Source organism: Cebidichthys violaceus, unplaced genomic scaffold (genome assembly GCF_023349555.1).
Source record: "Cebidichthys violaceus isolate CVI_PGR_0920_01 unplaced genomic scaffold, fCebVio1.0.p SCAF_16, whole genome shotgun sequence".
Taxonomy (NCBI): domain Eukaryota; kingdom Metazoa; phylum Chordata; class Actinopteri; order Perciformes; family Stichaeidae; genus Cebidichthys; species Cebidichthys violaceus.
The window spans coordinates 13,942,265-14,014,353 of NW_027176329.1; the positions used below are offsets into that span (position 1 = coordinate 13,942,265).

Genomic DNA, 72,089 nt, shown 5'->3' on the forward strand with positions numbered 1-72,089 from the left:
GCATCTGTAGATTTCTCCTAAATTCACCAAAATCTACCATTGGATAATGCCTCATTTGCCTATTTAAACACAACATTTCAGTAAACTTGTATGATAAAAATATATTGTGTTAATGTAAGTAATCAATTGGGGAAGGTGATATTTTAACTTATTTTTACCCTATTCACCTGTAGTGTCTTCAAAATGTCTGTAATTTAACTAAACGTCTCTTTAAAAAGGACGTTTTCTCTAAATTAGTTTTTTCTCAGACTCTGATCCAGAAATCTCCACTTCAGTAGCTCTTACACACACCAAACTTTACACTTTCATTCCTCTCTATATTCTGAAGATTTGTACAGAGGGCTTTGTTCACATAGCATTCAGAGACTCATTTATACTACATTGTATTCCTAAACCATGGTGAAATTTTTTTTTTTTTAATTTTATTTGTACCCTATTCACCTAGAGTGAATATGGTAATTTCCAGAATTTCTCCCTTTAACATTCTGGAAATTGAAGTAAATGTGCTCTAAGTGAAAAGGAAACATTCTCTAGTATCCCAGTGATGACTGAATTCCTGAACAACTCTTTCAATGTGTCATTGTTTAAATGCTTTAACTGATTTAGACAGAAATCTGTCATCACATTTGTAATGAGTCACTGGGAATATTATTTGTTCATTATTTTACTCAGTAAAGGAGGGACCAGTGTGTCAATTCACGCTTTCAGTCTTATAGCAGGGACGATAGTGTGACTGTAAAGATAAGGTTCATTGAAACTAATATATCATTTATTTATTTGGCTGTACAAAAGATTCCCGCAGAAGCGTCAGGTGTCACTAAAATAATCAGAAATAGTCCTGTGTTAAAACTCTGATTAAATGAACTCAAGCAAAAATGTGAATTTGGCAACATTTTTTTAACAATCAGGGGCCACTACGAATACAGAAAGAAAGAAAGAATTGCTCCACTGGTTGCAAAAAGAATTCGGATCGTATAGAAGTCTAAGAAAATGACTTTATGGTCTCAGTCTCTGGTTTCAAGTCTTCTTCAATACAGCATGATGTTCATTTAGTAAATTATGGTCCATTTAGAGTCAAACAGACCATAAAGCAGAGTATACTTTAGGGCGGGGCCACACAGTGATTGACAGGTCACCACTACGACGTAGTCCGTGTTTTCGTTTTACAAATTTAACCCTTTCACAGTGTGTTTTCAGTTCATGAAGGTAATTGTAACATTTTTGTTGCAGGTGTTCTGTTGCATCTTATTCAGTACTGCACTTCTCTCTCACCCTCTCGTGTCACCTCTGGTTGCAAAAAAAACAAGATGGCGATGGCCAGAGTGCTTAAACTCAAGGCTTCAATAAGTCCACAAACCAATGTGTGATGTCACGGTGACTAGGTCCACTGCTTATGTACAGTTTATTACTCCACTTTATTGCAGTCTGTGCCATAAGTTTATGAAGTGAGACTATTTGTCATAGGTCAAACTCAAGGTTTCTGATGAATAAATCGTACCATCCAATCCTCTTTAATACAGTCAACATTTCATATCATCTCAGCATCTTAATAGTCCATTATCAGCTACAGTTGTGGCAGTTAATCTTTATACCTGTGTAATAAACCAGTCAATGTTTCCAAGATATCAGCTCTTGTTGATATTCACAACATTTAGACTGTCTCACATTGGCAGTTTGAATGTCTATATGCTGGCTGTTTGTTAAGTGTATTCCAGGTCAACAAATGCTACCTTTTCATCTCACCTGCACCAGGTGAGTTTCTGGAGTTAAAAAGTCAAGAAAGCATCGTCATCTGATGTTTGAAAACCTCGGCGTTCCCATCAATCAGTTACTTATCTGTTGTTCACACCTATAGTCCAGAGGTCACTGCTGGGAAAGTAAGTAGAGGCATGTGTTCTCCCCTGTCTGTCTGTCTGCTGTCTGTCTTTCTGTCTGTGAACTTGGGTGACTGCCACCTTCTTGGGAGCGATGGGTTTTGCGAAGGAGTCGCAGAAAAAGAAAATTATTGTGAGTAACAGCTTTGGTTCTGAAATGATGGTTTAATGGGGAAAGACACGATGCACCGTCAGAGGTCTTCTTCATACGTTTGGTTTATTTTTTCACAGTGAACACTAAATGGAATCCAAGATGTGCTTTGGTCTTTACATATATATGGAAGTTTGACTGAGAGCACTGCTTTTTTTATTCAATATCACAATATAATGCATAAAGATGTATCATGGGAAGAAGCCCAAACCCTGGCAGAGTGATTGTATTAGACCACTCTTTGGATTCACATTGGTTTCACACTATCTTAATGACATTAATATATTAATATAAATGGGTTCCACCAATGTAGAGAATGCTTTTAAATATAAGAACATAGCATAAGGAAAATATAGCATTTTGTACCTCTTACAGTAATATACAGTTATTGTAGGACGCAGTGACTAGAATATATAACTTTGTTATATAAAATAAATTATACGCTATTTACAGTAAAATCATGTTAAATGTAATTTGATATTGCAGTACGGATAAACAATATATTGGGCTATTGTCAATTTTGTCAATGGTGAAACTGTCGATGGATAAAATAACCAAACACGAATGTCTGTTTTGGGCCTAATGCAGCAAATGAAATATCTTATAAATCAAGGAACTTCAGCACATTAATGTAAAATTGTATGGAAATGTTATACTTGCATAAAGAAGCAGTCTGTCTTTAATGCAAGATTGTCCACGAATACAGAGTACATCCAGAGATATTGATGAAATCGTTCCCTTGGACAGTTGATACAGTTATATTGTCTCATATATTTCACAGTACTGCAGGACTATTCCCATCATGCATCCATCTGCAGTCTTTGGGACAGTTCATGCATGTTTGTCTTCAGAACAGGACCGTCTTTGTTTATATTGTTTGAAATTATGAATAATGTTTTAATAATTTATTATATAAATATAAATACTTATAATTGCTGCAAAACAATAACACATGGTGTTGTAGTCGCAGTACAAGACGGCACATTTTTAATTTTCTTTATTTCTGGAGTGAGTTCTTTAGAAAACCTTTTTTTTCTTTAAGTTCTTCAAAGAATCAGAAATTGTGCCTCAAAGAACCAATTTTTAAAGGCTCTTTGAGGCACCTTTTCCGGTTCTTTGAAGTTCTCTTTGAAGTTCCCTAAACGTTTTCTTTAAAGAACCATTTAAGAAAAAGCTTATTTGTGGAACCAGAAGCGGTTCATCTATGGCATCACTATAAAGAACCATTTTTGGTTCCAGAGGGCACCTTTATCTCTCTCTGTGTATGCTGATTACAAAACAGCCTCACCAAAATGTGCTGCCGTTGCAAATAACAGTAATAAGGAAATAGATAGGAAGTAGTGTTTTCTGTGAAGACGGCCGTCAGTTTTGTCGAGAGCTGGAAGGCGGGACGAAATTTGACGGAGGCGACTGTCTCATAATTCTCTATGCAGGAAAAATATCCTGCTAATTGTTTGTGCATCAAACAGAAAACTTTTTTTTTTCTTTGGTTAAAGATTTGATTGTGTCAGAACATTTTTTGTTCAAACATTTTTATTTTTGTGTGTGTGTCACAGGTAGGTGTCTTGGCTGTATCGATTGTGACCCTAGTCCTCGGACTTGGACTTGGTCTTGGACTGGACTTGCAGAAATGTCGAAACAAAGGTGCTGTCAGACACACACACACACACACACACACACACACACACACGTCTCTGCACTCACAAAATAATTCACATTTGGTTCTTGCTACACTATGCATACCTTGTAAAATGATATATTGCATGTTTTTATAAGGCGCTATTTTTTGCATGGAATCACCACACGTCGTTGGGGGGGGGTATCTGTTGATTGAGGCCAGTTGCTTGCTGTTACATTAGACGTTGAGTTTTCTCTGTGTAGTCTTTTGGAGAGCTCCACACTTCCAGGATCTCTGAGCTTAATAAAAGTAGTGGATATACAGTTCACTGTAGAACGTTATGATGAAGCTTCACACCTGCATAACCTTAACTTCATTGAATGACCATCAACCTCAAACTATGTTGCTCAAAGTTTCCCTCCAGTGTCAGTTTTAGATGAGTCAGGGACGCCGCATCATGGATCCCACGATGGACAATGAACCGCCTTACTCTGCCTCTGATTGGCTTAATCCAATTCAATCCAAGGGCAACAAGTACTAGCCAATCAGAGGCAAAGTAAAACTGGTCGTACTTTTTCCATCGCTTGTTACATGGTGCCTTTTCAAAATAAACTTCCGTATTCACAGGAAACTTGCAGTGTCTGCTAGTTACGATACTTGCATTTTTAAAGTAAACTTTCAACATAGGTTTACTTAGTTTTTAGGTTTACTTACGCAATCAAAGTACTTGGTTGGAAGCCAGGAAAAGATGTGGTTTGGGTTCAAATAAGTCACTGACGAGCCATATTTTCCTTCTATTATGAAACTTGCTCGATCGTATCGCGGAAAAAACACCTTGCTTCTAACTTTGTCACGTTTGGCCTACTTTTTTTTTAACTGAGTCACTTGAGCAGCTTTTCTTAAAATACATTTCCTGATGAACAACATTCTTTAGCGATGCTGCTTACTGGGGACACGCTTGCTATTTATTGTCATGCATTCTAATAATAGAGAGGGGAGTGACCCGCTCAATAAATCAGCCATCTATGTTCTTTTGTCAGCTGTTTACAAAGCGCATCATCACGGAGTGGAAGAATACACAGCAGACCATTTATAATCAGGGTTCTCTCCATTGGTTTTGATGACTCATACGATGAGTTTCACTTGGCTCAGAATATTTAGAAATATTTAGCCCTTTGTGAATACATTTAGACAATGCGTTTGCAGATATGATGAAGGCTTTTTTAGAAAATGTTAACACACACCTTTTAACTAAATGCATGGCATATTAAAACAGAATACATAAAAAAAGCATTTAATAGACAACAATATTTAAAACTGTTCATATAATAATTCATTGGCCAGATGTGTTTTAAATTACTATGAAACTGACGCCCCTTTATCCTCACTCCCAATTACTATGGAGTTCATGAGAATCTTGTCCATTGATTTTATTGACTTGGTCTATAATGATCGGCTTCTTCCACCGACCTGTATGGGTTTTATTTTACAACCTGCTTCATCTCGGTTGTCCTTCAAGTTTTGCGAAACGCATTGTTCTACTTCTTTAAATGTATTGTCTTGTAGTAGTAGGTCAAATGTTACAGAATCTGCTTTGTCATCCTGAGTCAATTTTTCCACGAGGCTTCCTCAGCTGTGTGGCCCGTCCAGAATATTCCAGTTTAAACTCAGCAGGTGATTCACACCTGGATGTTGCATGAAAAATCTCATGTGATATCACATGATGAGTTGTGTGACTCGAAATGTGACCGATGAGCGAGTCTCTTGTGATAACTCCTCATGTGATATCAAACTGTTAATCCATTACGAGAAAAACACAAAGACTGTGCAAAACCCAGAGAGAATGAAGGATCCACTACGAACACCCACAGACAGGGGACTAAGAGATTTTCATACAAGTCATCAGTTAAAAACAACTTCAACTTCAAAAGAAGTCATAAAATTACAAAATTCAAGTTGCATTTTTAAGAAGAAAAGTCAATATTTTCAGATGAAGTCTAAAACGTTTTTATTATTTATAACCTTATATTTACGATGCAACATCATTATTTTTGGAAAACATTTGATACATCTAATAACATTACCACGGTGTCATTTCAACAAAGTAATATTATTATAGAGTAAAATATCTCAAAAAATAGATAATTTGAGATTTTTTACATATACATACATATCATCAATTAATGAATATTTTGCAAAAATGTCAATCAGTCATAGTAACAACTACAAGGGTACATTTTTAACATAAAAAGTAATAATATCATGAGAACAAAGTTATTTAAAACGTTTTAATATGTGTAACTCATTAAATCAATACAATAAATCTGTAACATGAGAACAAAGTTCTAATATTTCAAGGAAAAGTTGTTTTTATTCATTCTAATGCCTCAAGACTCGCCTGATATCTATTTTGAACTAGTGTGAGATCATTTGTTTTCCCCATCAGTCATAATGAATTAAACACAAACACAAGAGCAGGCATGTCTCGTCCAGACAGGTGGGCCAAACACAACACAAGTTACCTGTGAAGGAAAATCCCACAACCAAGAAGAAGCTCATAAAATAGAAAGGGACAGTCCTCCGTCTCCACCCCATGATTCTCTCATTTATTTCTGTTTCTTACATCATTATATGACTTTCATGCACATTTTCATATGATATCAGAACTTTATTCTCAAAATATATCAACTTATATATCAACAGTATGTTCCATATTACACTTACACAGATTACTGTACGTATGTAGTAAAACATTTTTGTATAATGTTTTTATACTTAAATATAGAAGCACAAAATAAATACTGTAATCAAAACAAATTATTTTATTTCCCCAAAATACTTTATCCATCCCAACAAACACAAAGTTGGATGTGTGTGTTTCACATACAGAACAAACAATAGAAGAATGTAGATCACAGACAATGTTCTCCCTATTTAATACTGTAGATACTGTGTAGGAATATACAGTAATACCCCCAACCTTATGTACACAAACATACCTAACATTTACAGTACTACGGTCCACTTGCAATACTGTATTACTGTGTTGATATGCAGTACTAAACCACTGTAGAGTACATTCTTACCTAAGTTACTGTGAACCTGCTCAAGGTTGATTGTAATTCTCCTGAATCTCATCACATATTATGACCTTGGTCTTGCTCTTCCTCCTCCTCCTCTTCCTCCTACTCCTCCTCCTCCTCCTCCTGCCTCTCTCAACTATGTTGGCATGCATTGGTTCCAAAACAGAGGAGCTCTGATTGCAAATTGCACAGTTGTGCAACATGTGTTTGCGTCAGAGTGGATAGAGGGGAATTTAAGTTTGGCATTTTGAATGGCAGGACTTTCCATATGAACATAATAGATTTTATTTGCCAAATTTTAGAGAACTGTGTGTTGTGTTTTAAGTGACTGCAATCTGAGCTTAAAGCAGGACATTTTTAGCAGAATGTGTTCAGAGTTACAGGTTGTTGTCATTGTGTCTAAAGTGTTAGTGTTGAGAAAAACTGTAAGACTTGACAAGTGAGGTCTGATTGTAGAGAATAATCATGTCTGTGAATTGAGATCGTAGTTACTCTGCATGCTCTGTGAATGTTAACCATTAAAGCTTTTCCCTCCAGAATAGTTGAACATTTGAGTTTACAAACCAGGTGTGACAGCAGATTGTAAAAGACACTTTAAGTACACGTGTTATTCCTCAATCAGCTGCTGGATTAAACCCTATATTTAAAGATGCGAGTATTGCAAGGCTATATTGTCAAGTCATGACTATGTCAACAAATGAAAACAACATTCTACACTCTGGAAACTCCTCTGAGCAAATTACACCTAAAGTTTTGACTACTTTCGTTATGTTTGCGTCTGCAGCCCTTACTCACAAGTGGATGAGCTGCTAGAAACAGATCAAATCTAAAAAAAGTGTCCTGTCTTCCTGTCCCAGTTGTTCCGCACACGTCCTGCAGGGATCGATGCTACGAGCCCTATGACGGCGAGATCCCCGGCTGCAGATGTGACAAGAACTGCAACACCAGCAGCAGCAGCTGCTGCTACGACTACCACGACATCTGCACTGTCCCCAGTGAGACATCGTCTTTGACCTTAAAACTTTCAATTCTGTCACAATGAACACCCAAAAAAAATTATTCCACATGCGTCTTTTCACTTTGCGTCTGATGGAGAGCAGCGTAGTACACTGACTCCATGATTGTTTCCCTTCAGCCCAGCAGTGGGAGTGCACGAAGCTGCGCTGCGGAGAGAAGCGGCTGACGCAGAGCAGATGCCACTGCTCCGATGACTGCCTGTCTGCTGGAAACTGCTGCACAAACTACAAACATGTCTGCCACGGTGAGAGGAGAAACAAAGAGAAAGAGTATGCCAGATAAAGATATGCAACCCTGTCTCAAAATTAAGTTCCCACACAACAAAACTGGACTTTCAATTACATATTTTCTCTCAGATTGCGATTGCAAGGTACTTGTTAATTTTTTGACAACAAAAGTACTTGGTTATGTTTAAGCAATACAAATACCTGGTTATGTTAAACCTTTTGAACCCTAACCCTATTTTTTAGGCCTCTGCTCGAAAATTGCATACCCATACTAAAAAGAGTATATCTCTGCAACCACAAGGTGTATTTCAATAATTAATTATTTTGGTGTTATAATAAAGGGGACACTTGTGAGATTTGTTCAGATGTGTAAATATCAGTGTATATGTTAAGAGTAAATGAAGATGGCACACAGCACAAATTGAAAAGTTTCAGGTTTGCCTAAAAGAAAAAGCACTTTCAGGATGATTATTTCTTTGTAATGATGTAGCTGAAGGTTTTAACCTCTCCCAAATCATAGCACAACATGTGAACAGTCTCTCTGCAAAGTCTGACTTTGATAAAGTGAAGCACAACAAAATTAGAGAGGTTTTAGTACAGAAAGTTCAGACGAGTTCTCCAAAATGGTCATTTTGGCACAATGTGTGCCATTTTAATTTTCTCATGTACCAAACTATATATTTCACTTGAATATCACTAATGGTGTTCAATACATCCACATGCAGCAGTTTTGGCTTTGTTTTGAAGGCCAGAATCCTCTCTGCAACCTCTCTGTTTACTTGATTTCTTTAGATTTCAGCCCTCCCCCACAACGCAGAGCCCTATCTCAGCAACCCATTGGTCGATTTCAGTGATAAACACCTGTTTCAACGCGTTAGAGCCGATAGAATTGAGCTATACACACGTGGAAAGGAATGACAGCACTGTTAGCCATTCAGAATCAGCAGTGTGGGCGTATTGCATAAAATACCACAGCGGTAGAGCCAGAAATGTGGCGAGTGGGTTGCCTAGGTGGCGCTATATGGATTTTAATATTTGATAATAACTTTAGTAAGCTACTGTGTGTAGTTGTGTTAGGAGCATGTAAAAACGGCTTACATATTCTTGTAGACCAGGCTCTGCTGTTTAATCTGAAGTACAACATAATTATATTCGTTCTTGATAAGTGCATTCTTATTCACTCTGTACGCTAAACTTTCTCCACAGCCCCCAAAAATGGGGACGCTCGTGTTAAAGAGGAAGGCACCTAAAGTACTTGGTTATGTTTAGGCAATAAAACAGCAGAACAAATAGAAAGAGAAGGTGATAGATAAAGTTAAGCAACCCGGTCTCGTACAAAATTAAGTTTCCTCACAACCAAACTGCGTTCTCAATTATGTTTCAAAGGAAATGTATTTTGTCTTTGGCTATATTTAGGGCAATGAAAGTACTTGGTTGTCTTTAGACAAAAAAAGTACTTGGTTCACACGGGACACTGTAAATAACTGAAGTTTTGTATGTAGGTTGTAACATGTAGTCTTATCAAGGGGAACTGTTAAATGCTTGTGACGGTTTATTTAGTTGGAAATAGATTAAAAAATGGCCGTTAAAAGAGACTTTTATGGGCATTTTGTTCTATTTAAACACTGATTCAGGCCTTAAAAACTTTGTTTGTTCATAGTTCCTTTCATCATCTAAGAGCCTCTTGCGATGATCAACCACAGTTTATACGAGACAAGTATCTCTCAAGCATGATGGGGCTCAGCAAGAGTGTTTCATTGTTGCATTTACAGCCAGATTTACAGTATATCTCTGATTCAACGCTCTTACAAAAGTTTCACACAGGAAATGTGATGCTGGCAGAGCCGCACATCCTTTGATGTTTAGTATTTTGTTTATGCTGGAGATAAAGATATGGTCCACATCCTGTTTGAGCCCTCCTGGATGATTTCAATAAGAATTATGAAATGGAAGAGACATCAGGTGTTTAGAAAGGTTTGACTGTCAGTGAGCCAACAGGTGTTACTTTAACTTAATGTACTGTCACTACTATTGATGCAGTCTGTATTTTTGCCAACTGTAGGAGAGAGAGAGTGGGTGGAGGACGAGTGTGAGGATCTGTCGACCCCCACATGTCCAGCAGGGTAAGAAAATACTTAAACCAAGACCCTAAAGGCAACGACATAGTTTTTCATGGACTTGTCAATGTTGATATTTTGGTCAATTTTACTTCCATAACATGTCTCCTTTCAGACCAGTGGAAAGAAAACATCTGAAATACACATTTACTTCTTTTTCTATTTGTGTCTGTAGATTTCTCCTAAATTCACCAAAAGTTATCATTAGATAATGCCTCATTTGCATATTTAACATAGATTTTAAGAAAACTTCTAATAAAAATAATATTTGTCTTAATGTAAGTAATCAAGTCGGGGAAGTTTCATGTTGATATCTATTGGTTCAATTTTGTGACCCTTTCACAACTTATTGTGAGAGATTCACAATCAGAAATGCAAGGTCATTGATCTGTTGGGAGCAGATTCAAGTTATCATCAGTTCTATGTTAATTCTATAAAATGTCATTCTGTTCATTGATTGCAGAGACCTACATTTGCTCATGTAGCTGTTTTCTTGAAATAAGTTATCAGCTATTCATTAATCACAGAATAAAGTTAAAATATCTGTCTATAATAGCAATTACTTTCTGACAGAAATGTCTTCAGACTTCCATAAGCTTGACATTTACAGTAGTTACCTAAACTCTTGTGCTACTGATTAACCCTGTAAGATGATAAATGAGGCAACTTTTAATTGTGCTCATCAGTGTATATGTAAGTGTGTATCTAATCTTCTCTTCTCTGGTTGATCTTCCTCTTCCCCCTCACAGCTTTCAGCAGCAGCCTCTGCTCCTCGTCTCTCTGGATGGACTGAGGGCTGAGTACCTGCAGACGTGGAGCGCTCTCATCCCTGTTCTGGACAAACTCAGTTAATGTCTCACTACTCTCTTAACCCCTTTTAACCTCCTCCATACCCCCCTATACCCTAAACCATGGACCAATTTTCATATAAGTTGTATACATCATCTGAAAGCTGGGAACCTTAAGATTAGCACTGTGCAGTGTTTTAATGGAGTTTTACAGCTTTATGTCCCGATGGCAAAGAGAGACGTCTTCTAGAAAATTAACGCTTGGATTATGGTTGCTGTAGAGAAGCCGGCACGAGGCTCCGTAAGTGGTCGCTTCGCTTGGTCGTGCATCTCTGAATTTATGTAGCTTGGCACGTGCAATGAGACAGTCACAAATAGTTCACTGATAAAAGCACTGTTTACATGTGTATGGATTTAACAAAGAAGTGCAATTCATTTTTAGATGCTTTAGAAGCAGGAGGTCTTAAAAATCTACATCTGAGTAAATATTTTGCAGCCAAATCAAATTGTTAACAGGATTTTCAACCTTCTATCTTTATATTGTATTTAATATTTGACTTATTTCCTTACAGGGCTTGTATAAAGGCAATAAAGTAGTCCATTAATATAAGATATGAGTTCATGGATAATTACAACTCCTCCTTGCCATCTCTGAGGTTGGTTAATGGCTTTTTGCCGGTTACACTCGTCGTATTTTTGATTCCTCACATTTTATTTTATTTGTACGGTCTCTGGTCTTTTGGAAAATAATGCAGAGTATGAGTATATGAGTATAAACGCCTACAAATCCCTTGTATTTGGGCCAGTTCTGAGCATTTCCAAATGGTATATTATTTCATTAGCGTTGCTTCCTTTCAAGCAGCCTTTGGTTTCAGTTCATTTCAGCACAGAATGAAAATGAACTTGGCCATGATTTGGGGCTTTCCAATGACTGTTGACATTTATATTATTTTCTTCAGTCACAAATCAGGTATTTGGACTTGAAGATGTCTCACTTCTAGTGAAGTCTCTGAATCATTAACTAATGAAGCCTCTTGAAAAAGAAAACAAAACTTCCTTGAGGCAAAACAAGTCCAGCTGCCTTTGAATCACAACTACTCAAACTAATGTGAGAGTCAGCTGCTAAACAAGATAACGACTGGACTTTTTCACAGAATTATGTTAGGAATTGATTTTATTTCAAAATCATCGCCCATGAATTATCCATCTCTCATAACCATGTCCAGCAAAATTAATGAGTCCAGCCCACATGCAGGGCAATGGCGCCCTCATTATGAAAGAGGTCTTCAGTGGATTACATTTTCTCCGGCCCAGATCAACATGTCACTCACGTAGCAGCTAATGTGTGTTTTGTCTTCTGTTCTTCACGTTACAGAGAAGTGTGGAACGTCAACACCGTACATGCAGGCAGCATTCCCCAGCAAGACTTTCCCCAATCACTACACCATAGTTACGGTAAAGACACAAGGCACAGAAACAGATTTAGATAAGCTTGAATGCTGATTTCACACATATGTGGTATCTCTTGTAAAAATAAACCCCATCACGTTCTTATACAACTAAACTGCATTCTCAAATATGTTTCGAGGGAATTTTCTTGTTTTTTCCCCGGATTACGGTTGCAGTTTAAAGAAAAAAAAATCCGACAAAATGACTTGCCTCATGTTTTGGTGTAAAATAAGTATGTTTGTTACATCATTTAAGTAACGGATGTAAATGTAAAGTTTTGATTCGCACGGGACACGAACAGCAGTCTCCAGGGTTAAAGTCCTTCATTAATTAGGAAGCAACCTCCAGTTCTGAAAAATGAAGCCAACAAAAGGTTACTTAAGTTTCCAAAAGCAAGTCAATCCCCATAGACCTCAATGTTAAAATGGCCAACTTTACAGTAAAAATAAATGTTTACAGCTTGGAACAGATAATGGTTTTGGTCTCAATAGCTATTTCTCCTTTAATGACAACTACATTTTCATGTAACTCACCTACTTAAATTATATTGAAACTTAAAGTCATGGATATTTAAGGGCATGGCCGTTTTGAGTGACAGGTGGTTGAAACCTGACGTTGGTGATTGCCTGAATCTTCCGCCAGCACCACCATGAGTTCTCAAATCTCACAATATGAATTAGATGGATTACTAGGAAATTTGGTAGAGATACACGTGAATGTTTAATTAGTCCAATACTTCTGTTGACGACCAAATCCCTACAAAACCAATGACATTCCCATCAGCCTCAGCTGTGGTTGTGTGTTTCAGTATTGAAGGGTAATTTATCGTCAATATGCAACACAAGCGAAACATGACAAGCAAAACAAAAACAAAAACCAGCACAGCTGCATCTGGAGGAATCCGAACAGCAGCAACAAAAAAATCCCCCGTATGTATGGCTGACAACATTAGCATGTTAGCATTGTCATTGTGGGCATGTTAACTCACTGAGCTGTAAGTCCTGCTACTTCTGCATTGTCGTGGTGAAACAAACCAGTCACGACCTGCTGTTTGAAATTCCCGTGAATTTCAGTTGAACAGTCAGTGTTAACATGCAGTCAGAGGTCTGATGGCTGCAGGCTAATAAAACCCCACGAAAGGAAATGTTTCCCATAAAGCAGGAATGCACAATAATCAAGATAAGCTCTTGTGGGTCTTTGCAAGGAACTCATCTTCCTAAACTGTTGAAACATATGAGGGGATAATAGCTTTAAATAACGTCGACCAACAGCTTGTTCTAATGTTCAGAAGTTTTATCGCAGGTAGTTTTTCATGTTAGTACACTTTCAGTCATAACTCGGGATAATTGGGACTTCACAAATCACTGATGACTCGTATCACAGCTGCACATTTACAGATGAATTTCATAGAGAAACTGGTTCATATCCATATAGCTGTCACACATACTTCTCTATTCTTCTCTTTTCTCACCTCATATTCTCTCCACTCTCATTTCCTCTTCTCTTGTCCACTCTCCTTTTTTTTTGTTGATCTTCTCTCCTCTCAGGGTCTCTATCCAGAGTCCAACGGTTTGATTGACAACATTATGTACGACCCGGTGTTTAACGCCTCCTTCAGTCTGTCCAGTCCAGAGAAGGACAACCCCGACTGGTACCTGGGACAGCCTGTGAGTCTTCTTAGGTTTGGTTTATTGAGGTAACATGAACGTTGGATGCAAACTGGATGAAGGATTCAGAGCGTTTCATTTCAACTCTAGCGTCTTTTTAAAGGAATCTTTGTTTTTTAGGATAAAAACATGATGTTTTGGTTTTGAATATATCACTTGTAAGGATATGTGTTTTTCAGTCATTCACTGGAAGGAGTAGATACAGTACAGAACAACACAGGCATATGGAGTGAGTTACTGTTAATGTGAGGAAAAAGGACGTTGTTAAAATTGTAATTTTATTTAACAGAAAAGCCAAGAAAAATGGCCTCTTCTAGTTGAAGCTTTGACCCAGAATAAGTGTGCTTTAAATGTAGAACTTCAGTTGAACTGTTAGAATTCCATGTCAGATTTCGTAGAGAGCAGATCGTGTTGGGCCTGTGTTGATCCGTCCTTTTGGTCTTTGTAGATCTGGCACACAGCGAAGTACCAGGGGCTGAAGTCTGGTACATTCTTCTGGCCAGGATCCGACGTCAAAATCAACGGAAGCTTTCCCAACATCTACAAACCATACAATGGGTATGACTGACATTTCTGTTTTTCAAAATGCTATAGGGAGCCAGAATGTAAGCTGTGAAGCATCAGATCCTGAACCCAACAGTTATTAATAATAATGACTGATAGGGACAACAGTTTTTGAAACTGGTCCAGTATTGAAGGAGAGCGCTGCAGCCGCAAACAGGCTGTAATGTAATCCCTTGGGGCAACTCCTCACCGTCAATGTACGTCAGTTAAAAGGGTTTGTTTTTGCCACTGACAGGCTCAGATTGTTAGCCTCAGAGTGGTTTGACACAATAACAAACAGACAAGATCAAGTGAAAGGTAAGACATTTTTATTTCTCTGCAGGGTCCTTTTTATTACGTTGTCAGACACTTATAGTAACAATCTGAGCCTGTCGGTGGCAGAAACAAGCACTTATAGTGGACGAACCGTGGAACTAACAATTTAAATGTAACAGTATCAGTAGCACACACGTCCTGCAGTAGTGTTACAGTAAGCAGCAGCTTACTGTAAAGATGACTGTTGATTCAGTCATGTTTCCTCTTGTCCCACCACTGCAGCTCCAAAGAAGTGATTCTACTTTACGGAATTCAAAGTGTTAAAACAGCACAGAGTGACCTTTTGAAAGGTATTTAGCTTTTTTTGGCCGACTTGTTGGTTGGGAAATGCCAGCGCAGATCTCATCCGCTTCTGTCTGTCTGTGTGTGTGTGTGTGTGTGTGTGTGTGTGTGTGATACAAGGCATGGGAAAAAGAGGAGAACTGGAAAAAATTGACAGACGTACAGCCATAAACGTATTCCTTAGAAATATTACATAATATTACTATTTCATTCTTAAATCATCACAATCATTGTGGTTCTTTCCTCAATGAATAAGGGAGGCAAATGTTATAATTTGTCAGTCCGTTTTTGAAGTACTCACATCAGCAACAGTTATTTAATCTATTAGTTAAAGCTTTAGAATTGTCTATGGAAAACACCCCAGGCCAAACATTGGTTTTCAGGCATTGGTCAATGTTGAGATTTTGAGCTATTTTGCTTCCATGTCTTCTTTCAGACTAGTGGAAAGAAAACATCCAAAATACACATATATGAGTTTGTTTTACCACTTTGTCTATCTACGTCTGTAGAGTACTCCTAATTTTACCCTTAGATAATGTCTCATTTGCACATTTAAACATAACATTTCAGAAATCTTGTAATGCAAAAAAAGAATTGTCTTTATGGAAGTAATCAACTGGGGACGTTTCATGGTGATATCTTATTTATCTTATTAACCTGTAGTGTCTCTGTTTAACATTCTCATGATTCTATAAATACTTTTCAAGCTGTTTCTCTTCATGGTTACATTTTATACTTTGGTTTAATCTTTGATTCGAGTGACATGTTGAGCTCTCTGAAGCAATATCAATAAAAGTTCAATGCGTTGATAGAGGCCTGGGAATGGCTGTTAATGGTTTCAAATGAAGGCCTATCGAAGCGATTATGAGCAATAAAACAGCCGCAACAGGATCTCAGCTAATAAAGTACTGCACTGTGCTGATTTTGCATCACAGTCAGGCAGAGTGTTTTTATTGCTGAGTGGGATGGAAGATGTTGGTTTCGTTGGAAGAACATATGTTCTTAACCTTTACCAACCCAGGCCCTAAATTATCACAATGTTGACACTTCTTCCTTCCATAGAATCGCTCGATTAATGTTTACTGCCAGCTTTGACTGCGGTTAATGGCCATTTATATTGCATTCACTTCCTGGAGTTTATTTACTCCTTTACTTAAGTTAATTTCATCCACACAAAAGCAATGTTATTCACTTAATGACCACATAGAGGAACCTACATATAATTTGTTTGGAATAAAACCACTTTAGCTCTTCTATACTGGTATCAGACCCAGAGAAGAAGAGTCTATCATTACCACAAAAAGGTCACAGAAACTTTTTCCTTTTTTTCAAACATCCGTACATTCATGGCTCCCTAAACAAAACAAATGATCAGTTACGAATATCCTGTGTTTGGTTTTGGAGCGGATGCCATTTATGATCTTCACGACAGGAGCCATCACATGATCAAAGCCAGTTACTTTTGCACGTAGTGCCTGCTGGTGAATGATGCAGTGGTAATGTAGAAATTTTGGGAAGTCTGGGTCACCTTTGCATTGCGCAATGAAGCCTGCATGCCGGCCCGTCATGGCGGGAGCCCCGTCTGTTGTCACCGACACCAGTCTTTCTAATGGTACCTTTTTCTCCACGAAGAAACTAGTAAAAAGTCTTGTCTCTACCGTGTTGGCTACCTCTGGTTTAGTCTGTTCTGTGTAAAGTTTAATAAACCAAATCCAAAACAAAGTGATCTTCTGATGGTCACTGTTTCTGCTACAATGCCTTTTAAAGAATGCCCTCTCTCTCTCTCTCTCTTTCTCTCTTTTTCTCTCTCTCTCTCTCTCTCTGGTTATTTTTAGTAAAGTGCCATTTGAAGAAAGAGTGTTGACTGTGCTGAAGTGGCTACAGCTGCCAGATGATGAAAGGTTAGTTGTTTGTTGGAATCTGGTCAAATGCCATGAATGTTTTTCTGGTGACGTTGGTGCTAGAATGTAACAAATAAAAAGTGACCTTTTCCTCCAGACCAGATTTCTACACGTTGTACATAGAGGAACCTGATAAATCTGGACACAGCTACGGTCCTGTGAGTGGAGGGGTAAGTCCACCTGATCCACATGTGTGATTTAAACTTTTCTCCTGTGCTTTTTAATTTTTAACTCTCTGCTGTCTTTTGAAGCATCGATGAAGAGAAAACCGAGCTCAGATGTTTTCTTTTTATTTCTTTGTCTATTCTGTAAATTATCACATCTTAATGTTGACCTTATCTGACACCCACACTTAATATCAATCAAACTGTGCTGGAACGAATGCCACCATCATATCAGACTCATTAGCCTCATTCATTTGTGGTAATGGACAACGTTATCTCAGATGACTGTTGTTATAGCTCAATTAAAAAAGTCTGAAGTCCTTTAATGAACCACTGATAAAAGATCTCCATAAAATTGTATGATATTGCTAATGAAACAATTCAAATCCCATCAGTAGTGTCAGACTCTTTACGAACCTTAATGAATGACCTGGCAGTCATATAGTGAACTTGGTAACTTTACACGTTGTTGTCTGTATAATGACACCTGGTCGGGGGAACTTGCATTTACTCTTGGTATTAAGGGTTCCTGTTGTCTTAATTCTGCCCGCACTGTGATTGGATTGTGATATGCAAGTTACTTAGACGGAGCTGGCGGAGTTGTCGCTATCCTTGACCTGGCGTGTCCCAGGCTGCTGGCATTCATATTGGTCTCATATTACGATTGCTGGATCGCACAATGCCAATTGCTTAACGTTGTGAAACAATTGATTCGGTTTAAGCAACAAATCTTCTTGGTTAAGATAAGAAAAAAAGATCATGGTTTGTGTAATAATGAAACAACGTAACTTAACAACCATAACGTAATAACGTAATGTGACAATATAAACACATAATTGTTATGTAACCATGTAAAGTAACAATCATAACGTAACAATCATAACGTAACAATCATAACGTAACAATCATAACGTAACAATCATAACGTAACAATCATAACGATAACGTAACAATCATAACTTAACAATCATAACGTAACAATTGTAACAATCGTAACGTAACAATCATAACATAACAATCATAACGCAACAACGTAACGCAACAACGTAACGCAACAACGTAACGCAACAACGTAACGCAACAACATAACACAACAACGTAATGCAACAACGTAACGCAACAACGTAATGCAACAACGTAACGTAAAAATTTAATGTAACAACGAAATGTAGCGTGACAGCTTAACAACCGTGACTTAACAACAGTAACGTAACATAACAACCTTAACAATGGCACGTAACGTAGCAACCATTAAAACTTAACCTAACAACGTAACATTATAAACACAACAAAATAAATAGCATAATAAATAACAACCACCCTGAACTTTCTAACCTTCAATTCATACAAATGTAACTTATCATAACAATTGTAAACTTAACGTTGACTTTTGGCTACACAAAGGATTGTCGCCCTTTGTCCTGGGTGAAGGTCCTGTGTTTGTTTGACCTATTCACCAGAATCTCAGCCACCCTTAGTGGTCTTTCTCACTTGTTATACTCGTTATTATACCACGCCACTTCTATAACAGCAGCTCTTTGTACCTTGTCATTTGCTCCGACCAAAAGCAAAACATTGACATTCAACATATCGATTGTTTGCAGAAATGTACAATGCCAACATTTTTTCCTAGCGGATGGCTGGAGTTTTTTTTTTTTTAATTTTAAGAAACTGTTCAGATTGCATTTTTACTTGCACTCTGTTCCCTGATCCAGATACATACACATACATACACACATACAACCCCAGTGAGCCAATAAAGCTTTTGGACTGAAGCTTTTGGACTAACCCAAAAGTGTGGGTTATTGGCTGATTCAGAGAGTAGGAAGAAATCTCGTCAAACAACATTTATAGTTGGGACTAAACAATTAGTGTCTCTGTCCATCTTCAAGATTTGATCACTTTTTCTGTTAACCCATAATAAAGTCATGAAAGAACCAAACTTCATGAATGTTTTTTGTGACAAAGAAGTATCTGTTCCAATCACTCTATCAGAGAAAAATCAGAGTTGTAGAAATAACAGGGAAACTCAAGAGAGCCATGACATTATGTTCTTTACAAGTGTATGTAAACTTTTGACCACAACTGTAGATGCCCACTATAATGGTTTTGTCAGGAATGTGTATTCTCAGATTCTACCTTGACTTCCAGTTTCAGGTCGTCATATGGTCTCAAAATCCTCAATCGTTTGTGCTCCTCAATGGGATACTGACAAAGCTTTTCAATGAGTGTTCCATGAGAAAATATCTCCTTTGTATAACAGCTGTTTTTATAAGTGGCAGGAGGTAAATCCCCCTTCCATTGTGCTCCTCTCAGGTTGCCTTAATTTCAGACAGAAACTTCCTGAAGCCAAACAAATTTCCACCTCTCAATCCACTAGACATCTGTTTTGGCACAAGCAAAAGCCCAAAATCGAGAAGCCTGAAGGACTTCCGTTAAAGTCAGCAGGATCTTGTCCACCAAATTTATCTCTTTGCAGACACATCCAGCTGTTGAAACATCTGCATACTGTTTTCCTGTAGCGTGCTCCTTAAAATGCTAGTTTACTGTTGTTTCATATGGAGAATGAAACACCAAAAAGACGAAGCTTTTAGCAAGGTCAACTCTGCACAATGTTTGACATGTTCCATAACAATGACCCAGCAGTTTACTGAGGAACCAAACAGACTGTTATGTTTGTGTAAAAGAGACACTGTGAAAAGGTTAACTGTATTTGGAAGTTCTGCAGTGAACTATACATTTGCTCTCTTTCTTGTCCACTGCGAGAACTGTTTCCTTTTAGATCATGATTCAAGCTTGTATCATGCTCCAACCTACCCATACCTACGCATAAGGCATCTTTAAGGCCTTATGTTATGTTATAAACATAGTTCTTTTAAGCCAAACCATGATGATTTTTCTAACCATAACCATGAACTTTGGTTGCTTTAATGTAATAGCAAACGTTTCCCATTTGTAACCGCATGTTACATTGTAACAACCACGTCTCACAACTTTAACCACGTGCTACAATGTTAACTGATTGTTACAACTTCCACCGATTCACAAAGTTAACTACGTGTTACAATGTTAACTGCCACTGTTTCACAGCTTTGACCACGTGTGACAACGTTAACCACTAACATTTTAACCACCCGCCAACCTTCTGTTTTAAGACACTATGCATAGGGTGCCCCTGGCTTCATTAAGTGGGTAACTGTGGCTCAGTGGAGAGCAGGGCCGTCCTTCAATCAAAACCCGGCTCTGCTAATAGTCCTTGGGCAAGAATAGATGAGATATTTAGTCAGCTGCTGAATTTGTGTGTTTGTTTCAGCTGATTGAAGCAATCCAGGGTGTGGATAAAATCATTGGTCAACTCATGAACGGCCTCAAGCAGATTGGCCTCCACCGCTGTCTCAACATCATCGTTGTGGCAGATCATGGTAACACTCAAGCAATATAGAGTAAATGTGTTCTCTCTTTCAACTGCATTGTTTAAAACACATTATTCACAATAACGTCATGGATCATATCAGTGTTTTATGTGGGTTTCTTTTTCAATATCAATATAATTCTCTGTTTTGTATGAGCTACATTTAAGTCGTTGTCAGTCATTGAGTTTGATCTTAATGCCACAGCAATACCAGGACTCCAGTTCCCAAAAAAAATATTAAAATGGTAGTATATTACAAAGAACATTTAAATAAGTATTAAAAAACTTTCTAAATATTCCTTGTAATGTGTTATATGATGACCCTGATGGAAACCACAATACAAAATGCGTTGGTCTCACTTACAAGTACATACAAGTCATACAATTGTTGCTGGAGTTTTGGCGTCCTCAGAATAATATTGTCTATAGTTACAGTATATACTGTATTGTGCAACAAGTGTTCCTTACTTTCAGGAAGCCGTTCATCTCAGTTCTGAGCTGCTCTGAAAATAAACTTGCAGAGACTTGAAACATGCCTTACATTGTGAGCAATAGACAGCCATTAGTGTATTCTGTCGCCAACAGTGTTATGGAGCATAATTTAAGAGGGATTGACATGACACCTGATTGCTGTTGCAGGTATGGAGGACACGAACTGCGACAGGAAGGAGGTTCTGCAGGAACTGGTGGGCGACATCAGAAACTACTGGGTCACTGAGGGGCCGTTCGGACGCATCAGAGCCAAAAACAATGCAGCGTGTGAGTAAAAATTACTGAGGCTGTGTAATCTTGTGCTGCTTCATGAGTCACACTGACCGAGTGGGAATCCAAGTGATGCCTCAGACCCAAGAAACACTCATATACTAAAAAGGGCATTACATTAATTGAGAATCATGTGTTTTCTCACGAAAAGCAAAAGCACAAGAACAATCGTCGAGGCCTCCAAAAAACCTGGTGAAAAATAATAACTTGCACCGACTGCGGTTTCCATTTTCCATTCATTCAATAGCACAAAGGTCTGCAGGTCTGTTTGGCCTCCGGTGAAACAAAAGGTGTCACAACCGAATCTGCATGTTCTTGAATACGTGTTCAGCTGTCACATAAGTAAAGCATCTGGGCGCCACAGAGCCGTACCCACCACAAATGAAACAATGAAACCAGTCGAGAATGAAGATCTGAGATAACAATACAATATTTGCAATCAAGGAATCCTGGCCTTGCGTGACACAAAAAAGATGACTGATTGATACCAGAGGAAAAAACTGAATTGACGCAGTGACAGAGAGGCGGATATCAAGGGTTATCCCAGTGTTGTTGATGGTCAGATTTGCAGCTTTCTTTTAGTGCCGAAAGTATTTCAGTGACTCAGATACTTCCATTAGTACACTTGCATAAGTACACTGTGTACACTATGTACTTAGTTGCACAGTGCATGAATGTCTAAAATCCAACACGGCTGTTGTGCACTTACCGGAGATTTTTTCTCCTTCTTCTTTTAACATATTGCAACGTGACTGGAGCCAAATTATCCGCTGGCTTGTTTGCTCACTTGACATTTGTATTAAAATTTAATTAATTTTACTTTCACTTGCTTGTGCATGCCTCCTGTTTCACGTGACGTGGAAAATACACGTAAGTTATATGACCCTGATCGCATCGCTTTTACTTCTGATCCAAATTAAATACCATGTAAATATTTTGCATGTTAACCGTGTGGAGATCCTTCTCAAACAACAACCTAAGACATCTGCAAAAGATTTATTTTTAAACAAATAATCAGCTGTTCTGAAACATCAGCATTTTTGATTATATTTGCAGATATTTTGCTAATTAATGAAACACATTACGAGTGTATAAATATGTCTCGTTGGATATGCACAATAGCATCAGCATTTGATGTTATCACAACCACCTGCAAGCTTTAGTTTTTTTGCTATCTGGCCTGAGAATATCCTAAACTAATACAGAAAATTTTGCGGCTGGTGTGTATGGTTTTTAGTTTTTAGTTCAAATAGCACCTGAAGTAACACTGAGCTGTCTTGCCCAGGAAAGCCCCACACTCAGTTTGCCTTTCGGCTTTGTGAACCAGACATGTATCTGCTTGTGTTAAACCCTTTATCTTTTGATTACCACAAACTACATGTTTAAAGTCCCTTGCTCTACATGTGCAGGGCAGAAAAAAGTGCTGATGTGTGTGTGTGTGTGTGTGTGTGTGTGTGTGTGTTGGTTTGTCATGATGCTCCACCACAATCATTCTGTTGTCTTCTGAAATATTTTTTTCTTTAATTTGGACCTGAGGGAAGTTCTCTTCAATAAAAATATTTCCTCCAAATTTACATTAGTAACAACAGCAACTGAAGAGCTGATTCTAAATCATGTGTGTCAACATGGTTGAGGTATCAGTTCACTGCTTTGGCTTGGTGTAACATGTTATTCGTTGGGTTTTGTGTGTTCTGTAATGACAGAAACATTGACTTAATTTTTGTCATCCTTCCCACAGTGGACTCAGCTGAACTTGTTACCAACATGACTGTAAGTGCTCAATGTTCTCACATTCTATTGAAACAATGACCCGTGTGCCAGTAAAAATGTGTGTCTATTTTAAATGAAATGTTGTGTTTCTGGTGTTTCAGTGTAAGAAGCCAGACCAAAAGATCAAACCGTACCTGAAGGCCAACCTGCCAAAGCGCCTCCACTTTGCCAACAGCCGTCGCATTGAAGATGTCAACGTCCTGGTTGAGCCGAAATGGCTATTTGAGAGGTATCCATGTCGGCCCCGTCAGTTGTTTCTTAATTGCAGTTGTAGCCTGGAGAAACGTATCCTCATACAACAGTTTGTATGACATCTTACGAAAAGACACCTTTTCCTGTGAATGTCTAGCAACAAAAGTAATCACGTCACCTTTGTATGCTCCTGCAGTGTTTAGGCAACAACACTTCCTGGTTAAGCTCAGGAAAAAAATGTGGTTTGGGTTTAAATAACTAGAGAAGTGGCGTTACTTAACAAGACAAATAAGGCAACGCTTGGGTTTAAATAACTACTGACTTGACGTTACTTAAGTACAGAAGTTATAAGACTAATAAATGACTTCTGTTTTCACTCGGGACATGAACAACGGTCCCCGGGTGAAAGTCTTGAATTTGCAAACTCACTCCTCCACCTCGACTTCCTCTCTGTGTAGACTTTGTTGTTCTTTAATATTACGTCGCCTGTCCTGGCTTACATTTTCATGAAAACCATACTAACTGATTATGTGGGATATATAGGAATTGTAATGAATTACTTTTGTAGGTATAGCTACAGACAGTGTATGAGAACAGCCTGCCTGGATGTTCACACTTTTACAATCAGAATACACCTACAGATTAAAATCAGTGACTCATGATAACCAACAGTAACAAAAGGCATTGTTCTGACATCAACATAAAAAAGACTGCGAGCAAAACACAAGCCGGTTTTATGGTGCAATAAAAAGCCTGGGAGGGAAAAAAAGAAATACATTAAGACATTTCAAGTTCTACAGAAGACACTTAGGTGAGACATGGAAAACACGGTTTTAGACATGAAGGGGATACTTGTGTTGTTAAAGGTCAGTATTCTTTTTTCCCCCTAAAGGTTAATGATGCAGTTTCTGCAGTGGGTTTACAGAGCACTGATTAAACCAGTGACTCTGCATTTCAGTATTCATCAGACTGATCTCTAACTGAAACTGTTTCTGTCTCCACAGGTATCCAGGATCTGTCACATTCTGCTCTGGCGGAGCTCACGGCTATGACAACGATGCTGAGAGCATGCATGTGAGGATTCCTATACTATTCTGTTCTATCAGTCAGTAGTAATGTCTCCAAAATTCATTCTGCTCCCTCTGTAATGTTGAGAAATTGTATCGCTCTCATTGCAGTTAACTGCACGATTCTGTTATCCTTAATTGTGTTGTGTTATCCAAACATGGTCTACCATTGGAATACATTTTTTTCCAAATGTCTTCCTCCCTCTTTTCTTGCAGGCCATGTTTGTCAGTTATGGACCTAAGTTCCAGTACAAAACAGAGATCGAGCCCTTTTCAAACATCGAGCTGTACAATCTCATGTGTGGTGAGTTTATGGGTTTTCCTTGACAAATTGCCACTATGCATAACACTAAACGGTCATCGTTCCATGCAGACGTGATGCAGATATCTCCCACCGTCAACAACGGGACCCATGGCAGTATGAACCACCTCCTGAGGCGGCCCTTCTACACACCAGCACCCCCCGCGGAGCGCAGTGTTCCGGTTCATTGTCCGCTGATCAGCCTCGACCCTGCAGATAACCTAGGATGCTCCTGTCCAGCCCTGGTGGGTATTGTTATGCTTACACACTGCAGAGCAGAGTGAACGTCAAACTATATAAACAGTTGAGGGGTTTTACCTTTTCATCACTTAATACTGTGTTTCACATTTTCCTTTCTTTAACTTGGGTTTCAGCCAAACACAGTGTTTGCAAAACAGGTGTCAACGTTTTTAAAAAACTAAAATGTGTGCGCTGGTAGTTCTGTTAGCGTTTAACTGCAGAGTAGCAGCAGGAGGCCAATGCACTCAGCTGTGTTATCACTAGCGGCCCCCACTGACTTGGGGCACGTTAAGAGTAGTGAGTCAGGATTCAGTCTGTGGCAGTAATAAACAGGGGAAAAAAAGAGTGTTTTGAGAACATGTAAATCACCGCAACCACAAAATGTCCTTGAGCATTCAGCCATAACTAGCCAGCTAAAATATTATGCAGTTTGCTGCAGCAGAATGTGCGATCACCCGTGGACAGACACGGAGGTGCACGCTCACTCACTCACGGACGCACACACACACACACACACACACACACACACACACACACACAGCTGATTGCATGATTCTCTGGCGGAGACAATAATAATAAAACAAGCTTCTAACCCTAGTACGTCAATCATCTAATGTAGACTTCTATTAAAATTAATATGTAAAGTATATTAGCATCAGCAAAAACACAACTATTACTAATATGCAATGTTATGTTACAGTTAATATATAATACTAATGTCTTACTTTTTTATTAGGATAGATGTGGGCCAATGAAGCAGTGAGTTGATTAAAAACAAAGAGTTGCATAAGGATTAATCAACTTTAATTAAATTAACTTAAAAAAGAAAACGTTTTATCAACACACTTAAACAGGAGTCAAGGTTAGGTCCACTGAACAAAATACTGGACATATTGAAAACACACAAGCTTTCTCTGGTGTCCACAAGTGAAACACGTTCAGAGGTTCTCATTGTTCACATGTTGGAGATTTGTTATCATATTATTAAAGTACTTACGTAATTACAGCAATCACACGATCTGCTGACGGATGTGGTGAAGTAAAATGTATCAAGTAAAGTACCAGAACCTTGGAACATGACAGTAAAAGTACTTAACATACCTAGTAGTTGGTTACCTCCATAATACACCTCACCATAGCAGCATAATCACGTAAACAGAGGGGCAGAAAAGTGAACATCTGCTCAACTTGTAGACTATATTTTATCATATTTGGCTCATCCTCAGAAAGATAAGAAATGAACAGCATTGTGAGGCTTTCTTTGGCCTTCACCGCTGTTTACTCTACTGTTAACATCCTGAATATGTAATGCCGTAGTCATATTATTAATTCAGGAATGCTTTCTAAACTCAGTAAGGATAAATGTCATTGTTTTTAGTAGGATTAGGTTTGTGCTATTCCAGACAATGTCGTCAGATGTTATAACAAGAGTCTGGTTAGAGGCACAGACTGTGACTCCTTTCAAGTTAGCTTTCTCTTATCTTAAAAAAACTGCAAGAATAACAGACCTGGAGCCAGTTTCACGATGATACAAGTGGTTGTAACAATCTGTGATGCCTATATTTCTCTCAACATCATGCTCAATATTACTTTTCTATTGTAGTTTCCATTAGGCACTAGTGATAGTATCACTTCTTATACACTTTGTGTTTTATTTGTTGTCTGTATTTTTACTCTTGCATTTAATCTTTGTTGTCTTTTACTTTTTCTATTTTAGTTTATTTTGTTTTAACTTTATTTATTTACTGTACTCGTATTGCAATTGTGTTCTATTTTGCAATGGTGTGAGTATTATTTATTTTACACCTAATACTTGTTATTCTATTGTTCATATATGTTTATATTTTTTGTCTATTTTTTGTTATTTTTTGTGCTAATCTTTAATGAAACTCTGGCACAAGAATTTCCTTAGGGATTAATAAAGTTCTATCTTATCTTATCTCTTCTTAGTATTGTTCAGCACAATTTTTCTTGAAGCTCTTGTAAACTGTGGGTTTAATTGGGTTCTCCATTGACTCAGTACTGCACTTCAAAGAAGGTCAAGGTATCCTGACTTTTAGTCCACAGTATGGGTCAAACTACAAAAGTGCTGGATCTTTCAATTCCCATTACGAAACTGAATTGCGTCTTTTATGAAGTCCTCCCTGTCTGATGAAATCCACATCTTTCCATCTCTTCACTCACTTGTGGAGTGAAACCAAGATATCCCCGCATTACACTACCAGGGTCATTTCTAGGTGAAGTTATTATGCAACTGGTATCACTGGATGTGGTTCCATAAGGAGTAATGACGATTGGTTCACCCAGCTAAATATTCGAGAACTGTTTGTCTGTCGGAAACTGAAAACTCATCTGTTCAGACTTCACATCAGCATCTCTCATCGTCTCTAAATGTAGCACTTGATGGGGTTCAAAGTATTTTGCTGAAGCTGCACTTGCAGCATCCTTGCACTTTGGGGCTTTTACCCATATGTTTTACCACTTATTGTTGCTTTGGATAAAAGCAAATAGTGGAAATAAACCAAGCATCACATCTGGAGAACAATTCAGAAACATTAATAACACAGTGGAAACAGATAATAATAAAGGCCAGATGAAGAAGAGCTCTGAAAAATGGCTAAAAAACAACAACTTGGGAACAGAGCAAGTTGTTGCAACAGAAGAACATTGATCTTTACGGCAGAACTTTTGCCTCTGAAGACATCAGCTCAGTTTCTGATATTCTTCATGAGAGTTGTAAACTGGACAGGGCCAAACATGTCAAAGTCGAGAAGCAAAGTGAAAATAGCTCTAGATTTAATGACAGCTAGGTCAACAACAAGGGATCATTGTTCACTTTTCAAATTGATGCAGTCGGTTTTCTGCCGTTAACCTGTTGCATAAAAAACAATGTATCAGTGTTTGTTTTTTACACCTTCTACAAGCAAGCATATTATGCTATATTTGACCATATTTAGGTATGCTATTTGTGGTAAGGTATAGGTAAAACAAAACATAAATTTCCATTAATAGCATTTGTTTTCTTTTTCTCTCTCTTCAGAGTGGAAATGCTATCAACAGCCGTCTGAATCTGACAGCAGAGGAAGGTGAGGAGGTTCTTTAAATGCCTCTAAGATCTGTGAATCTGTTTTTATTTTCTAAATGTTTTGATTCTTCTGTCATCAATCTTTTCATTTAGAACACGCAATATCCCAACTGAATGATCTTCGAGGAAACAGAGTTACTTCCTGTCATAAATTTCTCCACATTACTGGATTGGATTTACATTCATCTCTCTGCTGATTTCCAGCATTGTCTAAATGGCACTGATTGGGCAAAGTAAAGGGAAGTGCAATTTTTGCTTTTCAGAGGCCGCCGCAGAGAAGAAGCACTTGTTGTTTGGTCGTCCCCGGATGCTCCAGCCTGACCAGAGTTACTGCGTTCTCCACCAGGAAGGATTCATCATGGCCTACAGCCATGATGCTCTGATGCCTCTGTGGAGCTCCTTCACCATCGACAAGCCAGTAAGTGCGTCAATGGCGTCAAAAACATTAAAAGTGCATGATTTTAATACTTGAAATATTCAAATGTTTAGATTACAATCCTGTGAAATACAATGGTGCTAGATCATGTTGATTGTCGAGGAATAACATGATGACGTGGCTTTGTACAAGGATGAATTGTGCGCAACGTCAAGTTATCCGATTCCTGATCACTGATTCGTGACGATTTCATTTCAGGCTGTTGCTGTAGCGCCACCTTTTGGTAAATCACATTTTTCCAGGTCCGCTCGGATTGTGCGTTCTAAATCAAGTTGCAGTTGCATGATGCATTCAAAAGTTCTTGCAGTTCATGTAAAATAGGACGTCTGTACAGAATTGGTTAAATTTTGCAAGATTATGGAAAATTGTAGTGTGAGCATTGAAAATGTGATTTGCAAAAAAAAAAATTTAACAAAGGAATCCAGGAAATACTTAGCATCTACCATTTCACTAGTTATTATTAAAAACAAAAAGTGTTTTATTAATGGCCACATGGTGGCACTAAATGCATGCTTAGTTGTATAATAAGTTCTTCCTGGGAAGGACTTACCCTCAGAGCAAACAGCAGCACAAAGTTCTTGAGATAGCTGGCTGACTAAACATGGGAATTATGAGAATCACAGTGGGAAAACTAGAGCAGCAGCATTTTATCTTTCCAGCTGAAATTGTGTAATGGCTCTAGTCCTAATCTGCTGATTGTGGACCGTCAGAAGCTGGACAACAGGATTGTCTTAGAACTTTCCTCTGTTGTCATGGAGATGGATCTGTTGAGATGCAAGCTCACAGTTCTTGAACTCATTGAATTAGATCACTGGACATTACATACATTAATGAAGCTTTCAGGGACTCGGTTCTTATAAAAATAGACGTATAGACCACAATTGTGGTCTCAGTAACTTTGTCTCAAAACTAAAATTGATTCAATGATAGCCTTCACTGGATCACTGGAAAAAGTTTCTTGTTATGGAGTAAAAGAGCCAACTGTTGGTTTGTAATTGCGTCTGGAGCTGATTACTGTAATTCAACTAAAGCTTCGGTTTCCCCATTCTTGCAGACGAACTTGGACCCGTTGCCACCAGTGACATCAGACTGTTTGAGGGCTGATGTTAGACTCCGAGCGTCCCAGAATCCCAGATGTGACCAGTACAACACTGCTGGGAACCTGACGCACGCCTTCCTGTACTCGCCAAGTACTTCAACTTTATTGCTTTATTTCAAATCGTTATTTACATATAGGTACATACATGCATGTATTTGACATGCATTTATTCTAGTCCAAGCATTTAGAAGCAAAGGGCTGCTGTAAAGCGTCCGTGGAGAACACAAAAACAAAACACAAGCCAGAGTCAGTCACATTCAATGACACAAGGATGTGTGGTTTGGCGCGTAACTCTTGGTGTTGAAATTGATGTGAACATCTCACTTCCTGTCTCTTTATCACTGTTCACACACACTTTTCTGAATCCCCACTTCCACATAATTGTCATCTCCTTCACCCCTTATCTCATTACACAAACGCATTTGTGTAAGATGTTGTGTTGCTGTTCAGCACAATTTCAGCAGAAATTCATGTTGTTCCGTCATCCCTGCCACCTCAACTCTGAAAGGGCAGAAGAGTCAGTACGTGATAGTGAAAACTGAGAAAAAGAAAGGGAATGATTGGAGATTTGACACTTCATCAAACAGAAGCACGTCATGGTATCTCTTCTCGAGAAATGAAAGGGATTGCTCTCCTCCACATTTCACAGTTTGGCATCAAGTAGCACACAAGAACATTGTGGGGGTGTAGTGGACGATGGAGAGCAGTGACGTGCGGTTAGGTTCGTGGCTCTTGAGGCACTGACTCTTTCAGAGTCAGATTACAAATATATGAACCCAATAGAGTAGTTTAAATCACCATTCAATTGGCAGCTTGCACATTGACTTCTGGTTGTGTTTCATATTTCATGTCAGCATTCTTTACACACACATAGGTAAAGTACATATTTGATTCCACCAGGAGCGTGTGCGCCGCAATCCGGCTGCATATAGTGTTTTCTTTTCTTATTATCTTCGCGTGTCTCCTCTCTGTCACCTTGTCGTTGCTGTCACAGTGTTACTGGAAGTGAAATGTTGGTTTCTACAGAACTGAGGCAGTTTTGGTATTATGTCTTTTTTTGTTCTCTCTCTCTCTCCTTATTGTGAAACCCAGTGCCTCAGGCCACAATGATGAAAACAAACCTAAATTGTCATCTAACCTTATCTCATTTCTATACCCCTGAAGGCACTTTCAGAAAAAAAAGGATAATATATTTACTCCAAAAGAAAAGGAGAGGGATTGTTTACTTCCTGTGTCCGACACATTCAATTCTGTGAATTTAATGTAAGTAAAGCAAATAAAAAGCACATGCATTGGACATGCAAGCATACAAGTGTCTTGTTTTTGGATAGAAAATTAAAGATAAAACTTCAAAGCCTAAACAATCATATTGGACATATTTAACTGATTTCCAGTGCTTGGTTTCTCATAACTGAGGTTGAGATTTGACTGCACAACTGTAAAAAATCTTGCAAATTGAGTTGGACACAGAAAATCGGAGAGAAAATTATTCATAAAGATGTTTTACAAAGAATATGCTGTCAGACTTTCTGAACAGCGTGAGCAGCAGAGTGCTGTTAATGGAGAGTCACCTGAGGGTCGTACTGTAACTGAAGCAAAGAAGAACTGGCTCCATATGAAAAACGTCGAACCACAAAGAGACGATCGATGTTCGGAGGGGTCAAATAATTTAAGATGTTCATATTAATAATGAAGTGTTATACGACAGCATTAATAGCCAGTTTAACTGAATGGTGATATCGTTAGGCTATATAAACACATTTAGAATTATAATTCCTATATTTTGAATTGCAGAGTCAAACAAGATAATGTGTGATTTCTATCGGGTTTTCAAAATTAAACTTTCTATATAGGAATGAAATCCATTTGTGAAAAACTTGGATAACAGCTAACTAATTACACATGACTGCTGCGGTAGGTCTAGAACACTCAGAAATTGTGTTATTACCTTAAATACTTCCAAATACGAGAAAAAATGTGACAAATTGGTATTGTGGTCCGTTCTCCTATATCACTTAAGAACGGATCCGTACAGACAAGTGTTTTTTCGCACGAGGCCCATTATTTGTTGTTGTGTTTTTGCAGATCTGAATGAGACGGTAGATCAGCAGTACGATGCTCTGCTAATGAGTAATGTGGTGCCAATGTACCCTGAGTTTAAGAGTAAGTTACTGGTTAACATCACGGCAAAAAACTACTGCAAAATGTTTCTTTCTTTTCCTTAAATGTATTCTTCTCTCCTCTCCTGTTTCAGAGATCTGGGACTATTTTCACAGCACCCTATTGAAGAAATATGCCTCTATTTACAACGGTATTAATGTGGTGACGGGCCCCGCATTTGATTACAACTATGACGGCCAGTACGACACTCCGGAGCAGATCCAGCAGTAAGTTTTGGTTTTCTAATGAAGATCATAACCTCATCATTTCCACTTTTACGGCTTCTTCTTTGAAAAGACATTCAGCCTTGATTCCTGCACTATACTTCATCAACAGAGTTGCAGTTTTTATTTGAACCAGACAGTGATTTTAAATTAAGAAAGACACTGTAACAAAACAGGAAATGGTTTATGTGATGACCAACACCTTCCTAAGACACTTGGGTTTCCCTTTCATATGTCGCCCCTCTGCATTAGAGGGACCATCAGTCAGTGGTGTGCACAACTTGGATGGACTCCCGTCACAACTCTTGACAGGATATTAAAAAAGGGCTGCTATGTTATGCCAGCTTGTTTTCCCTCTTCCACACAAACAGAGCAATGGAAAAAAGAGGCTAAAGAGGATTAACAGCACAACTGTGACTGGTTTATTATTTAGGCTGGGTTGCTTGTGTATTGTTCCTTTACAACAAAGGAATTCAAAGTGCTTTTATACAAGACGTATAAAGCCATGACATAAAGAAATACAATGCAATATAAAAAGATATTTGACGCCAAAATAAGCATTGGGTTTATCTTCGTCGATAGTAATTTAAAGACAGTTGGTATGTCACTTTGTGTAGCGTCAAGTAAAATTATTATTTGGTGTTTTTTTTCATATTGGAGCCGAACAGAAGAAGACCGAGAATGGACCCACAGATAAAAATAATTTGATAACATCACACCATGACCAGAAAAAATATTACTTTTGATTGGCTGGCAGGTGTGCATATATATATATATATATATATATATATATATATATAACACGTCAGTAAATATATATATATATATATATATGTATATATATATATACTTACTGACATTTACTGACATGTTAAATGCCGTAGAACAAAAAGGTAAAATCAAGCTTGTGTTAACCACAGTACTTATGTTAGGCACTTAAACAAAGACCCATTCATAAAACATATTGACTTTGAGACGAGGAAACATGAAGTGCAAAAATCCTGACTCATTTTCTGGTTTTCAGACTCATTGCTGCATCACTCTATGGTGAGTTAAATAGATTACACACACACTTAAAAAAAAAGTAGAGGAAGATCAAACACTCGTTTTTATTTCTGGGGAAGTGCTAATGCGGTAAGAACCATATTGCACCCTGATATGTCCCAATACAGAAAATAATGGACTTGCTGGAGTAAGAAACCACACAATTCTTAATCTTCACCTTGTCCATCATATTCTCAGAACGTATAATGTACATCCGGTCCATAAGTACATTATTCAATAATGCTTTTAATTTCAAACAATTTGAGCAGCTTTGGCTAAATATCATGTAACCACGAAACATAAAACCACACGGAGAGAAAGCATTAAAAGTTAAATTACATCTTGCAGGACAAATTGCAAACCCTCATCACCCATTGTCGTGTTGTCTGTTGGACTGTACCTGATAATTCAAAGCTCCCAAGATTCAAATGCTAAATCAACCTTTGAATGCTGCGCAGCTTCTTTCTTTTGTTTTGTGCTATTCATTCTGTATTAACCAAAAATGTCTGCACAGTGAAAAAAAGATAGGTGTTATTATTTAACATATTTTCAGTGTACTAAAAGAAAATAAATAAGTAGTTTTCCCAGTTTCCCAGGAGGCTGTTTGAGCAGCACAATGTACATCGCCCACACACGGCTGGAAATCCAATTTCATTGAATTACTCTGCACTTTGCTGAGGAATAAGACTGTGTTTGTCTTTGTGTGACTCCAGGTTTGTGTCCGGCACAAACATCTCGATACCCACCCATTTCTTTGCGGTGTTGACCAGCTGCAGTGACTCGGCGCTACAGGTGGCTGCCTGTGTCGGTGAGCTCCAGACCGTGTCCTTCCTGTTGCCTCACAGACCCAACAATGCTGAAAGCTGCAAAGTAAGACACCACAATGTCAGACATTACCTTTTTAATGACCCAGCTTTTCACAATCCTCCTCCTCCAGCCACGTCACACTGACCAGACAAATAAACTCTTTGAATTAAACTGCCTCCATATTGGCTCCCTTTCAAGCTGACTGTTCCCGAACAAAGCAGCAGTGTCTTCTTTTCCTGTGTGTACTGGTATTCGTGTTCCCATTTACTGACACTCGAGGAGTGAAGCCACTTCTAAGTAATAACAAAAACAAACCTTTGTGTTAGTCTGTGGTTCATTCATGGTTACTTGTTAAACAATGAAACACCCTTTAAAACAGACAGTGACGTCATATTTTTATGAATAAGAGTTAAATTCTGATGTCCTGCTAGTGCTTTAAAACATTTTAAGATTTGTCTTGAAGGTAATTCAAATCAGGAGGGTTCATTCTCTTGGGAGCATGAATGTGCTCAGTAAATTGAATGGTCTCATAGAAAATGTATCAAGAGAAGAAGGGCATGTTTGGTTCAGTGGTGGCCCGGGGATCAACAACAATATTGAGATGAATCATCTGGAGACCACGGATACACAATAGGCGTTTGAGCTTAAAAGATAGAAGTTAATAATTTTAGCGCAGGGTTACCCAAAGCTTCACAATCTGGATTTTGGAGACACATCAACTTATTCAAGCAGTCACATTTAAAATATTGTTTTGTCACTTTTAATTTTGCATTACAGAGTACACAAGCCGAATCTCTTTGGGTTGAAGATCTCATGTGGTTCCACCAGTCACGAGTCAGAGACGTCGAGTGGATTACAGGATTGGACTTTTACCAGGGCAGCAATCGACCAATCACAGACCTGCTGAGGATGAAAACCCGCCCCACAGCTGCCATTCACAGGAAACAGTGAATTTGCTCTTTTCCACACAAAAAAATCACTCGAGATTAATATTAAGTATCTGTAAAAGCATTGTAGTATTGAGTAAGTCGTCTTAAATTGTGTTGTCACTTTACCAACACTGGACTGAATGTATTAATTATTCAACAAAGTGACATTGTTTATTTTTTTACTTTTCACCTTAAGACTGTTTGTATTAGTTTCTTCTTATTACATTCCTATTGTCGTGATTTTTATCCTGTTGATTTTGTTTTTGTAATCTGTATTCAAGCGTTTATTTCACGCAATGCAGATGAGATGAGATATAACGTGTAAACTCATAACCATCAACGATCACAGTTTTTGGATCAACAAACAATTATAGGCACTAGGCAGCAGACGGCTGTTGGCCTTCACACACACAAAGATCATAGTTTGTGTTAAAATTGTAACTTAACAACATAATGTAACAACGTAACGTAACAACGCAATGTAGCAAAAAAACAATGTAACTAGCATAGATAAATAGAAACTACCATTTGTGCACTTTCTTATGTAAAGATGCGTTACAAGCCTAGCAACGTTACGTAACAAGCATCAAGTCAAAATGTACTTATGGTTTCACACGGTACAAGAACAACTGTCTCCTGGGTGAAAGTCTTGTGTTTGTTGGACCAGTCCAACATGCCCCCCCACTACCCGTCCTAATTGGACTTTCTCGCTTTTTGTACTCCTTGTTATACCACCTAACTTTCAAGAAAAGCCGCAGAGTATACTATGTCACTTGCTCTGACCAAATGCAAAATGATCCATATTCAACGTATTAGTGGTTTGCAGAAACGTACAATGTCACGTTTTTTTCTGGCAACTGGCCTGTTTCACAGGTTTAAATACAAAGTCTCACCCCTACTTTCAAATGGCTTACCTAAACAAACTAACATTCAAGGTAGCTTTTATTTGGTAAACCCAAAACACATTAGATTAGATCGATTAATCCAACTTCCCTTAAATTCAGGATCATATGTGAAAAAAAATCTTTGTTTTTGATATGACAATTGCATATAAATATAAATGATTGTTTGTACATAGAGAAATGGAGTCAACTACCCAAGATAAATGAATAACAAGCATCTTCCATTTGCTTTAGTTTTATGTACACTAGCAAACATTTGTTTTTAATGCCTTGTATTTATGCACAAGTAATTTTGCTCTGGACTTTGTTGAACTTCACCGTGTCTCTGTTGTGCAGAAGAAGGATTCTCCCTCTCTGTTCACATAGATAACTAACCGTGTTGTATGAGAATGTTCCATGCCAAGGCCTTTGGACCGCTTGTTTTGGTTGCTGGCCGTTTGTTTTGATTTGTTGTTCCCATTAGTCTGAGACCAAAAGTCTGAGACCGAGATGTCTGTAATGTTGGCCATCGGCCCACCTTTGCTCATTCTGTATAAAGAAAGCTTTTTCTTGGTTCTTCCTCACTGAGACTGTACGCATTCTGTTGTGATGATTGAACCTTCTCTGCACAAAGAATAAATACTTAAAAGACAACCTGGTTTTTGGTATTATGTATTTCAGCATTAGAAGACTCACGCAAAGCAGGTATAGGAATATTTTCCACCACAATACCACACAAGTTGCCACAATGATTGTGCTTTCAGGAACCTGATAATACAATTCTAATTTTGTCAAGTGAACACATTTCTACTGTAGAATAACCTCTTGCAGTAGACCTGTCATTCTACAATCTATATTTTTGATTTAAATGTTGTTGTCCATGAATGTAAGCGTTGGTATCTGAGTCAACCAATGACATCTCTGAAGTCTGGCGTAATTGGAATCAGGTTGGAGAGACGAGCATGAGCTCCTTCTGGCAACCTGGGCAGCTGTTTGCACTTTAGCTGATGGGCTGCATGTCACCTTGTATGCTTTGAATCGTTTCGTTTTCCAGTGCAGAGAGCTCACATTGAGACCTGCTCAATGTGACAAACTCTTTAAATGTGAGAATCTATGAAAGCACGTATTAGAATGGGGAACATCTCACTCTGTGAAATTGTGGAAAACAGATAGTTTAAGGATGTAGAGTGAACATATCACATGCCATATGTCGAGAATATTTTTCAAATTATTCTGATGGCATACATTTTAGTTTGTGCAAAAATAATAAAAATCCAAGTACAATTTGGTGCTGTCTGTGCATATTGTAAGCATAGTTATACCTTTAACTTACCAAATTTGCACATAATAGAAATTATTTGTTATGTTCTTATGGTGCAACGTCCAGAGAGTCATTTGTTTCACTTAATTTCAGTCAATGACCTGCAGAGACTTAAAGAAGGCATAATGTGCAGGATGTTGACTTTAAAACCAGAGTAAACTCAATAAAATAAGAAGAAAACAGTGTGAATATGGGGTGTTTAGAATTTTGCACATCATCCGCACACTCTTTTACAATAAACACATTGCTTTTGCCAGATGAGTGATAACTTTGTTTGGCTTATTTCCTTAAATAGTGTAGCACGAAAGCATGGTGGAATTGGAAAGCTAGCTAGCTAACTAGCCAGCTGCTACATGAGTGAAACTTCTCGACTTCATCCACACCGAAGACTCCGTGCTCTTGTCACAGTGTAGGAAAGCACATTACTATCGCCAGATGATCTGCCAATCACAGCTCAGTAGGACATGATCAGTTGGAACTAATGAATAGCTATTGAATAACGTTACCCTAACACAAACCATGAACTCTATACGCGACTGAATAGTAATGCATACTACTTAACGAAAACCCCAAACTAACCCGAAATCTCAGAATCAGAACCATTTATAACCATGGTATGTTGCACATACAAGGAATTTGACATGACGGGTGGTGCACAACATTAAACAATCAACAACAATCAACACAAAAAGTAGAAACATATTAAAATTTACAGTAAAATATAAAATAAAGTGCACAAACAAGCAGATAACAGGACTATAAAACTATGTAACCCTTTCACAGTGTGTTTGCACTTCATGAAAGTCAATGGTAATATTATGGTTGCCTAAAGATGTCACTACTGGTTGCCAAAAAACAAAATGGCAACGTCCAAAAAGCCATACTCGAAGCAATGAGTGTGCATACACAAACATTTGTTCTAGAATGAGGGGGTGGGACTGATGGATACAGATGGCACGTTTCTCTATCATCATGAGCCAGTGTCAATAAAAAATAAAAATGGCACAATCTTCCTGTTTTATGGGCCTTTTTAGAGTAAAAAACAAAAAGGCACGTCAGCCCACCGGGAAAGTTCCTTGTCACTGGCTGATTCATCTCCTTATATACTGTATGTAAATACAGCACTGTAGGTGGTCTGCTAGTACCAAAGAGACACTGTGAAGATGAATCTAAGTGTCAGTTTGTGGAAGATAAAGACCTCTCTGGGAAAAGATCTAAGATGAGGCATTGAATGATAAAAGGGGGATTTTCTCTGTAATAGATAGGAGACAATATCATTTTCTCATTCGGTCTCAAATGTTTAGATGATCCATCAGATTTGACCTCAAGCAGGGCAAGTCTTGTCACCTTTTATTACGGGACTTCCCATTAGTTGAGTAGATGCAAAGTCTAGTTGTGATACTTGTTCTAACCAGTCAAACATTGAGATTATACTGTGGTTCAGTTGTTGGTGAGAGGTTACAAAGCAAAACTTATTCTACATTATTTCTTCATATTTTCTATAGAGGTTTAGAGATGATAGAGAACGGATGCACAAAACAAATAATTTCTGTGATATTTTCAGCATGTTTAAATAACATTTGTTTGGGGTGCTCATCTTTTCTTTTCAACAACTTTTGCATCACATGCCATATAAAAGCTGATAGACAACTGACAACACAAACTACACCACCTATGGCTCCACCCTTTAACCACGGCTGGTAAGTTTGAAGTCTGTCGTCTCTTTTATATACATTTTTATAATAATAATAATAATATTAATAATAATAATAATAATAGTGCTTTAAAAGGCAATCAAAGACACTTTCTGTGGTAAAAACAGAAACAATAAAAGCATTTATCATAAGAACAAAATAGATGACATCGTAACAGTAAGGAAGACGAAAAAAAGAAAACATACATAACTGACTTTACAGGTTAAAAGCAGATTTAAATAGATGAGATTATGTTTTTATGTTGTTTTTAAATTGTCACTGTTTTGTCCTTTAAGTCTGTTATTTGTGTTTTTATGTTGTGAAACTTTTACGTTGCCATCTTGGTCAGGACCCCCTTGTAAAAGAGATCCCTAATTTCAGTGGGATTAGGGTTAAATACAATAAAAGTACAAGTACAAGACACTGCATAGTCAACACTCAACAGTTTGCTTTAGTACACCTGAGGTTTGAACTTTTTCAGTTTTCAGTACTGATTTGTATAAGAGTATAAATTGTCCAATACTGTGCTTATTTGGTGCACTGAGAAGTATTGTGAATATAGTGCTGTAATGGGATTTCCCCAGCAACCCACTGCTTTTACAGGCAAATCAGATCAGCTGCAGCGACCAATCAGTGAGAGGAGAGCTACGTGCCGTTTTTTAAAAGACTTCCACACAGGATACACCTGTGTTTTGTCTCTCTGAGCTCAAACACAGATACAAAGGACCAGAGGTGGAAGCATCATTTGAAAAAAATTATTAAAACAAATTTGGAAAACACCTAGAGGTCTCAGGAGAACAAAGGCAGACATTTCGACTTGTCACAGGAGAAGCACAAGTGTTACTAATAACACTAACGATGGCTCCGTAGTATTCAAGTGTTCTATGAGAGAGACAGTGGGCCGGCATTCACCATACCAGAAACCTGAGCTTAAAACAGCTAAATGGAATCGATTTGCATACAAATTTTACTGTATGTTAAAAACAAGTCAGATATCTAAACTCGACTGTCAAAAATAAACGACGACTGACAATATTTTGCATCAGAACGATTCATTCAGGCAGCGATGCAAATTTGTCAGTTACAACACTTGTTCTATAAACGGTTTGAATAAATTCTTGCAGGCAATGTCTCCGCTAAGTTGTGTAGCCTATAGCTAGCTAAAGATATTTTATTGAGTTTCCCTTTTTGCAAAATGCTCTGAGTGAATTTGAGTTCCCTCTGGTAAACACTTAAGCAGCGTATATGTCTAGGGCTTTTATTGTGAAAAAGTAAAAACGGTGGGAGTGAAACTGGTCTGCGCTGCCTTTGTCGAGGTTGAAAGGAGTAATAAAGTTCAGACTCCAGAGCCTCTGGTGTTGTTGTACACAAGCTTGTTTTGAATCCACACGACGTGATTGGTTGATGCCTTTGTTCCTCACAAAATTGACCTCGTTCTGAAAATAAATTACGTTGTTGTTTTGCTGCGTAATATTTAGATTTCTGTGTGAAAATACTCGTGACAAAAACAACAGTTTGAAAAAAAAAATATTTGTGTATGAAGGCCTTTAAATGAGCACCGGCAAACCTTCTATCACACGAAACTCTGTCAGTATAGGACATTAACTGATGCATGCAGGATCAGGGGGAAATGAAAAGATAGGGGTTTTTTTTCTTCTTTTCCTCTGAGAAATCCAAACAAAGAGAAGCTTCTTTCATCCAGAGCCAACAGTTATCCAACTCTTCCTCCATCACAAACTTTCATCAAGTCTTATACTGAAACTGTGCACACACCCCGTTGTGAACAACACTCTGTCACTGTCTAAACTAAACACAGGTGTTCATAGCTGCCAGCGCGGCTCTAGCGATGGTTGTGTTTGTCAGTCGGTCCACCACTTTGATCCACATGTCCACCATTCAATTCGGTGCAGATATTCATGGTGTCCAGAGGATGAATCCTAATGACTCTTACTTAACTTTTTACTTTTATCCATCCAATACTTTGGTTTATGATCCTGCAAAAGTAATCCCATAAGCCACAGCTGTTTTGTGTTTCATGCTAATGTGCAACAGTTGCAGACTTTCTCACAATGTTTCCCTATTTTCAGCCAAATGAGTGGCCTGAACATAGCCATTAAATAAGTGTGATCTTGTTGTTTTTGTAGCGATATTGATTCATTGTTGATATTAGGTTGGAAAAATAATGTAAAAGATTGTCAGCCATTATGTTTAATAGTCAACTTCCAATAACGTTTCCTGTTCATACAGCATTACTTTTCCTTTAAAATGTGTTTTCTGTTGCAAAGAAAGAAGGTACAAACATTTCAAGGAGACAGCTTTGCCGCCACAGGCAGCTGTGAGCGAACAAGATCAATCAATCGGTAAATAAAAACATGGAGCTGAAGTTAAAAATAATTTAGATTTCCAGCTTTTTGACATCCTCCTGTTCGGATGCTGTCCTTTCAGCACCTCAGGAGCTGTGCTGCTCACAGAACAGCTTCAGGAAAATCACCGGAAGGATCCATAATTGGTGTTTTCTGAGGTCTGTTGTTGTTTTGGGTTATCGTGTGAGAATAGAGGCTGGATATAAGAGTGTATACATACAGCATGTCTACATGCAGGGAATGCAGATGAAAGAATGACGTTTATTACGTTTATTTACTCTCGCCTTGTTGTGTGACTTAGTGGCTGCAGTTGTGATGTTTCTCGTAGGTCAACTGTGACCAACGTTGGTGCTCTCGTCACACAACAGTGTGGCTCATGTTGCTCTAACGCAACGGCCCTTTGAAGGGGGGGGGGGGGGGCGTTTGAGCGAGACAGCAAGTAAAAGCAAAACCGGACATCTGCTGGTCCTTTGGGGATGTGGCTGGTTTTCCCCCTTTCTTTATAAATCACAGAGGGAAATCAGACAGCTCTGTGAAAACAGCCACAGGGTTTAAAACACCGACCGACCAGATATGAGAATGAGGTGATGTCATCCGGTCCACGTCATCCTCTCTTCAGTCTACTTCGCTTCAGTAAAAGAAGTAGAAATACAATGTGAAAGTACTACATTACTCCATGAGTCTTTTGTGAAAGTACATTTAATAAGAAAAATGTATGTGATGGATTACTATAACTGATGCTGCATGAAATGTTATTGGTACCATGTGTGTGTTTACTAGGGGTGGGAATCACCAGAGGTCCCATGATACGATACTTCAGTCACGATACAATATTATCACGATACTTCAGTCACGATACGATATTATCACGATACTTCAGTCACGATACGGTATAATTACGGTACTCCAGTCACGATACGGTATTATCACGATACTTCCGTCACGATACGATATTATCACGATACTTCGGTCCCGGTACGATATAATCACGATAGTTCAGTCACAATACGATATTATCACGATACTTCAGTCACGCTACGGTATAATCACGATACGATCTAATCACGATACGATCTCATCACGATACGATCTCATCACGACATGATATTATCACGATACTTCAGTCACGATACAATATAATCATGATACTGCGATAGGCTGAGTATTGCGATAACATATATTGCGATATATTGCAATTTATTACCTTTTTTCAACTGCAAATTATGTTTTATCTAATAAAATCAAGTTTTCAGTCTGTTCATCTCACTTCAATCATTTTTAAAAATCATAAATGTTGCATGCACCTGACAAACTGAAATGTATGTATTACAGTCTACATAGTCCAACTTAACTGAATGCAAATGTGTGAGGACAGCTGTACTATTACAAGTATTAACAATGCAACATGTACAAAAAATGCAGCACAAGAACCGACAAAAACCTGGTGGTTGTAACCGACAATGCTTCTAAAATGGGCGTTGCCATTCAGTTAGCGGAATACCTGCATGTGAAGTGTTTCGCTCACCCGCTCATTCTGGCCTCACAACGGGCGTTAGATCTGCCGACAGCAGCCAGGCTCATGGGGAGAGTGAGGCACGTAACTGCCGTTTTCAAAAAAAGCACGGTGGCAAACGTCTGTGTTTGATTTAAACGCAGAAATGTCCGACGCGGACGGCACATTTCTGAATTATTTCTCCGATGTCTCCATCTTTGTTTTGACCAACTTCCTCCCAATCACGCTGACCCGGGACCTCTGCTGACCTCACCAGAAAAAAACTCAGCACCATCTAGTGGACTGAAAAAGCAATTGATTTTATTATTCTAGTAACAAAGAGTTTAAATAAAAGATCGATACTTGGCTTGCGTGTATCCATACAATATTGCCACGCAAAATATCGCGATACTATGCTGTATCGATTTTTTCCCCCACCCCTAGTGTTTACAACTTTTAACTTCTGAATTATGGAAGGCCAAAAGTGTCAAATATATATTAATTTCCACATTTAATTAATTTATTTTTGTATTTATTTCCACATTTATTTTTTTATTTTTTTATTTGATAAGAAAGACATGTAGGGTTATAAATAAATACATTAATTAATAAATAATTAAATACATAATTAATAAATAAGTAGAGGTTAAATCTATTTTCTAAACCAAATAAGTAATAAATCACATTCCTTATTACCCATTTATTTATTCATGTATCCTTGTTTGGATAAAAGTACATTTATTTATTTACCTCCAATGTCCCCTCTGGGGCCTCCATATTCACCACTTCATCTTGAATTTCAAAGTGTGGCTCTGACATTTGCATTCACGTCATAATGATAAGGTGAATCCATCTGCTCATTTAGTCATCATCTGTTGCCAGGAAAGGGATGTTGTCCACCTCATGACTCCTCTCATTAAGCGGCGTAATATAGGCTTGACTCATCGTGCTTTGACTTGACCTCGCAGGCAAGCTGCTCACACAACATCTATTAAAGGCTCTCAGTGATGTCGACCACACGCCATCAGTGGTTACACAGTGAGGTCAGGTAAAGTAGGACAAGAACATCTGATACAAGAGGTAAATAGTGCCCTCACAGATGAATGGATATTCCCGGGAAAGCCTCAGTGTATTTTACTCCTCTACATTTAAGGCTTCCCCTATGGTGTTTATTTGGAGACGATGTCAACAACAGTTTACACAATTTAAGGTCATCTATAAATACCTTGTTGAACTTTTTCCATTGCCCACAAAATTATTTCTATATAGTTATTCTTAATGCTCGTCATCGGTGCCACCGGGTCGGATTCTGGTGAAACCAGATGAAAAACATGCAGGTTCACCAGAAACTCCTTCAGCTCAGACTCCAGTGGGGCCTCCAGCAGAGACCGGTCCAGCATGGACAGACCCAGGACAGACCCCAGGACAGACCCCTCTGGAGCTTCACCCAGGTGAAGCTCCAGAGGGAGGAGGGGAGCTTTTGGCCAAATACCTGCAAAATGGCACCCTCACGTGCACCCAACATCTCACTATGAAACTAAAGTGTCCCTCAGGACGTTTTAGTGAGTTTTGGTTTGTTTAGTCACGTATATATTACGTAAAAGCTTTTACTAAATGTGGTAAAAAAAAAAAAAGTGAGCGTTTCACTTATTTATTCAGAACTTAGACATCTCCAGCAGTGGCTCCGTTTTTCTAACCACCGAGTATTCCCTCCAGACTGTTCCTCAGTTTAAACTCCCAATGCTGAGACACATCCAATGCAATGAGCTGTAAAGTCACCACAGAGGGTGCGGGGAAGAAAGTGAAAGTTGACCGGTGGTCAGAGTGAAAGTCTGAATGAGGACACTGGACGGTCACCAGCATTTGTATTCTTTACTCCAGAACAAACTCGTAACAATGCAGGTGAGTATAAAAGAAAAATATTTTTTTTTTGTTACAAAGCAAAAGTAATGAATGAATGAATCCCTCCGGCCCTCAGAGGCTCTAGGACTCTATAAAAATAGATATTATAGACCTAAAAAGAAAGTGTGTGGTGACTCCTGACTCCTTTGCACATCTTGTTTGATCACTGTGGGCGAAAAAAAAAATCCTATATCTAAATAAAATGTGTGAAGTAAACTCAGGTTTTGACAACAAAACTTGGTTAAGTTAAGGAAAAGATTGTGGTTTGGATTTGAAATAAGTGGAAGTGGCATTAGCTCCATAAAGAAGTCACATGATAAATAAATCAATGTTCAGCCTCGACGAAACGTTGCGAAAAGTTTTCACCACTTTGTAGAGAATTGATGGACGCCCTATTTTTTTAATCGGGAAATTCATGCAGCACTTCAGTAACATTCACTTTATTGCCAATTTTCATGATATTTGCCTTTCAACAAAAGTGACAGTGCTGTTATTCACGTTACAAACTATCTCATTTTGCAAATCTAAGGCTCGTGTTCTGGGAAAAGTCAGGGGGCGGTTGACTGGAGTCTTTGCAGAAACACTACGTTGTTGGACCACACCTTCTGCTTTTGGCTTTGAAGCTGGAAAAACACGACGCTCACCTTAAATATACATGTTCTGATCATTCAAAAGGACTTTAAAAAAAAGCCAAACATACTGTATGGCTTGTGGAAGCTTTAAAACATGACATTTTGTTACACAAATACATTTCAGTTATTTTGTAATAAACTAAAGTTATTATGTGAACATGTGAAATAATATTAAAGGTAATGACATCTTTTGTACACAAGATGTCTCTCAGGTATCATATGACATTTGTTTCTAGAGAGAAACTCTGTACTGCCACTAGATTTCGCCAAAGACTGCCGTTTAAAAAGCATACACATACAGTCGAGTATGAATGGAAAGATACAAACTTGAGCAGCAGCTTAAATGCACTTCACATGAGAGCATAAAGCCTCACATTTAAATCTGCTCAAACTATAAGATTTCACATCTAAAACACGTCCAGCGACATTTAGCATCAAGTTTGCTTTGCTTTGTCTTTTTACAAATATGACACTAAAATGCAATGATTATATAATATCAGTATAAGAGACTATTTCACTATTTAAAAAATACACATTTGGATTCAAAATATGTATTAAAATACAACAATATTTACTACAGATATAACTTAGAGAACTGCACATCGTATTGTCTCCCTTTCATGGAAACCAGGTGTTATTATGCAACAAGGATGTATTAAACCAAAAATCTAGGTTTAAAATAACAATAATAACAATAATACAACTAATATTAATAATAATATTACATAATAATACATAATATAAAATCATGATCCTTTTTTACTTATTTACTTTTATTATTATTCCTCAATATTACAAAAGGAATAGAGGGGATAACCAGAATGCTCAAGTAGAGCCTCTTTTCTCCTCTTTGGTATTTGGGACTGAGCTCGTTGAATTTGGGGAACCCTGAATTCCAGTAATTAAGTAAGTCCCTCTTCATTACTTCTGGTACGTAATGACTCTTCTCTAAACACCACCCATCATGAGGCAGCCAGGGCATTCCCAAGTAATGTGACATGTCTTGGTAAAGTTTTGATCAATGGATATGATTGGGAGTGCGTCAGAGCTGCTGTCTGATAAATAGCACGGCTGAGGTTGAGAAGCACCATCCTCTTGTCAGACCGCTGCACACTCAACATTTACGATGGTAGGTTGGAGGGAGGGAGAGCAGCTGGAGAGCGCAGACATGTCGAGACTTCTCACTGCGCACACGTCTAGGCGAAAGAGTTATTTTTACGCAACATGTCCTGACGGAGAAGTCAAACATCCGGGCTCATTAGTTATTTTTAAATTCACCTGATTCGGTTTTTAAACTGGTTTGATTTTTCATTAATTTAGTAGGATAGTTTGTTTTCACCAACCTGTTCCAGGTGTGACACCAGTTCGCGCGCGCCTGTCCTTGTTGTTTTCCTGTATTTCCCCACGTTTCCTCGTTTAACTTGGCTGCATCTGCATTTTCCTTGTGGCTCCTCACAAAGCATGATATTCCCGTAGATTTCCCTCCATAATGTCCTGTTTCCTCCTCACTTCCAGATGTGGGCATCGCTTCTCCTGCCGGTGCTGCTCTCGATGCGCGCCGCTCGGGTCGACGGCGTCGCCGCACCGCTCCTGACCTTCAAGGACACGGACCCGATCACCGGCAACTCCGTGGTGTGCGATCGCTGCTCCCCCGGCACCTACCTGCGCTCGAGCTGCACGGCGACGCACAGGAGCGAGTGCGCGCCGTGCCCGTCGGGCTCGTTCACGGAGCTGTGGAACTATATCAGCAAGTGCCTGCGCTGCGGCGTGTGCGGCCACAACCAGGTGGTGAAGACGCCGTGCTCCGCGAACAGCGACTGCCGGTGCGAGTGCAAACCGGGTTACTACAAGAAGGAGTACGACATGTGCTTCCGACACAGCGAGTGTCCGTCCGGGCATGAGGTGCTGACCAAAGGTAACGGCTGCTGCTCCAGATCGTTGGGTGGAGGTCTTTACAGGTTTTGATGTAGGGGAGACCGGGAATTAGAATCACAGTGTCAGTTGTCATGAGTATCCTGATTATTCAGGTTATTTATAGGTGTTCTGTCCAAAATTAATATAGGAGATTATCTTTAAAAATGTTTTCTGGATTCTTTTAATATTTGACTCATAATTGAAATCCCTGACAATCTGGACAAACAGAATGTTAAAAAGATGCTGCAACAACTCAGACATGTCAGAACGACGCACATTTCATAACAGTACTGATTGGCTCGAAACTTAATTCCACTACAAGTACCAACAATGCCTTGCGGGGGTTTAGTGTATTCAATTCAGACTCAAAAGTACAAACATACATCAAAAGAAAAACAATATTATATAATTAATACAAAATATTAGCAGCATTGTTGCTACTTCTACTAAATCACTTTTTAAAATCAGTTTCTTAAATAAGACTTCAATTATGTTGCATATTATTTTCTTAATCTCCCACACTGTGAAAGAACTACACCAACATCTGGCGCTTTCCTCTATATAAACATAACTCACTGTATAAATTTGATTCACATTGCTTAGCTCCAACCAATGGCGCCGTTACCACGGCGACAGCAGCGTTACATTACTGTTTTTGTTACTGTAGCCATTAGGTGAGTCGTGTTATTGACACTTGTTCAGAATTTTAGGCGGTGGCACAGGTTTTGGGTGAGCCACAGAGAAACAAATGGATGTAACCACAAACATCAAAGCAGGATGGAACTGGATTTAAAAGGTTGAATATCAGATGAGTCAGGTGTTAGACTGAAGCTTACTGCCCCCCAGAGGCAAACAGCTGTAACTACAAAGAACTACATTTTTTACAAATTCTTTTATTACACTCGAACAAAAATCGGTGAGAGGATGCACGTTCACAAACCCACTTATGCACCACCAATGTTTCTAATGTTTCTATTGTCCAATTTGATTAATATGTACATTCCTAAAGTGCATTTCATTTGTTGGATGTGAAGATTCTGTGGGGTTTTGTTGCTGCGCTGACAATCATAACTCTTATGGCTCTCATGTCTCCTCCAGGTACAGCTGATGACGACACCGTGTGCCAGAGTTGTCCCAACGGCACTTACTCGGACACCGTCTCTGCAGAACTGAACTGCACGCTACACAAAAGCTGCGATGCTCCGGGGATGGAGCTGGTGCTGATGGGCTCCGTCTGGCACGACAGCGTGTGCACGAGCTGCAATGAGCTCAAATCCAAAGGTGAGATCATTAGTTAGGAAGAGGGGGAGGACCATGTCATGTGGTTGGGTCCCAAATGATTGGTTTTGCTATTTAATGTTTATCACATTTACTAAACCTTAAAGGCAACCAGTCATTAGTTATATTCACTTAACTTCTTCTGAAAACAACCTGGTGCATCACTGGGTGATATTTACATCATGAGTTTCAATTTGCAGACTGAAATCTGAGATGTGGTTTTCAAGTTCATTTAGATATTTTACAATATACTTAACGATACACAACATGATATGGGGGTGACCGTGGCTAAGTGGAGAGCAGGGCCGCCTTTCAATCATGAGACCTGCTCCACTAGTCTCATTTCAATGTGTCCTTGAGCAAGACACTTAACCCCAAAAATTGCTCCCGTAGCTGTGGGAGTGTTGTGGATAGTTGTGGATTGTAAACTCCTTCCACTCGTGGCCAGTTGAAATGTGCTCATTAAAATGTTTTCTTAAGGACTAGTTACTTTGTTTTTCATGATTCCTTATCAGTTTCTGATCAATCATCTCGTTTATTTCTTGCAGACGGAGGCGACTATCTCAAAGAAATCCTCCCGGCTTTCTTTGTCCACCAGAAAATCCACATCAAACGGCTGCGTCGGATTTTGCACAAACTCCCGTCTGAGGACGGTAAAAAACAAGGAGCTTCAGGACTCACCCTCTCAGATATTCATGTGCGGATCAACAAGTGGGTCGCTTCTGCCACGGAGAGTCAGATTCGGCAGCTACCATCAATAGTGACCAATACCGGAGCGGACGGCGCTGGCAAGAGACTACAGAACAAGCTGCAGAGAATCGACTCGAATCTGAAGGAGCTGTGTGATTTGAGGAACGAGGTGGATGTAGATGTAATGTCAGAGTAGGCTGAAGTAGAACATATTTAGTTACAGGTAGCAAAGAATTTGACTGGTCCAAACAAAAAAGACACACATTTGTAGTTCAAAAGTTGTTGCCCTATCCAAGATGCACTATCAATACAGGCTTTAGTACGTTTTGCATTTATTAAAGGAGAATGCCGGTCAATTAGAGAAATAGTTACTTTACTTCTGCATCAAGCTGATTAACATTCACTGCACTGGATTTTTTCTTGTTAGAATTTAACAACGAATCCAAACTTGATTGTGTCACCGAGCTTGAATGACCTACTGTCCTGAAATTAATTTTTACAAAATACATTTATGTTTCAGAAAACTATTGCAAGGCAACATGTTTTGCAACACATTTATATTTCAAGTCAGGTGATGATAATATAATGTAATGTAATATAATCTAATCATCACTCTCAAGCATGTGTAGTTTTTGTCCTCGGGAGTACATTCCTCATAGATGTACTGATTGAAGTATTAATGTGGTCGTAGGTGCCCCTTTTGGTATCCAATTGTTTAAGGTACAAAATTTGCTAAAAAGATACAAAAGATACTACTCCATGTTGCAACTGAGTCTTTATTGCAACAAGCATATACACCAGAAAACACAAATCAGCAGTTTTATTTCTGGGAGTGAAAACAGATTGGCACTTATAACTTTTATTTTACTAACCAGAAAACCTCACCGGTATTACCCTTTAAAGAATAAAAAGTGGTGGCCTTCATTATATCTACCTCTTCCTATGTATGCAGTTACAGTTTTTTTTCATTTTATGCATCAGCTAAATATGTGAACTTAATTTATTGTGCTATTTATAGAAACGAGGTAAGTTGAGGGACAGAGTAGAGGAGCTTTTGTGTTTGCTTTTCATGATTTGTAAAGAATGCGTAGAACTGTACGATAGTGAAGCTGGAGCATGTGTGGTGCCTGAATGATGCTTTAATAAAAATAATTGCAAATAAATTAATTGGTAATTGCTTTTTTTTAAATAACTAATAATTCATTTCATCATAAGAAACAGAGACCAATCAATTAAAGTCCATTAACTATTAATGTTACCAAAGTTATTGTATTTCTAGGAAATACATAATAGGAGTTTCTATTCCAGAAGCAATTCCTTTTGAGTGGTAGAACACATTTAGATAAGAGGTCCGTGTCTAAGACAGGAGTGGATAATTTGTCATTTTGCTGCCACAAGTTTATTATCATTTCCACCATTAAATATACAACTTAGTTATTTGAGACAGGAGCACAAAACTTAACATCACAATAAAAAATACATCAGAAGTGAAAAAAAATACCTATATGCAATGAAAGATGAACACTGTGATAGAGCAGACAAGAGAAGCAAGCAATGGAAATTTGGAAATAGTTGAATTCAAATTGGATCTATTGGATCTTAATGCTTGACCATACAATACTACTAGGCATGCAAGCTGGGAAAGACTTTAAGACGCAATCCCAAAGTGGTTTAAATCTACAGGACGGGTGCTGCTTCGTCACATGTGACTACCGTTCATCTGAGAGGACAAACACCACATATGGAGTTCCCCAAGGCTCAATCCTTGGGCCTCTATTACTCAACATGCACCTATCACAATATGCAGATGACATCCAATTCTCACTGCAAGTCCCATGAACGAATCAGTGACGACTGAAATTCCTTCAGTTACACAGAAATATTTGTATATTACCCTCCCTGACATAGCCTCCCTTTCAATCCAGGATAAAAACTTTTATGTTCTGCGCTGCCTTTGGCTGAAAGAAAAGCGCTCATAATTATATACTTATATATTTTTTTCTATTTAATTGCTTTTATATAGTTTTTTTAATGTAATGAGTTTAATATTTGTCCTGTATTCCCTGATTAATGCTTGAAATGCATTATGTAAAGCACTTTGAGTGCCCTTTTTTATGACATGTGATATACAAATAGACTTGCCTTGCTTTTCCTTCACATCAAGATATGAATAATAGATATCTAATATGTGGTGAACCTTTTGGAATTTAAAAAATTAGCAATATTACTTCTTACATTATTTTAAATCTTTAAAAAGCGCAGTGTGTAGAATCTAGTGGCATCTAGTGGTGAGGTTAAAATTGCAACCAATTAGATACCCCTACGCTCACCTTTAGGTAACGTAAAAAACATGGTTTGGTTTGTCCATTCTGGGCTACTGTAGAAATATGGAGGTTCAACATGGCGGACTCCGTGAAGAGAACGTGCTCCATATTGATGGGTCATTCTGATGTAACAAAAACACAACTATTCTTAGCGTCATGTCATTATACACTAATGAAAACATAGTTATGTCTATTTTATTCAATTTCTGCTAATATACTCCCCATAATCCTACACACTGCTGCTTTAACTAATGTAAACATTTTGTTAAGTTTGTATTATTTCTTCACATGATAAAATAAAGTAATTTTGCCAACAATTTCAGGTGTGTAACTGAAAACAAAAAAATTAAGCAAAAATATGTATGATGCGTCAATGAAAATGCTTCTGAGTCACTGTAATGTGTCATAATGTGTCTTCAGGGTTTCTGTTATACTGTCAATAGGTCTGTACGACATGAACTACATGTAGGGCTTTTCCACCCTTTAGACTCTAAAGGGTGGAAAAGCCCTACATGTCGTTGTAAGCCCCAACTTTGCGTCGTTGTGAAACGCAAGTGTTTGTCAGTCTGTCTGAGATTTATAAATCACGGAACTCCCACGAAAATGTAAGACTGAACTGTTGAGGATTGGACTGCGCAATACTAGATAACTAATAAAGATCATATTTCTGTGAGGTTCCTCCCCAAAAGCAGCAACAGAACGCTGGTGAGCATGCACTGACATTAAGCAACTTCTTGTTCCTCTGGCATTTAAGATCTGCTGTTGGCTAACTTCCTAAAAAAGGATTTTATTATGGAATGAGGTAGTTTGAGGCCACATGGTGGAGAAACAAATCAATATTTACTGAGGCAGAAACAGTTTGAGGAGAGGTGCACTGTAAAAATGTCCATGCTATTTGAGTCACTTTGACTATTTTTGTGGCCTAAAAGTCAAATATTCTTCTTAAAAAAAGGGGATGATTCTGTCAATGGAATGAAATCATCTTCCCAAAATAAACTAGTTAAAAGAGTTCTCTAGATGTTTGATTAATAAAAACACACAAAATTAGTTATTATTGTTTTGTTAAGTGCTGACGAGTTAGCTTAAAAACAAACCATGAACTGTTCGCTAATTCAGAACGCTGCCGCTAGAGTCCTCATTAAGACCAGGAAAGTGGATCACATCACTCCAGTTCTGAGGTCTTTACACCTCAGAGGTGTGTCAAAGAATTGCTTTCCAAATACTGCTGTTGGTTTATAAAGCACCGAATGGTTTAGGGCCAAAATACATGTGATGTGATATACATGATGAACCATCATAACAGGTCTGCTTTCTGTCCCCAGAGTCAAAACTAAACGTGGAGAAGCAGCGTTCAGTTTCTATGCACCATATATCTGGAACTAACTCCCAGAAAACGGCAGGTCAGCTGAAACCACCACTTCTTTTAAATCAAGGTTGAAGACTTTTCTGATCCTTTTCAATCATATCTTACACTGCACTGTTCTATTTCAAACCTGTCTTATTCTATTTAAGCTTGTTTCTATTTTTTCCATTTTCTTAGCTCTTAAATGGCTATGTTGTTATAATTGTTTTTATATTAATGTGTTTCTTTTGCACTCTGACTTTTGATGTTTTATGTAAAGCGCTTTGAATGGCCTTGTTGCTGAAATGTGCTATATAAATAAACCTACAGTAGTAGTACATAATACTTAATGACAAAAACTTACCCAAAATCTCAAGTACCAGCTCTAATTTGCCTCCAGGCCTTCTCTGTTCACCAGGTATCCAGCAAAAGTCACAAAAATGAGAAAAAACACTCATGATGCCTTTTCCGATTTTTTTGTTCAAGGTGTTCCTGCAAATATGTAAACTGCTCAGCGACGCAAAAAAAAGCACAGTGCAGAACGCTTCACTCCCACTGAAAACTATTTTAAAAAGGCAATCCCAGGCTGCTCAAACACATTCCGTTGGCTGACGTGGGAGGGTCGTCAGCTTGATCTAGTTCACCTGGGCCCTCCAGGCTTTAAAAGCTGGTCCATGCTCATTACTTTCTTTTTGCTGACGCAGCACACATACCATCACTGCTTTCAAAGCCACACACTATATATTTAACTAATGATTTACTTTTGTTTTAAGTAAAACCTTTTGCGTGTCAACATCTCTGAGCCATTTAGAGACGGGTTCAAGAAATCTTATCATTGAATTATTTTCTCAGATTTAGTTTGTTTAGTCCAGGAAGTGTCTCTAGACTTTTTAGATGATTGTTGGCATAGACCAAATAATGTGTTGCATCAAGATAGAGAGGATGTTAGAGAAAAATAACTTTTAGAATGATCTGTTCTTATTGTTTAACATACAAGGTCCATGAAGTCTGGGGCTCCTGTGTGAACTCTCTTCACACTTGTTATCCTCAGATGTTCCTCGTTTAGCAGTCACTGTGACCTTCTGTAAGGGACGATTGTATATCTTACTAAACATCTAGATGACGTTTGCTTGTGCGGAAGGGGCGAGTTCAAGACATGCCACGTAGATTTATGCAAATGATTCTGTGCAAACGCACTTGCGTGACTCAGAGACAGACCTCGGAGCAGCCTTGATACATGATTTGTATGTGTTTCAATTCTGTCTCCTTCTTGCAAGAATAAATGTCCTGTGATAATTACTTTTACATTGGCTTCGAGTGAATTTCTCTAACATAACTTAGTCCTTTTGAGCCGGGTCTCAATACCTCCACTTCTCTTCAGCTTTTGAACCTGAAACTGTGCACAGGGGAGTTTAGGACTCCTGACAAAGACCTCCGCACTATTCTCACACGAGAGTACTTGGCATTTTGGAGGCCAGGATTCTGCTGTAGAGGAGACGGAGTGACGAGATCCTTTTTTGTGAACCGAGCCAGTAGAAGAATCATTACAGGTAAACTAGCATTCTTAAGACTGTAACGTTCAGAAATTTCTCAAACAGAGGGGAAGAAGGCCATAGAGGAGAAGAAGGCCACTGAGGAGAAGAAGCAGCAGCCCCCCCTCTTGCACTCTTTGTTCCATCAGCAAGCAGGGCAGGAGTCAGCAGGTCCAGGTCAAAATCAAAAGTATTTAATATTGTTAACAGAAGCCAAAACAATCACAAAAAAAAATTACACTACCGATAGTAAAATATTTCAAGAAATATGAGACCCCGTTCATACCACAGGACAGATTGATGTATCTGCCCCATGGTACGAAGGAAGTCTGATTCTCTCAGGGGACAAACAGCTCCTTTGCCTTCCCAGAGTTACATTCCTCAGCCTATCGATCAGCTCCACGATTGGCTGAAGTCCAATGGGCTCCTCCTTGGATCCTGACCCATTGTCCTGGGCAGACACCTCTGTGAACTACCCTCTTCCCCCGCAGATTTACACCTTCTGACATTCCTCAAACCCCCATCACAGACACTCAATATACATTCAATGACCACACTCCTTGGTTTAACACTTCCTAAACACACTGTGACACATAATATCCAGCACTAGAAATGCTTTAAAACTTAAAATTCCTCACAAGACTTACAATCTTAAATGAAGTACTTTGAGTTATTGAATTAAATAATTGGATCCTTAAGATTTACAAATCTTAAATGAAATGTTGGCGTATCCTACAACTACAAATCTTAAATAAAAACTAAATTATACTTTTAGTTCTGTTGACTAAATAGAGGGTTGACCTAAGATTTTAGAGAGATAATCTTAAATAGCTGAGGCCGGGGTACTGATAAACATCTGAAGATTTGCGGAATCTCACATTTTTATTAGGTTTTGTGATCCTTGGTGAAGCCAAAAAACAGGGTATGATAGGACACCCGAAATTCACGGAATTTCACAGTCTATTAGGTTTTGTGATCCTTGGTTTCGAGGAAGCCTAAAAACAATGGGAGTGATGTCCACAGAAGTTGATTTTATTGTGCTACATAAATACTTCTGGTAGTACACACTGTAATCTTTTATTAGCAAAACACATTATACGCCTTGATTGAAGGGTAAAGGTTGAAGTTGTTGTAAACATGTGGGTCTTATTTAGTCTCCCATGACAGTGTCAGTGGCATTTTAGTCATTGCCCTTCACTTCTCTATAGTTTATGACCGCGTGACAGTTGTGGGAGTACTTAAGCTCTTCTTTTTTTTTTTTTAAAGGGTTCCTCTTAGAGCTGCGGATTATTTTACTCTTGGTCTTGTTGAATGGATAAAATACAGACATGCATACAGTAGAGCAGACTCATGCTGAAAATGTTTTCCTGTCTCCTAGAAATTACATTCATATGGCACTACATCGTTTCCCCAAATTCATTGTGGTGACGAATATAATCGCTGGCTGGATAATGTGCAGAGGCAACTTTTTGCTATGTTTTTTAATACGGACGCTTGGTCAAGTACCATTGATGTGACTTTTTAAGCAATGGCCCTACGCAATAAAATAAGAATGTTTATGTTATTTCAGTTAGGTAAATAAGTTGGGTACATTACATACATTAACTTATGTACATGACATTGAGTTTTAGTCTCACACGGTACATGAACGACTGTCTCCTGGGTGAAAGTCCTGTGTTTATTTAGGACACACTACAAAAAGTAATGCACTGTATAATGTATACGTCCCGCAAAATCAATTTGTATGTGATCCACATAATCGTGAACCAGAACGTATGAAGGGTGACAAACTCTGCATAGGTAGAAGGACTGTGTTTATGTGTCGGTTCAAAGACGCCAGACTTTCACCCAGGAGGCCGATGTGCATGTCCCGTTTGAAACCAGAAGTCAACTTATTTGTCACATAACGTTCGTGCTTAAGTAATGTCAGTGCTTAAGTAACGTCACTTCTGTAGTTATTTAACCCAAATCACAATCTTTTCCTCAACTTAACTAAGTAGTTTTCTGTGAAGACGGAAGTTTATTTTGAAAAGACTGTGTGTATGTGACAAAAGAGTAGGAATAGCTTTTCTTAAGATGTCATACCAAACGTCTTACAAGGACGCGTTAGTTTATTTGCAACCAAGCAGAAATCCACGAAGGAAGAGATGGAGACGAGTTTCTAGAACCGAAACACATATGTCATTCTTTGAGAGTTCATTGAGTTTGTCTGAGAGGTTACACAGTTTTGGAAACAGGAAAACTCAGCCTGCATTAGAGGAAATAAAGTCAGAATAAATCCTGGAACTTGTGTATAATGACAGAGTTATGCTCTATATTTGATTCAATTTCCACTGGTGGCCCGTTGAAAAATAAATTTAAAGTCTCGCACGATGTTTGACAGTAAGCCAACCACAGAGACTGGAGTTTTCTCAAAGTATTCTGAGGTTAACCGAAAGATAAATATGATTTGTCAACACCCAGAAACTTTTGATAAATGTGTTCCTGGCTGTGCAGGTCAGAGACTGCTGACAGAAACAGAAACTCTTTCCAATATAAATGTCAAGAAAGGAGGAATTCAGGTGTGGATGACCTCCCCCCGTGTGGGAGTTTTTAGATTTATCAGGAAGGAGCTGCTGGTTTTCTGTCAATCATGATTTACACAGATTCAGCAAACAGAGCAGCTTCCTGTTTTCCATCTACAGGCTGAGAGAAGGGGTCAGTTTGTTCGTTCCAGGAAATCTGAGGGAAGAAAGCGAGGGGGAATCCACCTACGTCACAGACGTCATAGTTCTGGTCATGCATACAGCAGCTCCACACAAACACATGTTGGTAGTAAATGGTCGTTACCCCTTTCATGTTCAGCCAGTGGTGATGAATGGTGCTACTGAGTTGTAAAGCCACCAGGTTTAAAAAAAGAACAATGACGGAGTGGTGTTTGACGTTGAGGTTTGGTTCACATTTTTGTCATCCTTCCAGCTCGAGGAAGGTCAGACTTTAGGAATATCGAAGTCAACACATCATAACTGGAACAGGGACTGATGTTAAAGGCCTCTTTCTATTTGTTAGTTCTTTTATTTTTTACGAAATACACAGTGGAATACTAAATCTAGCAGTAGTAACTTGGGTGGCAGTCTGAAAAGGGTAACAACATTAAAATGTCTAAGTGACAGTTTCTGAAGCTGGTCGAGTAATGAGGGACAACGATTTAACCGGCAGCCGTGAAACAAGCTGCAAGGGCAAGTGAGCAGCGTCAATATAACGTTAAGTCAACCTACGCTTTTGTTTCAAAAACTCATAACTTTTGCCGTAGTTGTCTTAGTTGTAAAACTCTGGGTGCTGTGTTTTGATCTGGACGATGACACAAAAACAAATGTTCATCTCCTGATTGGTTTTGTCAGTCACGACGTGTCCTTGTGACCTCGTGATCACGTCAAACAACATCAGCATTGACTCAGAGGTTCATTTCAACATGGATAACAAAGTGTTGCTGACCTTGTTGTCTTTGCTAGCAGCTGTTGTGGTGTAAATTCTGCATTTTATATTGCTGCTGCTGCCTACATGAGCATTTGAATGCTTTGCTACAATTCCCATGTCCCGCGGCCTTAACATGTCTACATGCAGTGCAGGTTTTTGGTCGTGGTTTATGCATTTTTAGGCGTGTTCGTATGGACAAAGATTATTTCTGAAATGGCGCCAAAACGCTCATCTGGTTAACTCCCAAGCATCAGTGTTAGTTTGTGAAACTCCAGTGAAACTAGGGAGGTTTTCTTCAATCCGATCACACACATGTGAAATGACCACGACCGCCATAACTGAAACAGTTTAACGTGACGGTTTATAAACCACTTAGTGAGGTTTAGTGGCAAACAAAGTGTTTCAGGTAATAGAAGGCGTTTCCATATACTGTTGGGATGTGGGTGTTTAAAGCCATCAGACGGGATTACTTAAATTTGACTCGTCATGCTGTTACCAGACATAATGCAGTCTTTTATGAAAGCGTGCAATGACACATATCCTCAAAGGGGTGTACACAGAAAGAGGCACCTTAAAATAAAAACACTATTATTACACACTAGAACCTGTCCAAGCTGTATCTCTCACAAAGCATGCTGGGACAAAGATGGAATAAAATACATATTCAAAACAAAGATTGGAAATATCCCTATATCAGTATTCAAACCTACTTTAAACTGCAGTTTCACAACATGTATTTCATTGGTTGAAGTTGCAACTTTTCAAACTGATGAGTCGTTTTTCAGGAGATGAAAAAAGAAAATTGTAGACATCCCATTATCTCAGATATCCTTAATAATTGACTTGACTTTGCACACAGTAGGAAGGGTTGACAGGGCAAACAAGGTTTTCTAGTCACACCCTGTTTTACATTGAAACAGTTCTCCCGAAAGAATAGAAACTCCACTTGAGCAACCTGGATAACAACTGGCTTACTCAAACTGACATCACCGTGTCTGCCCAAATTCTTCTGATTCAGAAAGCAGCTGTAGTTTAAAAGTATTGACAGTTACTACTTGAATTTCAAGAATAGTAGTGAGCTGTTGAACCTGCTGCACCAACCCCTCCCGAAAAAATGATGATGCCAAACTACTCAACTGCACTTTCGATTACATTTGGAGTAAAACATTGTTTGTCAAACAGAAACAAAACCAAAGAGATACTTCCTGGTTTGGCTTAAAAGGACTACAAAATTGAAACTAAACAAAACAAAAAGTACAAAAAGTACCTGTTTATGTTTATGTAACATAACCCTGTGTTTTTTGACCCATCGACCACCTCGACTTCTTCTCTACGCTGACTTCCACAGGCGTTTTTTTGTGTGCACAAGTTGAAAAAATATATATATACACATATATATATATATACACATATATATATATATATATATACACATATATATATATATATATATATATATATATATATATATATATACACATATACACATATACACATATATATATATATATATACATATATACATATATATATATATATATATATATATATATATATATATATACATATATATATATATATATACATATACATATACATATATATATATATATACATATACATATATATATATATATATATATATATATATATATATATATGTGTATATATAATTTCATGGGACTTATCCATCTTCAATTTATTCTAACCGCCATCAAGGTCACAGTAAGAGTTAATTGTTAGTGCCAGTAATGCCGGGATGATCTGCATGACCTTCCTGAACCCTGTGTGCCAAATACCAAGAAAAACGTCGGTCTATGTTACAATTCTGTGAAGTGTTTTGGCAGCAACCACCATAGAGGAAGAAAATGCCTTGCAGAGAAGCTTACGATGAAATGTTAGACTTCCTGCTTGGCAAATCTTAAACTCTTCCTTAATTAACTTTTGTGAGTAATTTTCTGTTATGGAGCAGTTAGTAATCACGTACACCATGCTCTTATGATGTCATGTAGTATGACTGTGCAGTTTTAAGGTCATATTTGGGAGACAGTTAGCTCTAAGAATGAGATTAATGATTACTGAAAATAGTGTTAATAAAACGCCTTGTCATGGTCTTGGACTTTTTGTTTAGCCTGTTTTTTGGTTTGAAAAATACTCTCCCCATGTGTCATGCTTGGTTTTACTTTGTGCCTTTGTCGTTTTCTCACCTGTTTTCCACCACACATGAGTCTAATTTGTCAATTAGTTCCTTGTGTATTAAGTCCATGTATTTCCCTGTTTCAGTGTCAGGTCGTCTGCTTTTATGTTGTTTCTGACGTTACAGCCCTGATCCCTAGTTTAGTTTTCTTAGTGTTTATCCTCCTGTTTTCTTCCTTTCCCTGCCTGTAATTCTTTTTCTTCAGTAAACCATTGAGCACTGCCTGCTGCAGCAGGGGAGAGTTTTAACAATAAAACAGGAAATACACTAAAGAAAAACCCAAGACCATGAAAATATATATTTTTTTAAAGGTTCACCCTCTGGGGCACATGAATGTGCTCAGCGATCTTTGTGACAGTAGATTATATTTCTTGTCCTGAAAGTAGCACTAGAGGAGAGTTCAGGGAACACTACATGTATTAGGGATCATCCTCTGGGGACCATGAACATCCACATACATTTAATGGAAATATGGCTATTTTACTCAGGACTAAGTGTTTGATCGACTTTAGTCTTTTGTAATAATCTGATGAGGCAGGTCAGTCCATCCATCATCTATACTTGCTCATCCTCAGTATGGAAAGAGATATTCGTTAGCACATCATAAACTAGCGTTAGCACGTCTATGGCTACTACGCCGGCTACTAAGGGCAAACTGAATATATTTTAATAATTGTGACAGTGAATAAGGAGGAACAGTGTTGTTCTTTTATTTCATTGTCTTCTGTCACGATCACAAGTTGATGATGGAGGTTCACTTTTACTCTATGATCTGTAGCTTTAGCATTTATTTTAACCTGTTTTCACTGCTGAATCAGTTTGGCATCCTGGATATGTCCGTCAAACACATGTTGTAGACCAATCTGTCTGTTTCTCTCTGAAATTGCTTTTTTTCATTCTGAAAAATATATAATATTCATTCAGGAAATGCAGTTAGTGAGTTTGGGCTCCAGCTGTACCTAGCTGCCATAATTTCTAATAAAATGAGTAGTGATACAATTATAATTAATGAGTATTGATTCTGGAAATGAAGATTGTCCATGAACTCTGGCAAACCGTTGCTTTTCTAACATAACTAATTCATTTTATTTAACCATAACCTTACGAGGCATTCCTGGCCAAGATGGCAGCATACAAGTTTCACACGTAACAAAATAGAGACAAGTAACAGATTAGAAACAAACAGCAAATTGCATCAACTCATGACTTATGTCATCAAGTAACAGGAAATGTACATTCAGTCCTCAATCCTGTTATTTTTCAAAATAATCTAGTTTAAAGTGTTTCTGCAGCTCACACCAATATGAAGGTGAAAAAGGTCCACATGACCAAAGGTCGTAGTATTTTTAGGTGCCACAATCAAATGTGACTTTTATTTTGATGTTTTTATAGCATGTGATAGAGAGCGCCGTGTTCCCAGAAAGTTCCTTTTATCACTAGGCATCGAGGTCCTCTACATTTATTGCCCTTGATAAAAACAATATGGAGGTTTGTAAGTAGACACAATATGCAAAGATTCTTACTGATTCAAAATTCTCCAAAACTACAACATCAGTATTTTCACAAACATTTATACTGACCTTTCCCATTCCTCCAATTCCTAGAACAATCTGGTTTTATTATTTTCCTGGCAAAGAGTCTCATGAAATGAAGTTGTTTTGCAGCTGATTTGGGAATTCCAAATTTTGTACATGAACACAAAACAAAGAAGTATCAGGTGGCTGAGGAGCAGCTGCTAATAAACATATATTTGCTTTGTCATTCTGCCAGTCACGTTGTTTAGTTTGCTGTACAAACCAACCCAATTTTTGACCAGCACCCTATAAAACTGCTCAAGGTGAGAGCTAAAAGAAATGAAAAAGTACAACTATAAATATGGACAAGACAATATTTCCCTCAGTGACAATACATCAAAAGGTTTAGAATTTGGTTTTGGGTAAATTGTTTAACAGATCTGTCAGAAAGACTCCAAGAATCAGGATTCACCTTAGCAAACATATGTGGACATCTAAAGCTGAGGACAAACCTGAAGACATGCTGAATACATACAGATACCGGACAAACCACATGTAGAGAGTGCTGACGGTCAGAAAAGAATCATAAACCAACTGAAACCAGACAACACAATGAAGCGCTGAGCCAAATGAAGCTAAATATAGACATGCACATCAGCTGAAAAATTTGTTTGGTAAATTCAGGAGATAATGCGCTTGATAACAACCCAAACCTCAATCACGCACAGCAGGAGGCTGAATGGAGCCTACTGTGCGACATCAAACACGTTTTACATTTGGATGAAGGCTACTATTGATTATCTTCATGCTAACATATTTTCTTAAACCGAAAAATGTTACGTAAATCAAAAACAGAGCAATTTCCTGGAAAACCATAGAAACTCTTGAAGCGTGCTCTTTCCACCTTCTTCTTTGTAGAAAAGATCAGATGTCAAATTGTATTAATGTTCCCAACAAGCAACTTCACAGCAAAATGATGTAACAAGAACAAAAGACTGACATGCACCAAAAGCATCAAGCATCAGACCTGATCTACCTTCTTAGCTCTGCCAATATTTCAAGAACATAGCAAGTCGATGCGCTTTTTAAAACAACCCATATAGACCTTTTCCACTTATACCATTACCATAAGTGTCAACAAATAAAATTACCTTGTTAAGATCTTGAAAGGGTGTCCTCTTGGTTAAGCATCACCTATATATGGTAAGTAAGCAGGCCTACTTTGCACATAACCAGACGCCTGAGGGGACATCTGCAAAATGTCACTGAAGGACACATAAGGCCTTTGTGAAGTACGATAGATACCATTCCATTCCATTTTTGTAAATGCTGCCTACGTGTGATGTTAAACATATACCTTGAAAAATGCATCTGTAAAGTCATGCCAGAGACCAGTTCGCCCGGCTGCCAACATTCTAACGTGATGGATGATCATGAATGAAAACACCATTGTCGTTTGTGGTTGGTAATTACCTTTGGATCAAAGCAACTTTTTGGCTGGGAGGCTAATTTAAACAATATGTAGCTGCAAAGTGGTTTCATTTTGCACATCCATAGTTTAAGTTCACAGCAAATCCCTAAATCACATAATAACACAACATGACGGACTTGTGACCTGAATGATTTATACGTAGGTGTTTGGGAAACACATGGAAGGTGCAACGTGCTGCTGTCTCTGCTTTTACTTTAGTCTTTGTATGTGTCTCTGTGCTCTCACACCTGCATGACGAACATGCAAATGCAGAAAGTGCGTTCAGATATGAGTTAATAATCAGTTTGTTTTGTTGAAGAGACTGTGCTTGTCAGGAGCTGGGGAAACCTTATCTCCATTATCAGCAACCCAAATATTTTTCAAGTCAAATGGAAAGTGAACTCTCACCACTGAAGATAAATGGTCAGTTTCTATGAACAGAAAGAGACAGTGAAACTGGCAGCTTTGGACTCCAATACATTTTAAAAAACAGTTGTTGAATATAAATAATAGGCACTGCAATTAGCAGGCTTGTTTTGTTTTATTTCTAGCTAGTTTCACTTTTACTTCAACTGATTTTATAATAAAAGGGACACTAAACAAGCATTATGTCATCTTTTCACTTTCATCTTTACCTGTGTCACAGCCCAGCAAGGTATCTGTATTATTTTACAATGCTGTTCTTAATTAGTTAAGTGCCAAAAAACATGCTAACGTGCTCAATATGAAAGCATTTGTCTAAATTTTTTTAATGATAATGAGATATACTGCTTTAAGCAAATAGTCGACATCAAACATTGGAGTCATGTGTGCCTCCTCCTGGAATATGTTCATCTGTGCACAAGAGCTGCCTCTTTTTTTGACTGTATGCACGTCAAACTTTTGTGTTTACACAACTTCTTGCATATACAGATCCTCATGCGTCATGAGAACGTTATGAAAGCAAAAGGCTAACACTAGGTAAATGGCACATAACTGCAATAATCATGCAATCACAATGTTAAAATGAACAAAATTTGCACTTGCCCCACTCGCTCTGAATATGGCATCTGCCTCGAGCTGATTTGAAAAGCTGCTGCACCAGTTTATTGTTCTAGGTAGCACGTTTTACTGAAGGTGAACCTGATTCAACAGCCGTCTATAATGGTGCAAAAAGAGACTCTGGTTTACCAGGGTCTGCACGTTGCTTTCCCACCATCTTTTCCAGCATCTTGACTGTTGCCACTGGTCCCTTTGGAAACCATCTGTGCTATAGACACTCAGAATAATGAAGTATTTACCAGTGACAAGTTTGTATACCTTCTGAAACCACCACCCTTTCACAACGTTCACCGCGACCAAAACGTAAACTCCACCATTTCACATTAACCACATGTTACAACTTAAACAACATTAACCATGTGTTAAAATATTAACCATGTCACATTAACTGTAACCTCTTCACAACGTTAACCACATGTTACAACTTAGCCGCTACCTTTTCACAACGTTAACTACGTCTTACAATGTTAAAAGATACTGTTTCACAATGTTAACCATGTTACAAAATTAACTGTAACCTATTCACATCGTTAACCACATGTTACAATGTTAACAGTGACCACCTTAAACAACAACGTAACCGCTTGTTACAACGTTAAACACAACGTTAACATGTAATAAAACTTAAACAACAATGTTAATCACTTGTTACAACGTTAAACACAACGTTAACATGTAATAAAACTTAAACAACAACGTAAGCACTTGTTACAACGTCAAACACAACGTTAACATGTAATACAACTTAAACAACAATGTAAGCACTTGTTACAATGTTAAACACAATGTTAACATGTAATACAACTTAAAGAACAATGTAAACACTTGTTACGTTAAACACAACGTTAACATGTAATACAACTTAAACAACAATGTTAACCACTTGTTACAACGTTAAACACAACGTTAACATGTAATACAACTTAAACAACAATGTTAATCACTTGTTACAACGTTAAACACAACGTTAACATGTAATCAAACTTAAACAACAATGTTAACCACATCTTAAAACATTAACCACAACCTTTTCACATTGTTAACCATGTTACGTTACCTGCAACCTCTTCACAACGTTAACCGCATGTTACAATGTCATCCATGACTACAAAGTAATACAACGTTAAACACAATGTTAACCATGTTACAACGTTAACTGCAACCTCTTCACAATGTTAACCGCATGTTACAATGTTAAAACATACGGTTTCAAAACGTCAACCACAGTCTAACCACAAAACGTTAAAAACTGCTGTTTGAGAGTCGTTCGGGGATTGAGATCAGGTTGTGGACCGAGTCGATCACTTTGTGTGATCTCCACGTCCACGCCGCAGTGTCTGTCCAGTTTCCTCCTGGCATACTTTGGTATCATGACAGCAATGAGGTCATGACACGGTTCGGATTATCAGAGCCAGGTGATAGGAAATGGCTGGTTATCCTGTTTGTCAAATTCTGGCTTGCTCAGATGACAGTTTACAGCCTTCACTTTTGCTGTTTGTTTACATTTTATTACTTAAACAGAATAAATGGTTTTGAGAGGAACTTCATCATTCAAATAATCCAATAGATACCTGTGTAAAGATTACATCACAAAATAACTCTGTCTTTTTAGGGTTGCATAAAATACTTTGAGGGCACCATATATAGACATGAATCTGATACCATTCATACATCTGTATCATTCACAACATCAGCAGCAACTGAGTCACTGACAGAATGACACAGGAAGTCAGCAGATATTTCACAAACACAGTTTACCGCGGGGTCGTTGCCACTTCCCTTTAGCACGAGCACTTCCAAAGCAAAGTGAAATTCGTCTGGAATGACTTCAGAGGCAGCTGAAGTTTCCACTTAATGCATTGTGGGGAAGGCCATAACTATGATAGTAACCTCTGATTCAATTAGAAATCTCTCGTCTGGGAATATTCACCTCATACTTTTCGCTCTGACACATCAGAATTATTGCATACCGAAGATCTTCTGTGTTCGGCGCTCTGTGACTGTGAATATGGAACGTTTACAGTACAGAACCAAAGTAGCTCTTTCATTAGACCGGAAACAAGATAAAATGTTTTACCATTTGCTGTAGGAAATTACAGAGTTGGCCTAATTGGACAACATGGGCAGCAGTTAACCGAAGAAGCTCCAAAACACAGTGTCTATTAGTTGTATATCCATTCTTTATTTTCCTATAATTTGGCACATAAGCAGCTCAAATCTGCCCAGCTCTGATTTGTGATGCACATGGAGTGATGACAACATTAAGGAAGTTTAAGAAAGCCCTATTAATATATCATATCATAACACAATCAATTACATTTATATAAACTCACAAAAAAGCAACTAAAATATGATTTGACAATTTTCTTTCTGGGCCTTGTAGGACGGACGGATGCTTGGATGCCGTGGGAATTTCAAAATAAAGGCGTAACTTAAAGATGATATGTGTCAATGTTCTCACTTGAATCATTCAGTCAATATATCGATCCAGATCAATGTATCTTCATTTCACTACTTTGGGTTGAAACCAGTCAGAAGACGTCAGCTAACCAGCATGACTCTACATGTTCTGCTGATCTACCACTGAGTCATGTCATAAAAAAACAAACTGCTGCAGAAATCATCTGCATTTTTTTCAGCACCTTGGACAGATCATCAACTCCCACCAGCAAGATTTAAAATCAAATAAATGTTTTAATTCAGTATTTGCAATTAACAGGTCAAACTTTCCAGTTCCCAATTTTCTGCAAGCTGGGATAATATGCCAGTTTTAAATCACATAAATATATTTATAAAAAAACTGACCCTGAGTCATGGGGTTGAGAATGATCCAGTATGCCAGAGAATCCAGATTTACAAGATTCCTCTAAAGCTCTACATTGACATCTTGTGGACAAATCAAGCATTGCAATACTTGCAGATATCAAAAGAGTGTGAAACAGTTTGAATTGCTTTTACTGGAAGTTTTAAACAAGCACACTGAACAATAACAACAAAATAGTTTGTTTTTTTTATTCAGTCATTCATCGTAAAAGATTCTCAAGAGTACCTTTAAATTCGTTGAAAACAGAATAACTAAATGATTCAAGTAAAATCCACTGATCACATTTTGATATAAAAAACATCAGGTTGAATTCCTTTTTCCAGATTACTTACAAAGTGTTTTCAGAGCTCATAGAATTGTGACAGCTTAGAATAAACAAAATATATATATATATATATATATATATATATATATATATATATATATATATATATATATACTGACATGTTAAATGCCGTAGAACAAAAAGGTAAAATCTATCAAGCTTGTGTTAACCACAGTACTTATGTTAGGCACTTAAACAAAGACCCATTCATAAAACATATTGACTTTGAGACGAGGAAACAGGAAGTGCAAAAATCCTGACTCATTTTCTGGTTTTCAGACTCATTGCTGCATCACTCTATGGTGGGTTAAATAGATTACACACACACTTAAAAAAAAAAGTAGAGGAAGATCAAACACTCGTTTTTATTTCTGGGGAAGTGCTAATGCTGTAAGAACCATAATGCACCCTGATATGTCCCAATACAGAAAATAATGGACTTGCTGGAGTAAGAAACCACACAATTCTTAATCTTCACCTTGTCCATCATATTCTCAGAACGTAGACACGGTCACCCAGAAGGTTTGCAGAAGGTTTGGTGTTTGGCGCCTCAGTGATCCACTACTACTCTACAGTGAATAAAATGTTTGCTCATGATTATTGCAGTATGCAATCTAAAATATTAGAATAATGACATTCACATCTATTCTTGTATGTCTTTACATCATATCCGTGGAGAGAATAGATGAGATACTCAGCCAGCTGCTGAAATGGTTCGAAAATGACCGTGACACACTGAGTTAAGAGGTTCGTCTGATAACCGCAAGGTTGACGGTTCAATCCTTGGCTGGGATGTGTTCTGTGTCAAAGTGTCCCTGAGCAAGACACTGAACCCTACTGGCTCTCCGGGCGCTTCTCAGCAGCCCACTGCTCCCAGTAAGTTGGTGATGGGTTAAAAGCAGTGGCTAAATTTTGTATATGTGTAAAAATGTACATGACAATATAATTTTCTTCTTCTTCTTCTAATATGACTTTGGAGAAATACGTTCAAAGTAACCAATATCGTGTCTCTTTCAACCTACAACTGAACAAACCATCAATATTTTAAAACAAATTGGTGTTTTGTGACACGTTGATATTGTAACAGAAATTTAGCCAGTTGAAAAGACGGTGAAAATAGGCCTTAGACGTTCAGCCCCAATTTCAACCACAAAGCAACATTGAAATCTGGGTTGGTCCTCTTGGTGCTCACTGGGCAACCTCAAATGATCAGAAAGTGCAGTAAAAGGTCTACAAATATGTAGTCTGTCACCCCCTGTGAGTCAGAGATCCACTCCCCTCAGCAGCCCAACCAATGATCAACTGACAAGTTCAGTTTCCTCCGACTGACCAACAAGGATGCAGCGCTGTTTGACCATTTGAGCCAAGACACAATGTAAGTTTGTGTTCCATAATAGAAGATTACGACAGACAGCAACAAGTGTGATGCGTTACATCATGTAAGCAAACCATGTACCTATCAACTGTGAGCTCCAGATCAGACTGGAGACATAAACACTAAAAAAAAAATGTATACATTTTTTACCTGTTGCTGCTGTACTGACTGATGAGTCGCCAACTTAATTTTGTTGTATGTTTTTACGATGACAATAAACATCCTTATCCTTGAAAGCCAATATTGCAAATCCAGGTGAAATCTGGTTTAAACATGAACGTTTAATAAACGTCTTCCAATAGTCGGTGAAAATACTGTCACTTTTGAACAACTTTTAAACGTCCTTTAAACGTCGAAATGCTCACAGTTTAATATGTAGTAATTAAATAGTTAATTATAGTAACACAACAGTTTCCACTTTCAGGACGAAGAAGACCAAGTGACAACCGTCACACCCTGTTCTACATTGAAACAGTTCTCCCAAAAGAATGGAAACACAAACACAGTTTACTGCGGGGTCGTTGCCACTTCCCTTTAGCGTGAGCACTTCCAAGGCAAAGTGAAATTCGTCTGGAATGACTTCAGAGGCAGCTGAAGTTTCCACTTAATGCTGATGTGTCAGAGCGAAAAGTATGAGGTGAATTTTCCCAGACGAGAGATTTCTAATTGAATCAAAGGTTACTATCATAGTTATGGCCTTCCCCACAATGCATTAAGTGGAAACTTCAGCTGCCTCTGAAGTCATTCCAGACGAATTTCACTTTGCCTTGGAAGTGCTCACGCTAAAGGGAAGTGGCAACGACCCCGCAGTAAACTGTGTTTGTGTTTCCATTCTTTTGGGAGAACTGTTTCAATGTAGAACAGGGTGTGACGGTTGTCACTTGGTCTTCTTCGTCCTGAAAGTGGAAACTGTTGTGTTACTATAATTAACTATTTAATTACTACATATTAAACTGTGAGCATTTCGACGTTTAAAGGACGTTTAAAAGTTGTTCAAAAGTGACAGTATTTTCACCGACTATTGGAAGACGTTTATTAAACGTTCATGTTTAAACCAGATTTCACCTGGATTTGCAATATTGGCTTTCAAGGATAAGGATGTTTATTGTCATCGTAAAAACATACAACAAAATTAAGTTGGCGACTCATCAGTCAGTACAGCAGCAACAGGTAAAAAATGTATACATTTTTTTTTTAGTGTTTATGTCTCCAGTCTGATCTGGAGCTCACAGTTGATAGGTACATGGTTTGCTTACATGATGTAACGCATCACACTTGTTGCTGTCTGTCGTAATCTTCTATTATGGAACACAAACTTACATTGTGTCTTGGCTCAAATGGTCAAACAGCGCTGCATCCTTGTTGGTCAGTCGGAGGAAACTGAACTTGTCAGTTGATCATTGGTTGGGCTGCTGAGGGGAGTGGATCTCTGACTCACAGGGGGTGACAGACTACATATTTGTAGACCTTTTACTGCACTTTCTGATCATTTGAGGTTGCCCAGTGAGCACCAAGAGCACCAACCCGGATTTCAATGTTGCTTTGTGGTTGAAATTGGGGCTGAATGTCTAAGACCTATTTTCACCGTCTTTTCAACTGGCTAAATTTCTGTTACAATATCAACGTGTCACAAAACACCAATTTGTTTTAAAATATTGATGGTTTGTTCAGTTGTAGGTTGAAAGAGACACGATATTGGTTACTTTGAACGTATTTCTCCAAAGTCATATTAGAAGAAGAAGAAGAAAATTATATTGTCATGTACATTTTTACACATATACAAAATTTAGCCACTGCTTTTAACCCATCACCAACTTACTGGGAGCAGTGGGCTGCTGAGAAGCGCCCGGAGAGCCAGTAGGGTTCAGTGTCTTGCTCAGGGACACTTCGACACAGAACACATCCCAGCCAAGGATTGAACCGCCAACCTTGCGGTTATCAGACGAACCTCTTAACTCAGTGTGTCACGGTCATTTTCGAACCATTTCAGCAGCTGGCTGAGTATCTCATCTATTCTCTCCACGGATATGATGTAAAGACATACAAGAATAGATGTGAATGTCATTATTCTAATATTTTAGATTGCATACTGCAATAATCATGAGCAAACATTTTATTCACTGTAGAGTAGTAGTGGATCACTGAGGCGCCAAACATCAAACCTTCTGCAAACCTTCTGGGTGACCGTGTCTACGTTCTGAGAATATGATGGACAAGGTGAAGATTAAGAATTGTGTGGTTTCTTACTCCAGCAAGTCCATTATTTTCTGTATTGGGACATATCAGGGTGCATTATGGTTCTTACAGCATTAGCACTTCCCCAGAAATAAAAACGAGTGTTTGATCTTCCTCTACTTTTTTTTTTAAGTGTGTGTGTAATCTATTTAACCCACCATAGAGTGATGCAGCAATGAGTCTGAAAACCAGAAAATGAGTCAGGATTTTTGCACTTCCTGTTTCCTCGTCTCAAAGTCAATATGTTTTATGAATGGGTCTTTGTTTAAGTGCCTAACATAAGTACTGTGGTTAACACAAGCTTGATTTTACCTTTTTGTTCTACGGCATTTAACATGTCAGTAAATATATATATATATATATATATATATATATATATATATATATATATATATATATATATATATATATATATATATATATATATACACATATATATATATATATATATACACATATATATATATATATATATATACACATATATATATATATATATATATACACATATATATATATATATATATATACACATATATATATATATATATATATATATACACATATATACACACACACACACACACACACACACACACACACACACACACACACACACACACACACACACACACACACACACACACACATATATATATGCACACCTGCCAGCCAATCAAAAGTAATATTTTTTCTGGTCATGGTGTGATGTTATCAAATTATTTTTATCTGTGGGTCCATTCTCGGTCTTCTTCTGTTCGGCTCCAATATGAAAAAAAACACCAAATAATAATTTTACTTGACGCCACACAAAGTGACATACCAACTGTCTTTAAATTACTATCGACGAAGATAAACCCAATGCTTATTTTGGCGTCAAATATCTTTTTATATTGCATTGTATTTCTTTATGTCATGGCTTTATACGTCTTGTATAAAAGCACTTTGAATTCCTTTGTTGTAAAGGAACAATACACAAGCAACCCAGCCTAAATAATAAACCAGTCACAGTTGTGCTGTTAATCCTCTTTAGCCTCTTTTTTCCATTGCTCTGTTTGTGTGGAAGAGGGAAAACAAGCTGGCATAACATAGCAGCCCTTTTTTAATATCCTGTCAAGAGTTGTGACGGGAGTCCATCCAAGTTGTGCACACCACTGACTGATGGTCCCTCTAATGCAGAGGGGCGACATATGAAAGGGAAACCCAAGTGTCTTAGGAAGGTGTTGGTCATCACATAAACCATTTCCTGTTTTGTTACAGTGTCTTTCTTAATTTAAAATCACTGTCTGGTTCAAATAAAAACTGCAACTCTGTTGATGAAGTATAGTGCAGGAATCAAGGCTGAATGTCTTTTCAAAGAAGAAGCCGTAAAAGTGGAAATGATGAGGTTATGATCTTCATTAGAAAACCAAAACTTACTGCTGGATCTGCTCCGGAGTGTCGTACTGGCCGTCATAGTTGTAATCAAATGCGGGGCCCGTCACCACATTAATACCGTTGTAAATAGAGGCATATTTCTTCAATAGGGTGCTGTGAAAATA

General features: G+C 38.1%; 3 protein-coding genes and 1 long non-coding RNA gene across 4 annotated transcripts in view; 2 read left to right on the forward strand and 2 right to left on the reverse strand.

The window, feature by feature from the left end:
• The first annotated feature begins 1,912 nt into the window (after positions 1-1,912).
• Positions 1,913-36,280, forward strand: LOC137872911 (venom phosphodiesterase 1-like). The gene is made up of 25 exons (XM_068711420.1): positions 1,913-2,007; positions 3,582-3,669; positions 7,584-7,721; positions 7,862-7,987; positions 10,033-10,093; positions 10,837-10,934; positions 12,251-12,330; positions 13,872-13,991; positions 14,440-14,549; positions 16,988-17,053; positions 17,151-17,223; positions 20,531-20,639; positions 21,269-21,388; positions 23,130-23,161; positions 23,263-23,390; positions 24,358-24,427; positions 24,637-24,724; positions 24,794-24,966; positions 28,002-28,047; positions 28,310-28,464; positions 29,537-29,672; positions 31,667-31,744; positions 31,836-31,968; positions 33,723-33,879; positions 34,594-36,280. The coding sequence occupies exons 1-25, from the start codon at positions 1,969-1,971 to the stop codon at positions 34,765-34,767; spliced, it is 2,598 nt and encodes an 865-aa protein (XP_068567521.1). The 5' UTR covers positions 1,913-1,968; the 3' UTR covers positions 34,768-36,280.
• On the reverse strand, positions 33,056-46,459 carry LOC137872913 (uncharacterized). The gene is made up of 2 exons (XR_011102903.1): positions 46,374-46,459; positions 33,056-33,872 (listed from the first exon to the last, which is right to left on the reverse strand). It is a non-coding gene; the product is annotated as an uncharacterized lncRNA (long non-coding RNA).
• A 79-nt stretch (positions 46,460-46,538) lies between these two features.
• Positions 46,539-50,075, forward strand: tnfrsf11b (tumor necrosis factor receptor superfamily, member 11b). Its single transcript, XM_068711421.1, has 3 exons — positions 46,539-46,945; positions 48,043-48,225; positions 48,771-50,075. Exons 1-3 carry the CDS (start codon positions 46,546-46,548, stop codon positions 49,106-49,108), a joined length of 921 nt encoding a protein of 306 aa, XP_068567522.1. The 5' UTR covers positions 46,539-46,545; the 3' UTR covers positions 49,109-50,075.
• A 21,040-nt stretch (positions 50,076-71,115) lies between these two features.
• Positions 71,116-72,089, reverse strand: part of LOC137872437 (ectonucleotide pyrophosphatase/phosphodiesterase family member 3-like) — a 1,482-nt gene continuing 508 nt past the window's right edge. The window contains exon 3 of the mRNA XM_068710651.1: positions 71,116-72,089. This exon is cut by the window's right edge and continues 11 nt beyond it. Coding sequence (XP_068566752.1) covers positions 71,964-72,089 — 126 coding nt within the window. The 3' untranslated portion in view covers positions 71,116-71,963.

Bases quoted from the DNA above. Each gene is read 5' to 3' on its own strand.
- LOC137872911 (XM_068711420.1), top strand. From the start codon at position 1,969: ATGGGTTTTGCGAAGGAGTCGCAGAAAAAGAAAATTATT. The intron at 12,331-13,871 runs GTAAAGACACAA...CTCTCCTCTCAG, and splicing joins ATCACTACACCATAGTTACG to GGTCTCTATCCAGAGTCCAA. The intron at 14,550-16,987 runs GTATGACTGACA...GGTTATTTTTAG, and splicing joins ATCTACAAACCATACAATGG to TAAAGTGCCATTTGAAGAAA.
- tnfrsf11b (XM_068711421.1), top strand. From the start codon at position 46,546: ATGTGGGCATCGCTTCTCCTGCCGGTGCTGCTCTCGATGCGCGCCGCT. The intron at 46,946-48,042 runs GTAACGGCTGCT...TGTCTCCTCCAG, and splicing joins GCATGAGGTGCTGACCAAAG to GTACAGCTGATGACGACACC. The intron at 48,226-48,770 runs GTGAGATCATTA...TATTTCTTGCAG, and splicing joins CAATGAGCTCAAATCCAAAG to ACGGAGGCGACTATCTCAAA.